This window comes from Camelina sativa, chromosome 13 (genome assembly GCF_030686135.1).
Source record: "Camelina sativa cultivar CO46 ecotype springtype chromosome 13, ASM3068613v1".
Taxonomy (NCBI): Eukaryota; Viridiplantae; Streptophyta; class Magnoliopsida; order Brassicales; family Brassicaceae; genus Camelina; species Camelina sativa.
In genome coordinates, this window is record NC_141892.1 from 15410220 (window position 1) to 15476051 (window position 65832).

The window sequence follows — 65832 nt, forward strand, 5'->3', positions numbered from 1 at the left end:
CATAGAAAAATTTGTAGGGGTTAATGTTGCAAATAAACAAATTAAATAAGATAAACTACAAGGGCATAACCCAAAATGTACTTCAAAAATGTTAATATAGATAATGGTCTCAATCTAGGATTTGGGGGATCAAAAACAAACCTCTCTACCAAATCAGCCAACAATATATTACAAATGCTAACCAAAATATCAAATACTTATATTTAGGGGGGTCAGTTGACCCCCTTCCTTTCAACGTAGGTCCGCCATTGTCTATATCTATATTTTTACTGTTTCAGACGAGAAGAAAGAAGAGTACGTTGTTGTTTTGTACTTCAGTTACGAGTATAGTGCAACTCATTTAGCCTTTTGCAAGAACGGGGAAGATCATTACCGTGAGGTTCCAGAATACAGAGTTATGAAGTGTATCTGATATGGTACTACTACGTGGTGAGTGGTGACAGTATTTACGTCTCAACGATTCATGCTATCGTTGTAAAACTTGATTTTTCCTGGACAAGAAAGGTTTCAAACTTGTGTTCCAAGTATAAATACCTCCACTTTCAAAGATGTCCTCATGATTCAACAACACATAGCACTTGTAGAAGATGATTCTTATTATTATACAAAGATCTTACACAGCTATATATACTTGTACAGTGAATACCCTAGGTTACAACTATAAACAGAATGTTCCATAAATGATATGATACGAGAATATTGAGCTATTGAATTGTGTATCGTATCGTATCTCTAACACGCCCCTCAAGATGGAGGGGCTGCGGACACTCCAATCTTGTTGCGCATATGAAGAAAGTGTGTACGTGACAGCGGTTTTGTGAGCGCATCAGCTAGCTGATCGTTAGTATGCACATGACAAACACAAAGAAGACCTTTCTGAATCTGTCCCCGTACAAAGTGATAGTCAAGAGTAATGTGCTTCATTCTGGAGTGAAAGATCGGTTCGCACAAAGGAAAGTGGCTCCAACATTATCGCAGTAAATTACTGGCACAACCCGAAGAGGTATCCCAAGCTCCGTTAATAAGTTACAAATCCAGCGAAGTTCAGCAGAGGTGTTGGCGACATCACGGTATTCAGCTTCTGTGGAAGAGCGAGCAACACTCTTTTGCTTCTTTGCGGTCCATGAAACTGGGTGTGTACCCATATAAACAATGTACGCATTTGTGGAGATGAAGTCATGAGTATCACCTGCCCAATCAGTAGAGTTAGTGTGTTTTTGGTAGAGAAGAATATGCCATGAGTGGTTGTCCCGGCGAGGTAACGTAAGACTCGTTTGGCAGCTTGCCAATGTTCATGGGTAGGCTGATGCATGAACTGAGACAGACGGTTCACCGCAAAGCTGATATCATGGCAAGTGAAACTAAGGTATTGGAGACTGCCAACAAGTTGGCGATACTCCTTTCCATCAGGTAGAGGAGTGCCGGATTGAAGAGTGAGTTTTGGAGAGGACGCCATAAGCGTAGCAACCGGTTTGGCGTGAAGCATGTTGTGACGATGGAGGATGTTAAGGATGTACTTGCGTTGCGAGAGATGAAGACCTGCGGCTGTGCGATGAGCTTCGATCCCCAAGAAGTAATTAAGGGCTTTCGGATCCTTGACGGAGAAACGGTCAGCAAGAAGCTAAAGAATGTGACTAATGCTGGACTCATCGTTTCCTGTAACAAGGATATCATCAACGTACACTAGTAGATAGATGTACGTGCTACCATTGCGTAAGACAAACAGAGAGGTATCCACAAGAGAGTTGTTGAACCCAATACTAATGAGATATGTTTTCAATTCAGTGTACCAGGCACGGAGAGCCTGTTTCAAACCGTAGATGGCTTTACGGAGACGACAGACATACGACGGGTGATCAGAATCAACAAATCCCGGTGGGTGTTCCATATACACCTCCTCATTGAGTGTTCCTTGAAGAAACGCATTATTAACATCCAATGGTAGAATTGGCCAAGAGCAACTCACCGCGACATCGAGTACCAAGCAGAGTGTGGTTGCTTTGATTACCGGACTAAAAGTCTCTGTGTAGTCACGTCCATACTCCTGATTGTAGCCTTTGGCGACAAGTCTCGCCTTACATCTGCCAAGAGTTCCATTTGGTAAAAAATTATTTTTGTATACCCACTTACAGCCAACAATATTGTGATTTGGTGGACGAGGAACTAGGTCCATTGTTTGATTGCGAGCGAATGCGTCAATTTCACCGGACATTGAAGCTCTCCGAACTTTGTCCTTCATAGCCTGTTTCACGGTTAAGGGTTCGGTTGGGATGGTTGTAGATAAGGCAGCAGATAGGTTAAGTTTGCGGTTGGGTTTGACAATATTGTTTTTGCGACGGGTTTGCATCGGGTGGACATTTGCAACTGGAGGTGGAGGCATAGGCAGAGTTGGAGTAGGGTCGTGTGAAGGAGAGGAGGTAGAAGAAGAATTGTCGGAGGTTGAGGGAGAAGTGTGTGGCGAAGGTGTTTGGGCCGATAGAGACAGATTAGTTAATGGGCTTTTATTATTATGGGCCGGAGAGTTGTTTGGGCTTATGCTGGGTGAATGGGGGTTTGGTGCAATTGGGCTGGTGGATGGAGGAGAAGAAATAGAATACGTATCTGAGGTCAGCTCTGCAATGTCACCATTCGGAGAAGAATCACTTACCGGTGGTTGCGAATGAGTCTCCGGCGACGCAATCGGGTGAGAATCTGAGCGCGGGTGGTCCGGCGATGAAGGCGACGGCAAGACGAGTGGTGGAGGCGGTGTGAGGGGAATAATGGTAACCGGCGTAGAGTAAGAAGACGAGGATGACAAAGGGGGATCTGATGAAACAGGACGAAGAGAGGAAAAAGGGAACGTGGTTTCGTCAAACTTAACATGTCGGGAGATGTAGATGCGGCCTGTACTTGGCTGAAGACAAAGGTATGCGCTTTGAGTGAGGGAGTATCCTAAGAAGACACAAGGAGTTGATCGTTGTTCAAGCTTGTGAGCCGCATAAGGACGTAGCCAGGGGACGCAAAGACAGCCAAATACCCGAAGTTTAGAGTAGTTGGGCTGAGTGCAAAAGAGCTTAACGAAGGGAGACTCCATGGCAATGATCGGTGTTGGTAACCGATTAATGAGATAGACCGCGGTTGCAAAGGCATATGTCCAGTATGATGTAGGAAGACCTCCTTTGCTGAGAAGCGACAAGCCGGTTTCAACAATGTGTCTGTGTTTTCTTTCGGAGATACCGTTATGCTCCGGCGTGTGTGGCGGTGATGTGAGATGAGAGATACCAGCAGTGGAGAGATAGGACTTAGGAGCAATGAATTCTCCTCCATTATCCGAGTACAAGGTTCCAATGCGAGTGTCGAACTTGTTTTCCACAAGGTTTTTGAAGGCAACAAAGGTGTCACAAACTTGGGATTTAGCTTTTAGTTGATATAACCAAGTGTAACGAGAGTAGTGATCAACTAAAACCAAGTAGTATTTGTAGTTGTCAATGGATAGAACTGGGGATGTCCAAACATCGGTAAAAATATATTCAAGAGGCCGTTGGAAGTAATGGATGTTTGTGAAAAAGGAAGCTTGTGGCTTTTATTAATAGAGCAATCACAACAAAATAAAGTTTGAGAAGAGGACTGAGAATAGGGAAGAGAATATTTTGAAAGTATAGTTTTAATAATAGTAGAGGTAGGGTGGCCTAAGCGATGATGCCAGTTCACGAAGGTTGGTGGGGATGAGGATGAAGCAAAGAAGGCAGATACGGTTGATGCCGGCCACTCATATACCTCGTCTCTAGGTCGGCCTTGGAGTAACTGGACACCCATCTCAGATCCTTCACCTGAAAGGCAGCAGGAGCAAATTCAACAGACACCTTGTTATCATTGCAAAGCGGATAAACAGATATTAGGTTTTTGTGAATATTAGGAACACATAGGACATGATTAAGGTTAAGGTTACGAGAGGAAGAGGGTAGAGATAGTGAACCAGTATGAGTGATGGAAATAACGGAGCCATCACCAATGAGGACAGAGTCGTCACTGTGATATGGTCGTGGTGAAGTGAGATTGTGGAGATCGCTGGTCATGTGGTGAGTAGCTCCACTGTCCAAAAGCCACGAGTTTGCAGAAGATGGAGCATTGAGAGCGAGATTCGCATGCGGTTGCCATGGACGAACAGGTGTTGGAAGCAGACCACCGTGTGGAGAAGCAGAAGTCTGGTAGAGTTGGGAACAGCGTTTTGCACTGTGACCGTAGACACCACACAACTGACACTTACCCTGATACCCGCGAGTGTCTTGACGTTGAGGGTTATTGTTCCTGTTGTTCCATTGTTGGGGAGGACGTTGATTGTATCGCTGTTGAGATGAACGAGAGCGAGACGCGACAACGTTGGCAGAGACGGGAATCAAAGAAGGCGTCACAAGAGCAGCGGTCAGTAGTTGAGCTTCCTTGTTAAGAAGCTTTTCATGAACTTCAGTGAGTTTAGGAGAAACCTCACGTCCTTCAACTTGATCAGCAACATATTTGTATTCTTCGGGAAGACCACGAAGAACAGCTTCAATCTGCTCATCAAGATCAAAAGGCTTACCAAGAAGCGCCAATTTATCGAAACGGGTGGTCAACCCCTGCATATACTCGTCGATGGTCTTGTCACCTTTGGAGAATTGCTGGAGTTGTAGACACAGCTGCTAAATATGGCCTTTGCTTGGTTTGGCGAAGATGTCTGCAACAGTACGCCACATCTCCGCAGCAGATTTGGTGGTAGTGAGAAGAGGCTGAACAGAGGGAGAGAGGGTGCCGAGAAGACTGCTGTAGATCAACTTATCTTGACGGTACCATTTGGCGTAATCAGGATTGGGAGAGGTGACACCGGCAGAGACCACCGTCGTAGCCGGAGGAGGGATGGATCCATCAACATAACCTGCTAGATCATAGTCATCAAGAAGAGAGTGGACTTGGAGACTCCAGGTGATGTAGTTGAGAGAGGTGAGCTTAATAACGTTGCTCTTATTGATGTTGAGGTACTGCTGGGCAGTGTCGATGACTTCAGCAGTATTAGCCATGGAGAAGGAAGAGAATAAACAGAGGGGAAGAACAGAACAGAGGAGAAAAATAAAAAAAATGCAGAGAAAGAGATAGAAAAGAGAGGCGGCGGAAATAAATTTTTTTGATCTTTACTGCTCTGATATCATGTAGAAGATGATTCTTATTATTATACAAAGATATTACACAGTTATATATACTTGTACAGTGAATACCCTAGGTTATAACTATAAACAGAATGTTCCATAAATGATATGATACGAGAATATTGAGCTATTGAATTGTGTATCGTATCGTATCTCTAACAGCACTAACGTTGCTGTTAGAATATATATCAGGAGAGGTTTTGTTGGTCGAGAGCATCTTTAACGAAAGAACGATGCGTAAGGAACCGATCAAACCCAACACATAGAAAAAGAAATATAGAGTTAGTCGTCCTTCATTGACATTTACATTTAAAATGCATGAGCATAGTGTAGGCATCCTTATTAACATATATATGACTGAAACTCAGAGAACTGGTTGGGTATTCGTGCTAGAGCAACCATTATCTGATTCAGAGATTTGCAAGTCAGGATCTAAGCGTTGGCCCCTGCTTACGAGCTGTATTGAATGCCAAGATACCTGCTAGGTGGAGCGATGGTTAAGACTTAAGATCATGAACTGTTCTCTACTGAAAATTTGAGATTATTAACAACAATGTTCCGCGAAAAAAAAGCAGAGGATTATGAGGGTATGAACATTGATATTATAACCTAAGGTCAGAATTCATATTATTTTTGTTCGATAGTCCGTCTACAGAGGCAGACTTATTGCATTCAAGAACCTATATGAATGTTACAAGCTTGCACAATGAAACATAGAAACATGATAAAACAAGATACTCCAAACAACCACTCTGGTTCATTTCGAGATTTTCGCGGCTAATTCTCTAACAAGCTTAGCCGCAACCATTGCCGTCATACCGTCCACAGTATCACGTTGCGGATTGAACTCGACAACATCAGCCCCGACAACATCTGCCTGAAGGTTGTGTAAGATGTTAAGGACATCTCGGAAAGAAAGACCTCCTGGTTCGATGTGGGACACTCCGGGTGCAAATGCCGGATCAAGACAGTCAACATCTATCGAGATGTATACTCCCTTCACTCCTTCCCCTAGTTTCTGTACAAACCACATTCAATATATAACTTAACATGTACCAAATGCACAAAACCTCTAATAAGCATTCAAGAAGCAATGCATACAAAACCCAAACCAAATTCCTCAGACTAAAGTTGAACTAACTAATTTAATACCACCAAGTTTCAAACTGAATGACCACCCCTACATCTAATACTCTTCGTCTAGTCTACATATAGGGAGAGATAGAGATACCAGATTTTCCAACATAGGGCGATCTCTCGAGAAGGTTCGCATCTCATACTGTTCTACTCCAAACCTCTTTCCCTGTTCCCGTCCCTCCTGGTTTATCGATCTAATCCCAACCTATAAGAAATTTTTGGTTCTCCTTAGGAGATTATCTTTCCAAAGAGATTGTGATGTATATAAACAACAGAGAAATCGGACAAACCTGTAAAAGCCGCCGGACATAGCCACCTTCCATGATACGAGCAAAAGAAGATGCATGAGAGTACTTGTTTCCTTCGAAACAGTCATAGATATCAGGATGTGCATCAAGATGAAGAATGTCCACAGGCCCTCCAAGCTTCTCAGAAACCGCTCTCACAACAGGATAAGAAATGGAATGATCTCCACCTAAGACCAGCGGACGCAATGGTTCCTGACACAGATAACAAAAACATCAGTTACTTGGACTTTTAGCTTCATTGCCCTTAAAAACCAGTATGTCAATCAAATGTGACCAAACAGAAAAACTTCAGATCCTATATAACACCAAGATGATCCAATAAGTATAACAAAAGACTAATACAACACTGAGATGCGTTGACCACAAACACTAAGATCTCAAAAAGAACTTCTCCACGGATTTTATGATTCAAAACATTCAAAACCTATTTACTGAAATAGGTAAGGTAGCAAAACATCTAGAGCTAATGGCCAAAATAGCTTTACCTCTTCCATCACCAACTTCACAGATTCACTTATTACATTCATCAGCCTATCATCATCAACCCCACAATCTCTAATCTCTTGTACTGGAACATCCCCAACATCAGTTAGAACCCGTGGATCCTTCAAGTCCTTCCCTGCAATATATTCCACAAAACAACATCAATCAATTTATAAACCATGAATAGCCTTAAGTTGCACGATCTAGTAACAACAGAAACGTAACCATTTCACTCTTATAAAACATCAAATACGAGAAACAACTCCAAATCCAGAACCAGAATTTGTTGCTGCTATACAAAAGATGAAACTTTTTAAGTTCCTAATGGAAACCCATGTCAATACCTTCTTCAGTTGCAGAGTTTGTGCTACCACACCAAATAGCTTCTCTAATACGAGGAGGAGCAAAGGCAGGACCTTGAAGGAAAGAAGAGTTGTGACCAAGTGGTACTCCAAGAAGTGATGTTGCAGCTTTAGCTCCTCCTAAAAGACGCACTAACTCTCCCTACAACAACACAATCAATCATCAAGCAAGGGACAAGACCAATAAACATTGAAAAAAGATTAAACCTTTACAAAACAAAAAAAGTGTATACTTTGAGCTTAGCCCTTTCACGAATGAGAGTTAACGAAGCATCAATGACACGATTTTGCCCTTTCTCGATCGAAGAAGCAGACACGGTCGTGAACGATGCAGAATTGAGCCTGTAGAAGTGGTGAATCCCTCTTTTCCCAATAATCCTCAACATATCTGAAATTAGATCTGAACTCACAGATCAAAGTCTGGGCAACACAAGATTAGTCTGAGAAACCAATTTTTCTCGGTGGAGCTACTACGAAAACGAATCAGTGACCAAGAAAAGAAGATAGAAACCAAAAATTACGTTACATAATATACAAAATGGAAACTAACATAAGAAAAAAGTTTTCTCATAAAAAGTATATATTTTTAAATAATTAAGTTTATTAAAAAGTTCATTGGTGGTAATTAAAACATTTAATATAAGAGAAATATAGCACTACTTTAGTCTTTTCTTTCACATATATCACACCTGCTTAATTGTTCCAAATCTAGCATTTTTAATATTGAATATTTAAATTTATATTCTGAAAAATTTATTATTTAATTAGAAAAAATATCAAAAAAAAACCTGAAATCATTTTTATTTAAACGTTTAATACTCAATTGTTTTGGATTAAAATAAAAATACACCAATTAATAAAAATGTATCATTTAAAACTCAGAATAATTACTGTTGTTATTTTCATACCCACGATTTTTCAACAAAATCAAAATTGCAATTTTACGCCGGTTATCTAATTAATTATTAACTTTTAATATAAAAACTATTGGTTTTCTATTAACGACAATTAGAGATCGGAGGAGGAAGAAGAGAAAAAGAAGTAGATAATCGGGATTAACTCCCGCTTTGATATGGTTAATAGAAAACCTAGAGTTTTTCTATTAAAAATTAATAATTAATTAGATAACCGGGGTATTAGAATTTTGATTTTATTGAAAAATTGTAGGTATGAAAATAACAATACTAATTATTTTGAGTTTAAATAACACATTTATATTAATTGGTGTGATTTAATTCCAATCCAAAACAATTGGGTATTAAACGTCCAAATAGTTGTAAAAAAAAAACTAATAATTTCAGGTTTTTTCTTCGGTATTTTTCCCTTTTTTAATTCGACAGTAATTATCGTCTTGCTCCAACGTCTCTGGTGAGCTCTCTGACGGCTCCAATCTCTAATGCCTTTGAAATCTCTGACAGCTCCATCATCTCTGGTGAGTTCTAGTCTGCCGAGTTAGAGATCGAGATCGACAACAATGACAGTCCCAAGGCCATCAATGTATCTCAACCGGAAGGTGCTCCTTACAAAGACAACAACGATGGTGATTCCATTGGCAATCGCACACATATTGTATGAGTCTCCAACCAAACTCTCGATCCAATCCAATCTGATTACTACTTGTCTCAATTTTGAATTTTGAATCAATTAGTTGGTCTCCCAGCTGCTTGTAAGGATTTTCGGGTACATGTATTTTTCCCAGGCCTATGAGGAAATATCGAGATTGAGAAGCGAGAGAATTGCAATGTCACGATTTTTATATTATTGTATTTTAAAAGTATATAAATTTGTGCTAAATCTGGAACATATATAAGTGTGTGCTAGTTTTGGGAAAAAAACTTAAATATGTGCTGTTTTTGATAATCTCCTTTAATATAATTACATAAAAAGCATCGAAGAAAACTCTTTTAATTATTTGTTTTGAAAATTAAACTATGACTTCCTTTCTCTCATTATCTGTAATTTTTTTTTAAATTTATCTTTTAAAAGAAGTGTGATAAACAATTTAAAAACTTTAGATGTGATATATATTGTACTATTTTATTTACTTTCAGTTATTATTTTTATTAGTTTTTAAGATATATAAGATATGATTTTTCTGTCTCTATTTCAAATTATTTTCAAATTATTTTGAATATATATTATATTATATATAATACCAAAATTGTTATAGAAGTCAACAGTATTGATTTTAGAATTAATTTTTTTTAAAAAGTCATTTATCTTAGCAATGTGTTGGAATTTAGGCACTTTCCAATGTGCCTTATACACTTTTGTTTTATGTAATGTCAGTTTTGTCCTTATATGGGTGATATATTCATCTTCTTCTACTTTTCTCTGTATGAAAGGAGAAAAAAATACTCTTTCATTGAACTGATTATTAAGGTTTTGCTGTATTTTCTCTTTTACACTTCTATTATCTTGTAAAGATTTTAAGATTTTGTGTTTTGGTTCTCTATTAGGGTTTGGTGTTTTTTTTAGATCTGCATTACGAATTATTCAGTTTTCTCCACTATGTATCTACAGTCTTCACCACCATGTTTATTGACCAAAATTTTACAAGATATCTATTGCTCCACCACTAATTTTTCAGCAGCTCCCTCCGATTCATTATCCTAATCTCAGTTTCTATCTTTGAATGTCCTTGACTGTGGAATTGAACCACCTTCGTTTCTTAGATTTAACAAAACATTTTCAATTGTATTTGTGTAAGACCATGTGCATCGGCGTCCTTTTGGGTCGTCCCCCATGATTTTTGTTTTTAAAATAAATGAAAAATAGTCCATTAACGAAGAAACGTATCTTCAAAGGGGACATTTTTCGTCCGTCGACTTGGCCACGAGGTTGTTTCTGATTGGAAGAAGAATTTGTCTAGGGTAAACACAAAACAATTTTTTGAGAGAAACTTCGCGACTTCTCTCTTCTATCTCGACGGCGATTCGATCTTCTGTGTCTTCCGAAGGCGATCCGATCTTCTCTCCGGAAGTTCTCGATGAATTCCTGTAGCCGATCTTCTCTCCGGAAGCTGGTCCGATCTTCACTCCCGAAGTTCTGTGTCTTCTGAAGCCGAGACGAGACGACCATTGTAGATTTCAAGCCGGGACGATCTTCTGTCTCTCCTGAAGCTTGTCTGGCGATTCAATCGTCCGAAATAAGGTATTTTTTCTTCATCCAATTTGAGATATCGCTGTTTATCGATTATAGGTTCGCTGATTATTGCTGTTTATCGAAATAAGGTTATCGATTATTATCGAAATAGGGTTATCGATTATCGAAATAGAGTTATCGATATAGGGTTATCGATTAGTCTCTGATTATTATGGTCACTGATGTATAGGGTTATCGAATTAGTCTCTGTGTATAGCTTGTTTCAATCGATTATTGTGTGATATTTGATTAAGTTATAGTTTATTGTCTGTTTTGAACTCAACAAAAGTAGTTGTAACTATCGAATTAGTCTCTGTGTATAGCTTGTTTCAATCGATTATTGTGTGATATTTGATTTAGTTGTAAACGACTTTGGTAGTAAGTCATAAAAGCTCAGATTCTTCGGCTAATGCTTGATGTGTAATGTATACGAACTAGCTGGTTTGTTCATAGTTTCTTATTTGGTCACATAAATTGAATGCATTTGTGAAGTGTACTTGTCATAAATTGTGATTAGACATTGGTTGTTAGGTCATTATGTTTTGTTACTTATTGCAAGTTACCTTTTAACCTACTAAACCCCAACCATCTTCTTTCTATCATAACCCCTTTTAATCTTCTTCTTCCACTATAAATCTCTTTCAGTTCTACTCGCTTATCCATTCTCTTCTCTACTCATTCTCTACTCATTCTCTTATCTAATCCATTCTCTTCTCTACTCATTCTATAATCCCTTCTCTTCATATGGATTCTACGAATCCATTATATCAGTCTTCTTCTTACTTAAACCTGCTTAACAGTCAAGAAGAAGGTGGGATTAATGTTGAAAACTTTCGTTGGGAAAGTTATCCACCTTCTGGACAGAGCAGCTCACAAATGCCTCCGCACAGCTCCCAACCTTCTGAGGCGCCAACTCTTTCTCAAGAAACACCATTGGAGCGAAAGGAGAGAAAGAAATGGGCTCCTGCTGATGATGAAGTCTTGATCTCCGCATGGCTCAACACTTCAAAGGATGCCATTGTTGCAAATCAACAAAAGGTAGGAAGCTTCTGGACAAGGATTAGCCGATACTATGGTGACACTCCTCATGCTAGGAATGGTGGTGAACAGATGCTGGTGAGACATTGCAAGCAGCGTTGGCATAAGATAAATGACCAAACTAACAAGTTCTGTGCGGCATTCGCAGCAGCAGAGAGACTGAACAGCTCTGGGCATTCTGAAAATGATATCTTAAAGAATGCACATGATATCTACTTCGCTGACCATAAGAAGAGGTTTAACCTAGAACATTGTTGGTGTCTGTTAAGGTTTGAGCAGAAATGGCTCAGCCTTAACACTATTAACACGCCCCCATCTCAGCCTGCAACAAAGAGGAAACCAGCTGCTGAAGGTTCACAATCATCAAGCTGCAATGTTGAGGACTATGAGAGAAGGCCAGAAGGGATCAAGGCTGCGAAGGCAAAGAGGAACAATACATCGGCGTCTAACGTGAAGACTCTTGCTGAGTATAAGAGCATGTGGGATGTCAAGAAAGAGGAATTGGTTGTAAAGGAGAAACTACAAAAGCTGGCCATCCTAGACACTCTCTTAGCCAAAAAGGAACCCTTGAATGCGTGTGAAGAAGTTATCATGAACAAGATAGTGTCCCAGTATTTCTGATATTAACAATGTGTTTGTTGTTTGTATGCATTCTATTTCCTGTTTGATTTGTATTTCCTGTTTTATGTTCTAGTAACAATGTGTTTGTATTCGATGTTTTAATCTGAATCTATATAAGTCTCTTTCATGTTTTAATCTGAATCTATATAACTCGGCTTTGTATTAACTCACTTAAATCAGATTGTGACTTCCTTTTAACATTTGTTCTAGTAAGTCTAATCTGCTTCTTCTTGTTTATTTGCAGGTTAACTCAGAAATGGGCCAAGACTATAGCTACTCGCAGCCTGAGTCATCCGATCAGGCTGATAGGTACTCGATGGACACTGCGGAGAGAGAAATAGAAGCTTTGATTCTTATGGATGAAGCTGAGAGTACGTTCATCAATGCGGAGTCGAGGCAATACCCACCTCAACCTGAGGTTGAAGATGGTTTCCCCAAGGTATGCTACTGTGGTGCGCAACCTATTCTATCCAACTGCTACAACAGAAGGTATGTGATTTTATCTGTTCTGTTTTTAATCTTACTGAAGTTTAATTTTACTAGTTATGATAAATCTGTTACTTATTGCAGGTTCTTCACATGTCCAAATGTCGATGATGGAGAGATGTATATTCACAAGTGGTGGGATGTGGCTGTAATGGAGGAGCTGAGAGACAGTGATAGACGATATGAACTGATGGCTGAGAAGGTAGATTACTTAACCTTCTTCAATGACTATGAATCAGACATCATTCATGTTAGAGATCAGTGTTACGCAACGGATACTTGTTGTTTTACTATCACGGATACTTGTTGTTTTGTTGTCACGGATGGTATTTATCCAAATTGGGCCACTTTTATTCAATCTATCCGATTTCCACAAGGTATGAAAAAATCTCTCTTTTCTAAAAAACAAGAAGCTGTGCGGAAAGATGTTGAGCGTGCCTTTGGAGTCTTGCAAGCTAGATTTGCCATTATTAAAAATCCGTCTCGTTTATGGGATAAAAACAGAATGGCAAATGTAATAAGATCATGCATAATACTCCATAATATGATTGTCGAAGATGAACGACATACATACAGTTACCGAAACATTGTTTCTGAATTTCAACACGGAGAACATGTGGATCAAACATATACCGTTGGTGCCGCCGGTGTGGGTTCAAATATCAGCAGTACGATTACTCGTCAAACAAGACTTCGGGATAAACAAGCCCATGACCAACTTAAACAAGATTTGATTGAGCATATTTGGACTAACTTTGGACATCTTCCAGAAAATAAAGATTGATTTTAAAATTTCTATGAATTGAATAAAATGTTTGTTTTTGTTTTGATGTTTTTATGTTTTCTGTTATTAATTTCTTAATTGTATGTTTTTGTTTTTCAATTTTAAATTAATGTTTAAACTTTCAAAATATTATTATTTTATTCGGGGGACCAAATACAAATAGACACCAATGCTCATACTAAAAATAAAAAACTTTCAAAATATTACTATTAAATTTGAAGGACCAAAAATTGTCTCACACCAATGTCCTTCCTCTAAGTAACAAAGCAGAGGTGTCTTGTTCAAAATCAAAAACAGCACCGTCCTCTTCCTCACTGCTCCACCGCCCTCTTTCTCATTACTCTGCCAGCTCTTCCTCTTTTTCATCTTTAATCGGGTCAAAGAAAGAAGCTGCTTCAATGGAAGATTCAACAACAATCACCTTTTTCGGTCATATCCCCAAAACGGATCTGAATATTTAGTCTTAGGGCTACCTTCTACTATCGTAATGCCTAATTCTGAATCTCTCTACTAAAAAGTGCCTGGTTTTATAAATCTCCCTTGATTTTAAAATGGAGTCCATTAACATTTATTACCATAGTTCTATATGTCTATTTTCCTCACTATATATACGAGTACGTTCATAAATACACTTTTCCTCTACAACAAAATGAAGCATCAAATGTAATAACTCTCTCTCTCTCTCCCCATTAGCTTTATACACCATCTTCTTTTATATTATTCAATTTATTTACGATACAAAATAACTAAATTAAAACATGAAATTCATGACCCTTTGTTCACAATCACTTCACCAACATGACATATATTATTACCAAAGCATGGCTCTCCCGCTCCATGGCATTTGAATACATAATAATTGGGAAAATTGATTTAAAAGGATATTTTTTCTTCAATTTGTCCCATTATGCTTTTTTTTGAAGGGTAGAGTAGGTTTTAAAATACAAAAAAACTCAATTATACCCTTAATAACTCAATTAAACCTTTAATTGTAGAAAAAACCAAAATTTCTTTTTTCTGTATTTCTTCTTTTTTGTATACTTTCTAAATTTAATAAAAAAAATACTTCTTTTTTTTAATCCATTTCCTCTTTTTTTTTTACAAAATCTCGACATTACTCGCCTACCAAAAATAAAAAATCTCGGCATTACTCTCTCTTTCTCAGGAGATATCGACACCCTTTTGTAACCCACCGGCGAGAATCGACGACTCTGGTAGCTTCTCCTACCGGCGAGGATCGACGACTCCGGTAGCTTCTCCTGCCGGCGACTACTCCGGTAGCTTCTCTCTCTCTCTCTCTCTCTCTTTCTCTCTCTCTCGACACAATTGAGTTTTTTCCCCAAATCTATTTCAAAATTTTTCCCCAAATCTATTTCCAATCGATTCCTCTCTCTCTCAATCGATGCATGCAATTGTTTGTTTGGATTGTTGTGGTTGTGTTTTTTTCCCCCAAATTTGATTTTTTTCCCAAATTTGATAATGTATCGGCAACACATGTTTTGCTTTTGGGTGATGTCAATATAGTTTCTATATGTGATTGATTGTTGTGGGACAATTTTTTTCCCCAAATTTGATAATGTATCGATTGAAATTTGTGTTTTTTCTTCCCCAAATTTGATAATGTATCGGCCTCCAAGTTTTGCTTTTGGTTGATGTCAATATAGTTTCTATATGTTAAGACTTCATTGATTGTAAACTTAAAAATAGTTTACAGTTAATATAGCTAATCGATCATGTTCATCATGTGTTAGGATAGGGATTTGGATTCATACTAATGAATTTCATTTTTCTTAATTTTTTTTTGTGTAGCTATGGAAACAGAATTTTCTAAACGCCTATTTAGAAATGGATTTGAGCCACAAGTGAAGAAGATTAACAATTCCTGTCGAATTTCTATCTTGGGCAAAGTCAAACAAGCATTACCTAAAGAGTATGAGAAAGTGAAGAATGATCCAGTCTTTTCACATGTCTTTGCAATCTACGAGAATGGTTTAGGGTATTCAGGGCGTTTGATACACAGCATGATGTCTAGGCAATTGGTTACAAAGAAAAAAAAAAGAGATATGGTTTGTGTTTGGAGGGAAGCCACTCAGATTTTCAATGCAAGAGTTTCATGCTGTGACTGGGCACAAATACACTGCCGATTCTAGTTGTGATTTAGAGAATTGGAAAGATGATGGTGGGTTTTGGAGCAAATTGATGACGAGAAAAGGTCCGACTATTAGCATTAAGAGCTTGGTTGATGTGCACTTACCTGTAATTCACAAATGGAATGAGGTAGATAAGATCTGATTGGTGTATCTTCTTGTGATAGCTGGGTTGGTTATGGCTAAGGATGAGAAAAAGTATATTCCACTCAAATACATCCAGATGGTAATGGATCTTGATAAGGTGAGGACTTATCCTTGGGGTCTTAAAGCTTTTAAAAGTCTTGCTAAGTCTATCATAGAAAAAAGAGAAGATTTGAAGAAGATCAATAGCTATGCATTAGATGGTTTCTCATATGCATTTCAAATATGGGTGATGGAGGCAATTCCAGACATTGGAAAGTTGTTGGGAGAAAAGATTATCACAGAATTTAGAGAAGCTCCTCGATGTTCTAACTGGAAAGGCGCAGCCAAAGTATCATATGATGATATCATCCAACTAGAAAGTACATTTGGACCAAAGGTACTTTCTTTGCCAATCCAACTCTTATCACATGTTTTTTTTGTTAATAGTTGATGTCATTGTTTAATCTTAAGTTCTAACAGTTTTTTTATTTTATTTTAGGATATTGTTTATCCATACATATCTATTACTGGCGCTTATGACATTGTTGACTCCATGGAGTTTTTATGGCGTGACGAAACTAGCAATGGTGAAGTCGATGCATTGAAAGCTAAGATCAGTTCTGGAAATGATTTTGGAGACCATATTTGGGGAACTGTACGAGTTGATGATGTGGACGGTGAACATAATCAAGTAAAAGATGATGTTGGCAGTGAGGTGTGTGAAGAAAATCAAGGGTCTAGTGCAACAAAGAGTGGTGAGAGTATGCAAGCTGCTAATGACGAAGAGTCAGGTTGCAAGAGAAAGAGACAACCTGATCATGGTGCAGAGAGGAGGAAAAAGAAACTGCTCTATGAGCGAGCAGCAACAACACATCGAGCTGCAACAGATGAACAAATGAAGTCTTTTATTAATGTGTTTGAGACTTGTTTCAAGAGTTTTGAGAAGAAGGTTGACAGTCGATTGGAAAAAATAGAAAAGGATGTCTCACTGTTGAAGGATGCTATAACTTTAGCTGGAATTACAATAAGCACTCAAGCCACGGTTGAGCAACCATCCATTCCAGCAGAAAAGAAGGGTAAATCTGTGGTACGTAAGACTTAAATCTCTATGTTATGTTGTGTTTTTTTTAAGACTCTAAAAGAATATGTAATCGGATATGTATGTACGTGGGTGTAATAATTTGTGTTAATATTTTTGTTAAACTTTTTGTATTGACAGGATGAATCGTTTTTAATTGATGATATTTTCACTCATCATAGTGAAATAGATCTTAATTTGGATTCCCAAGAATTTTTACAAAAAACAGTAGGACACCTAGCTCAAAAGACAAATGTACTTGGGTTTGATCCTACACATAATGTATTGTGCAAAGATGACATCAGAAATCGGAGTCCTCGAAACGAGGGTGAACATGATGAGGATTCTGTTTTGGTGTTTGTTTCTGATGATCGATTCAATGCTTTTGCAGCATGGAGTAGAACACTGGGGTAAGTTGTTCAATTGTATTTTTCCTATTATTTTTTTTCAATGAGGCTTATGCACAATGTTTTCTTTTTGCAGAATGCTTAAGTTGGGCCCGAGTGTAATTAATGATGAATTACTAAGTCGAGTCATGACAAGCTACGTTTGGCTTCGGAATCACGTACGTTTCATGTTATTTTTGTCAATTATTTTTGTCAATATATTTTTTATTGTCAACGTTTGATTTTTGTCCATTATATTTTTTTCCAGGAAATAGATGATATGATGTATATATTTCGGGAGAATACATCTTTAGGCCGACTGAAGTCAAATCGTGTTGGCTTCATGAATTGTCTGTTTAACATGCAAATCAAAATCGAATATTTGAAGTTTATCAAAGATAAAAAAGGCCACAAATGGGATTCTATGATCTTGGGTTATGCCAACGGTGACTTGCCTTCTCATGGAAAGACGGGGAAGAAATGGGCATTAGACTTCGACAGAGTTTACACTCCTGTGTTCGTCAATGATAATCACTGGATATCTCTGTGCATTAATTTTGGCCTAAGAACAGTTGAAGTATTTGATTGTTCTGGTCGCACCCACAGAAGTCATGTAGATCCTTTTGCAATCCTCATCCCTCGACTTGTGAAGGAAGTTCAGACCAAACCTATGGTAAATATCTTCATGTGGCTCCATATTCTATCATTTTTGCTTCAGTGCCACCAAATCTTAATAAGCCATGCTCTGACTGCGGAGTGTATGCACTTAAATACATAGAGTGTCATATGCTTAACCTAGATATGAGTTTGATAAACGATGACAACATTAAAGAAGCTCGTACGAAGATTGCAGTTGATTTGTGGAAAGCAGCATCTGATCCTGTGTTCATTGAGCGAATGGGAAAGTATGAGCCTCCATCTATATTGCCTCATATTGTAGACCTTAGTTAAATTTACGATTTTGCTAGGATTATTATTACGACTGTAGTATGTCACTCACGTCATGTTTTTTATTGCTGAAAATTTTATTTAGCTTTTGTTTTTAAGCTTTACGTGTTACATAAATCCAACGAAGCACACACATCAATATTTCAAACACGTCCAAAACAAAAGCTTGTTTAATATGTCACTACCATTTAATTGTTCTCTATGATTAAGACAAATACAACGTTCAAAACAAAATCTTGTTTACCATCAGAAATTCAAAATAACGTCCAAAACAAAACATCAATTATTTTGAAAAATAAGAAGTTCAAAATAAAAAAACATAAGAAAGCCAATAACATGTATTTGAAACATAAGAAATTCAAAATAAAAAAACATAAGATATCCAATAATGTGAACTCCAAATAGTGACGAAGAAGACTACATCATAAATCCTCAAAGATTAGCCTCCATTTTACTAGCAAGACCAGCCTACGAAGATGAAAAAAAATAATGAATGTTAAATTAAAGAAACTAAAACATGTATTTGAAATGATGTGTAAAAGTTGCTGAACAAACCTATTATTAGATCGTGTTTTCACATGTCGATCTATTGTGGCCTTCTTTACCACAACGGCCACACTTACGCCTCTTCGCTCCTTGTGACAATCTTATCTTGTCTTCCACTGATTCATATCTTCTTTTTCTTCTTCTACCAACTCCTCTTCTTGTCTCAGGTGGTACAATTTTTACATCACCAATAGTTTCGGGAACACACCATTCATCTTCAGGAACACCTATAGGATTAATGGTTTCCTCGTACAATGATCTCCATGCAGCAGTAGTGAACACATCATCAGCGTATGGGTACAGAATTTTTCCAATACTAAAACATGCTTTTATGGCATGTCTACAAGGAAGTTTTTCTATGTCGAACTTTCCACATGAACAAGTCCTCTTCTCCAAATCAACAATAAAATCTACTCCTCTACCTTTAATCTGTAATATGAATTGAGAAATAGGATAAGCTTTAAACTTTTCACTCTTCTCTATTCTTCTAGAAATCTTCTTCTCCACCTCAATGGTTAAAGGGTCGTTCTGCTGCTCACTTAATGCCCTACGCTCATAAAACCAGCGGGTTAACATTTCTCTAATGCTATCTAACAAAGGAATTATTGGATTGTTGGTTATTGGAATGTTATTATTGGAATTCTTATTGGTTTAATGGAATTGTTTTGGTTATCCACTGTTGTTGATTGTTGCTAGGTTGTTAGTGGGTATGGGACCACTAGTGAATTAATATTATTATTAAAAAAAAAAACGGGAAGGGTTGTTTCATTGACAAAGTGATGAATTACAATTCTGTCATGTTGGGGATTGTTGCTAAGCTAAGATATTGTGGGGAAACCATCACTGAATCTCAAAGGCTTGAGAAACTGTACACCACATTTCACAAAAAACACATTACATTGCAGCAACAATATATGTTGTGTGGATATACCAAATTCTCAGATTTGATTGTGGTGCTCTTAATAGCTGAAAAGAATAATAAGCTCATTATCAAGAGTCACATGTCTCGACCCACCAGATCAAAAGCATTCCCTGATTAAATGAATTGGATGTTAAAAACCCAATGATAAAAAATAAAGCTTTTCGAGGACGCGGCTGTCGAAACTATCATGGATGCGGAAGAAATTATAACCCTCAAAGCTGGAAGTCATACCAATAAATTATCTCTGGACAGAGTCCGAAAGGAAAAGACATCTAAGCAAGTACTTCTTAGAAACACGAGAGTGCTTGTTTCAGATGTGGCACTTAGGGACATTGGTCTCAGGTTTGCCGAACACTTGCACATCTTTGTGCTCTATACAAAATGCGCTAAAGGTAAACGAAAGTAAGTAAAATTTTTGCAACATTCTGATGATACAACCCACCTTGAGACAGTTGACTTTGCAAACAATCTCGATGAGGATGTCCTTGTAGAAAACTAAAATGCTTATTTTATGATACTCAAATTTCTGATAATTATGCCATAAATAAGTCGATGTTTGATTGAAATTTCTCATATTTGTGTGCTTCTTTTACCTATCATGCATAATTATTGTGTGCTTTATGCTTCATGAATAAATTTGTTTTCAATTCCTATTAACCGATTATAATTATTTCAAACAAAAGGAAATAGATCTAAGACATATCTTAGAGACATTTGCATAACATATAGTGGCATAACAGATAGTGGAACACACTATTCGGATTTCTGAAACATATAAAATATTTATCTGATCTAAGATCAACAAATTTTCTTGTTAATACAATATCATGTCCCACAGACTTAATTGAAAGGATTAGTAAAGCAAAATTTGCATTACCTAACGAGACAAAGTTCTCAGTAAACAATACATTATTTTCTCCCAATTCCAAGAGAAATTTGTTGAGTTTTAAACATATACCTTCATGGAAATGGTACTCATTCAACAACTAAGAATGGAAAGAAGTACATGTACATTACTTATGAAAAATCCATAAAAAGACATGTATTGGAAAAATTACCAGGATTCCCATCGGTTTTGCACCATACATACATAAATTCAATTGAATCACATGTTGTGATCAAAAGAAATCATGATGATTTCACATTGTGGCATGATCGCCTTGGTCATTCAGGCACCACGATGATGCAAAAATTATAGAAAGCTCACATAGACATTCAATGAAACCCCAAGAGATTTATCAGGGGAATAAAATGAAATCTGTTGCATGTTCTCTAGAAAAATTGATTATAAGGCCATCACCAACAAAAATCGATAAAGAAATACCAAATTTTCTTGAAAGAGTTCAAGGTAACATTTGTGGACCTATACACCCACTATTTGGACCATTATAGTATTTCATGGTAATGATAGACGCGTCTAGTAAATGGTCACATGTTTGTTTGTTATCATCTCGAAATATGGCATTTGCGAGATTTATGACTCAAATAATCAACATAAGAGTTCTTTTTTTTTTGTCAACCAAACTAAGAGTTCAGTGTCTTGATTATCCAATTAAAAGAGTTAAATTAGATAACAATGGTGAATTCACGTCCCAAGCATTCAATGATTATTGTATGGTAAGAGGAGACAATGTTGAACACCCTATAGCCCATGTTCACACAAAATGTCCTCGCGAAGTCTTTAATTAAACGTCTGTAATTAATTAAAAGACCATCAATCATGAGATCAAAACTAACACCCTCAATATGGGGACATGCTATTTTACATGTAGAATCACTTATACGTATAAGGCCAAGTGCATATCATAACTATTCTCCACTACAATTAGCATTTGGTCGAGTACCAAATATTTCTCATCTAAAAATATTTGGTTGTGCGGTTTATGTACCGATTGCATCCCCCACAACGTACTAAAATGGGACCACATAGAATGTTGGGAATATATGTTGGTTGTGATTCTCCATCAATTATACGATACCTACAACCTCATACTGGTGACGTATTTACTGCACGTTTTGCAGATTTTCATATTGATAAAAAAAAAATTGGTTCTAAGGGAGAAAATAAAAAAATTGAAAAGGATATCAAATGGTGTGTACCATCATTATTACACCTTGAACTTCCCACAAATCGGTCGAAACTAGAAGTTCGCAAAAGTGGTTTGCGGAAACATATCTCTAATAATTCGATTGGGAGGCTCCTCGCACTAACGTGGACTTAAACTTTTGTGTATTATAAAACATGATTCGTCAAATTATGCATTTAGAGAGTATAGCCAATCAATTACTAGATGCATTTGTAGATATTAAAGTGGTAACTAAATCACATATACCAGCAGCAAATGCTCATGCTAAAATTGAAATCACACAAGAACATGGAAAAAATGATGATGCAGATGAGTCTAGAATACACTTAAATGTGGTAGACCAATTGGTGCCAAGGATAAAAACCTTAGGAAAATAAAAAAAAAAAGTAAAATTATAAGACACTCCCATAATGACATAAAATATTATGGAAAAAACAAATCATGATTCTTCCACCAATATAGAGCATCATGAATCTGAATAAAAGTCATGAGACTTCTATCAACTATATCCATAATGGATTTCTCCACCAATATAAAGCATCATGAATCTGACGAAAGTCATGAGATTTCTATCAATTATATCCATAATGGAAAGATATGAAATCGAAAGAAAACAGATGATTTTTTTTTCCTATCTTGTGTCAAAGGAAATAAATGAAGAAAACTAAGATCCAGAACTAAATTCACTATATGAATGTCAAAAGAGGCATGACTAGATAAAATAGAAAGATGCTATACAAGTCAAACTTGATTCTCTTAACAAAAGAAATGTATTCAAACCAATTGTGGCCATACCTAAGGGTATAAAAACTGTTGATTATTAATGAGATTTCGTCCGAAAACGTATTGAAGAAAACAAGGTAACAAGGTAAAAAGCTCAGGGTATCATGCCCCAAGGTTTTTCTCAAAGACATGAGATTGATGAAGAGGAAACATATTCTCCCATTACGGATGCAATCACGTTTAGATTTTTAATGAGTCTAGCGGCTGATAAAAATCTAAAGATGCGTCTCATAGAGGTTGTAACAACATATTTATATGGATCATTAGATAGTGGTATCTATATGAAAGTTCATGATAGATTTAATATGCCTAAAGCATTAACATCTAAACCCAAAGAATTATGCACATTAAAATTACAAAGATCATTATATGGTTTAAAGCAATCTGGGTGTATGTGTTATAATCGTCTTAGTGAGCACTTAACTAAAGAAGGATACATGACTCATCTTATATGCCCTTGTGTTTTCATCAAGAAAACAATATCCAGATTTGTAATTATTGCGGTCTATGTTGATGATGATCTAAATACCGTTGGAACTCAAGAAGAAACACAGAAAGCAACAAACTATTTGAAAGGAGAGTTTGAGATGAAAGATGTCGGAAAAACAAAGTTTTGTCTTGGTTTGCAAATTGAACATTCTCATAAGGGAATATACTAAAAGATTTTTAAAACGCTTTCATATAAATAAAACAAATCCTCTCAATACACCAATAGTCGTAAGATCACTTAAAGTTAAAAATGATCCATTCCGAGCATATGAAAAAAATGAGGAGATACTTGGTTATGAGTCGCCCTACAACGCGCTCCCGGGTCGTCATCCGAAGTCGATATACCAACCATACTCCCAAGCCACAAAGTATTAGAATATAACGGTACTAGGAGAACCTAAGTCCCCCAAGAGTCGCGAGCAAACAATTTTGAACACGTCCGAGTCTTATCCCTATCCAGGTTTCCTTCCCATGGCTCGCGTAAGACAACACAATGTCTTACCAACCACATTTCCCCTCACTGCAACACCTCATGACCACACAACGATCATCTCACTGCCCCACGAGCGGCCACAAAGGCCAAACAAATGTCCTAATCAGGACCGCCACAAAGGCCAAACAAATGTCCTAAACAGGACCGCCACAAAGGCCAAACAAATGTCCTGAACAAGACCGCCACAAAGGCCAAACAAATGTCCTAAACAGGACCGCCACCAAGGCCACTCGTCCCGAAGGACCGTCACAAAGACCATCTGTCCCGAAGGACCGTCACAAAGACCATCTGTCACGAAGGACCGTCACAAAGACCATATGTCCCGAAGGACCGTCACAAAGACCATCGGTTCCGAAGGACCGCCTAAACAGGCACTCTGGCTAAACAGCCGCCACAAAGGTCACACTCTGGCTAAACAGCCCGCCACAAAGGCCACACTCTGGCTAAACAGCCGCCACAAAGGCCACACTCTAGCTAAACAGCCCGCCACAAAGGCCATAAAAACGGCTACACAGCCCACCACAAAGGTCACACAATGGCTAAACAGCCCGCCACAAAGGCCACACAATGGCTAAACAGCCCGCCACAAAGGCCACACACGACTAAACAGCTTGCCACAAAGACCACACACGGCTAAACAACCAGCCACAAAGGCCACACACGTCTCGCAAGACCGCCACACACGACACAAAATGACCCCATGGTCCGCCACTAAGGCCACACTAGCCTCTCCAAGGCTCACAACCACTAAAAATGGACAAATTCTAACTCACATAAAACTTTCCATTTTTAGAACTTTCTGGAAACTTTCCTCTTTTAGCAACTACTAATCAGGAAACCTTTCCCCTTTAAACAACATGCTAGCGGAACTTCGTATCCCGAACACCACCTCATCTTGTTACTTAATCGCAGTCAATGACCTGTTCGGACCCCGCAACATGGCCATCTTGAGATACACACTATCTCCAACCTAAAACTCAAGATCTCTCCTCCTCTTGTCGGCATAACTCCTCTGCCGATCCTGAGCTTCCTTCATGTTCAGTTTGAGAACTCGAATATTCTCCGAGGTCTCCTGCACCAAAATCTGCCCCGTACATGCTCCTCTCCCCCACTTGAGTCCAGCATAACGGTGTATGACACGACCTCCCATACAAAGCCTCAAAAGGAGTCATGCCAATACTCGCCTGGTAACTGTTGTTCTAAGCAAACTCTACCAAGTTCAGATGATCTGCCCAATGGCTACACCAATCCAGCACACACATCCTCAGCAAATCCTCCAACGTATAGATCGTCCTCTCGGACTGCCTATCTCTGCCTGAAATGCCCTCTAGAACACTGAAGTGAATATGGAATTCCTATCAGACACAATGCTTGCTGGCACCCCATGCAATCTGACTATATCCTTCACATACTTCTTAGCCAAGACCATTGCTCCACCAGTCTTCTTAATGGCCAGAAAATGTGCCGACTTAGTCAACCGGTCCACAATGCCCCAAATCGCATCAACGTCCTGGACACTGGTAAACCTACCACGAAGTCCATAGTAATCATATCCCACTTCCACTCTGGAATGGGAAGAATCTTCAGCAATTCACTTGGTACATGATGCTCAGCCTTAACAAGCAGACACTCGCAACCCAGTGATAGTACCTCTTGAGATCACGATATATCTTACTCACTCCTCGATGAATAGAGAACATGCTCGCATGAGCCCCTCTCAAGATCTCATGCCTCGACTCCTCATCCTTAAGCACACAAAACTGCCCATGCACCAAAACAATACCATTAGCCAAAACCTGATACTCGGAATTAACATCCTTTGAGGCATTCACCAGCCCCAAGTCCTTCTCCTGAGCCAACCGCACTTTGCTCAACAGATCTGCTCTATCAGCTGCAATCAAACCCAAGGGCTCCTGAGAAACCGCACACAAGCTCAACGCACTGATCTCTCCTACCAGAGACTCCATATCCTGCTCCTGAGCCGAAGCCGCCCGCTTCCAACTCAAGGCATCTGCAACCAAGTTAGCATTACCAGGGTGATAGGCTATCTCCAAATCATAATTCGCCACCAGCTCCATCCACCGCCTCTGTCTCAAATTCAGCTCGAGCTGAGTGAATATATACTTTTGGCTCTTATGATCTATAAACTCATGTACCCTTGCACCATAAAGATAAGATCTCCAAATCTTCAGGGCAAGGACTACAGCACTCATCTCCAAGTGATGAGTAGGATAATTTTCCTCATGCTTCCGCAACTGCCGCGAAGCGTATGCAATCACCTTCCCATACAGCATCAACACACACCCCAAACCAACTCTGGATGCATCTGTATAGACCACATAGGGTTCTCCCTGCTCAAGCAAAGCCAATACTGGAGTAGTAGTTAACATCTCTTTCAGGCTTGCGAAGCCCTCCTCGCACTCTTGTGACTACACAAAAGGATCATTCTTCCTTGTCAACTTAGTCAAAGGACGTGCTCTGCTTACAAAACCCTGCACAAACCTCCTGATCTTTGTGGCATTCTGTGATCTAGGCCAATCCCTGATAGCCTGAATCTTCTCTGGATCTACAGAAACCCCATCTGCAGACACAATGTGACCCAGAAAATCTATCTCCCGCTGCCAGAAACTACACTTCCTCAACTTAGCAAACAACTTTTGCTCACGCAGCTTCTCCAGAACTGCTTTCAAATGCACTGCATGCTCCTCAGGACTCTTAGAATAAACCAGGAAGTCGTCAATGAAGATGAAGACAGACACGTCCAAAAACTCCTGAAACACGTTGTTCATCAACCTCATAAACGCTGTTGGCGCATTTGTTAACCCAAACAGCATCGCCACGAACTCATAAGCCCATACCTCGTCCTTCTACTTGACGAACAACACCGACGCTCCCCACGGTGAAGTGATAAGACGTAAGAACCCCCTATTTTTTTCTTCGTCAGCTCTACTAAACTAATAATCAAGTATGCTGACATCAACTCACCTCCACCCGGATATAAACACCTCTTGTCCACCCAAGAACCTCTAGTAACTTGTCTCTTAGGAAAACTTCCACAATATAGCGTATTACAGAGTTAGCTTTTCGCTTAGCAATTCTCCACAGCAAATCATCATTATGAGCGTAATAAAACAAACAAGTATCATACGTTCGCACATTCTGATTCACCGCATCAAATGCTTTGCAAACCGCTAACTCAAACCATTGCCTTGTTTCCCTCAGCAAGCTTACCAAAACATTGAATCTAGCAACCCTGTCCATCTCCAATGAACGTAATCCAACATCGTCGCAACGATTAGATTATCCTGTCATGAAGGCTTCTCGTTAACTTATGTATCTGGCAAACATGCCTTTCATGGCTCAAACCTGCTGCAATGTCCCCTTCCCATGACTCCAGCAACACCGACCTCACAATCCTGGCGAAACAGCCACACATTCATAACCGCGTTGGTCATAAAACCCTGACCCATTGGTCAACACATCAAAAACCTGAGATTAAACCACCATCAATCTCTCGAGGTCTACATTCAATCGATTTGTTTATACTCACGTCCTAGGTTTTGCTTGCTCCCAACTCCACCCTTAGGTCGCAACCTTCGAACCATACCGATCTCACTCTCAGACCAGCGTCTTCGAGTTATACCGTCTCACTCTTGGACCACAATCCTCAAGGTCTCGGTATTAGGGGAACTACTCATCCCCTCAGGGGAACATAATCCCCTCTGCCACTCTCGGAGCCCCTAGCCCCTCGAGCTATCGGTATTCAGGAGAATCACCATCCCCTTAGAAGCAACAATCCTTAACTACTATAACCATCTCCCAACCAAAAGTACCTCCTGTGGTCTGAGTATAACATTGCAATGCTACACCTGCCCACTCAACTTCTCATATCAATCTTGATTAGCCACCAATAGAGAAGTATCTGATCCAACTGCATATGACCACCTATTTGCCCCTCTAGGCTCGATACCTCTCGAGAAGAATCTCGTACCAGTCATCTACAACTGTTCCATCCTCCTAATAAAAGATGGATAGTCCTCAACACCTGCAGCCCTCGGCTGCACCCCGCCACATGTGGTACAACTGGAGCCTACACTGGTACTGCTCTCGGTAACTGCTCCCACAGTACGCCAACAGATCCGCCAAGCGATCATCTCGACCCTGGGCTCCACCTGCCGCAACCCCACACTTGGATTCCCAGCACCCCCGGCACGCTCACCGGCTAACCCCCTCTGGTCCCTCCTGATACGCTTGTGATCCTACGACGTACCTCCTCGTGGAACTCTGGACCACACACTTGCTGGCCTCGGGAACCCGCTCGACCACGACCCCAACAATGCCCACGTCCACGACTAACAACTTAAACACCTCTAACCACTGCACTTCCAAGAACAGAGGCTAACAAGCAATCTTAACAAAACACAAAAACATAAACTCACCGTGGAATCACAAGTAGGCTCGAAGAGGATGTTCTAGGACTTCATGCCACACACAATTGACTAAACCACATAATCAATCCAGACATGCAATCCCAAACATCATAACATAAACCTAGTGAACCCAAACCTAGAACCGTAAGGGCTCTGATACCAAACTGAAATGACCTAACCCATTTTTTTTAATTAGTAAATAATAAATATATAAATATAATAATAAACATCTAAGCTAGTGGTCTCATATCCACTAGCCACCTAACCATGGTCACACCAAAAGCGGAAATAATAAAACCAAAAAATAACCAATAAACCAATAACCAATATCAAATAAACCGTAATAATTTCAAAACCATAAACTAAAGATCCAATCAACATAAACCAGAAAACCAGCAATCCTAAACAACATTCTAGGACTCAACTCTAGTAATCTAACAAAAGCCAGACAACAACCAAGCGAGCCACTAGAACATCCTCCTCTTCATTGCCATGATCCCACAATGAGATGTGTGAGTATTACCAGAAATACCCAGTGAGGCGATCCTCCCATCTACGAGCTATACACACAAGCAAATCAAGAGTACAACTCCAAATAAAATATAACAAACCAACCATTAAACAGAACAACCAATAACACTTTCACGACACCTACACATCATCACACAAAACAAGTCATACAACCCAATCGCTTAGATAAGCTCATGGTCACGCACTCACCTTAACAAGTAATTCACGAAAATAACAAAAACCAAATGAGAGGCTCTCCAATATCCAAGAACAACCAAACTCGCTCATACAACCAATCACACAAATAAACAAACACTGAAAACAAACTGCCAGAAAAATCAGAAAAGAACAACCTCACAAGTGAAACCACGAAATCAAAACAAACCGTTAACTTTCTAATCCCTTCGGTGAAAAGCAAGGCCGATACGTCCAGAGGCGCCCCACAAAATTTTGGAACGATCAGATTTCAGATGAAACCGAAATCAATCCCGAAACACCCGCTGGTCTCAATTCGAGACTGAGACAAAACGCCCCACTAAACCGCTAATAACTCCTAAAATATTAACCCAAATTCACTTCTGTAAAAAGGAGAGTGTATGAAAATCTCTTAGCTACAACTCTACAAAAAATCAGTACCTTTCCAAACGTTTTGAGTAATCGGATCTTCTTTCTTCCAAACCCTGACAGTTTTGTTTCTCTAATTACTCTAAAGAAAAAGCTTCATCTTCTTCTCTTCCTCCTTTATACTAAACAACTAACAGTTCTCTCCCTTTCTCTCCCTCTCTCTCTCATAAAAATGTCGACAATAGCAAAAACAGGAGAGGAGGCGTGACTTTGAGAAAGAGATTAGGGGTTTTTGGTTTAATTAGATTAAACCAAGATTTAATTAAACCAAAATTAATTAAAATCCACTCTTTTGATTTACTCAGCATATCTCAAATTCTATTCCCGGAACACGGATGTTACAAAAGTGTGATCGTGGAATCAAGGCAATGAAGAGGAGGATGTTCTAGTGTCTCATTTGGTGGTTGTCTTGTTATGCTAGGTTGCTAGAGTTGATTCATTAGAACAATGATTAGGATTGCTGGTTCTTTGATTCATGTGGTTTGGTTATTTATTATGAATTAATGTTGGTTAGTGAATATTGGTTATTTAATGATTTATTGGTATTGAATATTTTCTGCTGTTTGGTTTTGATAGCGGTTAGGTGGCTAGTAGGTATGGGACCAATAGTCTAGGGTATTTTTTTTTTATTATTATTATTATTATTATTATTATTATTATTATTATTATTATTATTATTATTATTATTATTATTATTATTATTATTATTATTATTATTATTATTATTATTATTTATTATTATTATTTTTAAAAAACGGGTTGGGTCGTTTCAACATCGATCGTGGTGCCAGAGTTGACCAATTTGGTGTTACGTCCGTTAACAAAAGACGTCGGTTGGTGAAATATGTTTCGTTCATCCTTGTGTCACAAGCAGACCGAGTAAGAAATACATTATCAGTTTATTGAATAATTATGAATTTGTTTAACATAATTAGTAACATAATTTTATTTGTAACAGGTTTGCTACATTTGCTACCCTTGCATTTGTAATGCTCCTGATTCTTGGGTAACAGTTACACAAATAAACCCCACGAGGGAAAATTTACGGAGTTGCCAATCATCATCCTTGACAACCTAGCAGAGTTGGCTACATGGCCCAGTTGAGCATTCTTTTCATGTTGACTTCGTGGTTGACTTCTCTCAATTCACTGATGACAGAGTCGACTTAGAGTCAGAGGATGAAATTGAGAATTTGACGGAGATGATTCAGACTCGGTTTCTTCGGATTACTCTTCTGATTCATAATAGTTTGTTTTTATTAAACTTTTTGTAAATTTGAAGTAAATTTTTAATTTTTAGTTTTTCATCCCAGCTTACTATTTTCTTTCCAAAAATTTAGTAAAATTAAGAAATATCTCTTATAGTAAAATAAATAAATATTTCTTGAAAATATATACATAAATAATTTTTTGTACTATATTTAGTAAAAAAAATATATAAGACAATATCTGTTAGTAAATGCGTCGGTAATTTCGATTAAAACAAATTTATTCATCTTTTTCTCCTCCGACAGTTTTTTTATTTTCTCAAACATAAAAATTGATCTCTCTCCATTCTCCGGCGATTTGATCCTGCCACCCGGCGAAACTTCGGTACTTATCTCCCTTCCTTTTGAATTTCTTAGTTTTGTTAGATTTCTTAGGAATATGGTAATTTATTAGATTTGATGAATTGACACGGTTTGGGTGTTATTGATTTGAGGATTTGGATTGTATTTTGGATTTGATGAATTGAATTTTGGAGAATTGAATTTTGACGGATTGAAAATTTTGATGGATTGAAATTTTGTTAATTGGATGTTATTGATTTTAAGATTTGGTTTGTTAATTGGATGGATTGAATTTTGCTAATTGGGTTTGATGAATTGAATTTGATAGATTCAATTTTTAATTGGGTGTTATTGATTTGATAATTTGGTTTGTTAATTAGACTTGAGTTTTGTTAATTGGGTGTTATTGAATTTTGTTAATTTTTTTGTTAATTAAATTTGGTGAATTTATTAATTGAGTTTTGTAAATTGAATTTTGTAATTAGATTTTGCTAATTGAATTTCGTTAATTGGATTGTTAGTAGAATGTTGATAATTGATGAATTAAATTTTGTTAATTGGGTGTTACTGATTTGATGATTTGGTTTGTTAATTATACTTAAATTTTCTTATTAGGCATCAAGATTATTTCTAATTTTTTTGTTAAAAGGAACTATGGTTCTTATGTTGCAAACACATCTATGAACCAAGCTAACGGAGAACCTATTGCTTCGCAATCACGTAGTAGCGCCGTCCCGGATTCACAATCTTCAGAAAATGTTCCAATGGAGATGAGCATTGAAGAATTTGTTTCACAAACCTTCCCGATCACTTATCCCCTGCATAGATCCGTATGGTGCTCTAGGGACAACATGGTTTTGTGATTCTCATAATGGCATCACAAAATCTATTTTGCGTATGATGTATGGAATCCTCAAAACACCATATGCAAAGTTTTCAGTGATGGCTACAAAAGAACAAGAAATTTGGTTTCGGCAATTTGCGGTAAAGTTTTCAACTTTAACAACTTAATTTTATAACATTGTTTCATATATGTTTGGCTAATGCATTTTCTTTATATTTTTTTAGCAAGATTTCAATTGGAAACAAGATATCACCAACCAAGTTCGAACAGCGTTCAAGAAGGTGGCCAGGGTATGATATACTAAACTGTTGAATGAGTGGAAGCAAACGTGGAAGAGAGGAAAGGTGCCAAAAAATGTGAACGATGATCTCTTTAAGGGTTTGGTTCAATATTGGGGGGAACCAGCTACAGAAGCAGTATCCTCCCAATCTTCTCAGAATAGAAGAAGCCAACATGACGGGTTAGGCATGGCTACCCACAACAATGGTCCAATAAGCACCTATATCCGACAAAAGCAACTTGTAAGTTTTAAAACTTTCTATAATTATTTTCTTTATCAGTATTTAGACAATCTTTACATAATTTAAATGGTTCTTTTATACTATTAGGTATGGGGTGGTACGAGACCATATTACTTTGATGGAGGATATGCACACCAACAAAAAAACCGGCCAATTACAAGATGGTAGAGCTAAGCTGGTTGTTGAGAATTCGAGTACGCGGGAGGAGGAGATGCTACAAGCTCTTGACGGATCGGAGTCTACTGTTGAATTTAGAAGATAAAAATTAAACGAAAATTTTTACGAGATAACATTTGTTTTTTAATATTTTGTTTTATTTTAAAATATTTATATAATTTTTAAAATGCATGTGTAGGAAAATACTAAAACCAAGGGACTGTTTTTGGACTAGGAAATCTCTCCCACCCAAGAGTTCCAACAAGCTATGCAAGAGAAAGATGATCGGATTGCAGCTTTGGAAAAGAAATAGAAGAACAAAAAGCGGAGAACAAAAGAAAGGACCAGGAGTACAAGGAGAGGGACGTGGAGGTAGCAGCGTTCATGAGTGAGATGCGGGCAAGACATTCTGCTTCGTAGGTTTTCTTGAATCTTTGCTTTCTTTTTGGAACAATTATTTGTTTTTGGTTTTTAGAATATTTTTCATGTTTTTCACTAAAAAAACTATTTTCCCTAAAAGTTTTAACTTTCTGAATTTAAATATATAAGCATTTCAGTTTTAATGAATATTTTAAATATGAAATTTGTATAATTATGCAATTTTAAAAAGAAAATAAAAAAAATATTCGTCGGTAATCTGTCGGAAGCACATTTTCCGATACAAGCCATCGGAAATCTGTCAGAAACGACGGACTTTCTCGAAAACATACCGTCGATAATCTGTCGAAAACGATGGACTTTCTTGAAATTCCATCGTTAAATCGTCGGTTATTCTATCGGTTCGACGATTCCATCGTTACATTTAATTCCATCGTTACATTTTCGAGAAATTCCATCGTTACATTTTATAATCTTTTACATTTAATTTACATAGTTTCATACTCTGATTTCCACCTGTTTTTGGTACATGATACAATGTTCAAACCCGTGAATTATATAAATTTGGTAAAATCTAGAAAATAAATCAAAATCTGCATTGAAGCGGTCATGTTTAGAAATTTCATTTTAACTTTTTGATTATTTTTTAAGTTGTATATACTATATTGAATAAACTATAAGAATTGTGATTATTTAGATTTTAATAACATGTTATTGCGTCGATGTGCAATGCGAAAAAATATTTAACAAAATTAGATATAATATTTTAAATTTTTTGAAATATATGCAATGTTCTATCTTAGTTTTAAAATATATGTCATTATTAAACAATTTGGAGATGCAAATATTTAATCTTAGTTTTATAAAGAAAATTAAGTTTTATAATTGTTCTAAATATTTTGTTATTATTTTTTAACATTTCTGAAACAAAATTGGAATCTATTAAATAATTTCATTAAATAATTTTAAAAATATTTTATTATTATTTTATAAACCTATAGTTTTTTTGTTAGTTATTAAATTAATTAAAATGTAATGACCTTATCATATGGTTAAACTGCTTAAATAAGTATATAGAGATTAACTCTAATAGCCTTATTTTATATTTTCATGATATTATCCTTTTCTTGTTTTACTTTGGATATAGACAAAAAAAAAAAAAGAGGTTCTAACGATTTTTTTTTTGTTTAATGAAAACACAATAGAAAGATATATATATATATATATATATATATATATATATATATATATATATGTGGGAAATCTCAGCAAGAACCAGTATAATATAATCTTTTAATAAGGATCTATATATCTGACAAAATCCTAACAAAACTCTGAAAAAAAAAAGAAAAAAAAAATAAAACCAAAAAAAAAAAATCTAAACAACAATCTTCTCCTCGATCTTCTCCGGTTCAGTTTCGCCGGAAAGCTCCTCTAGTGATATCCCCTTAGACTCCGGAATTACTAATAACGTGATCAACAAGCCAACAAAATTGATTGCTGCCATGATGTATAACGTCGTGCTCATACCTACAGCTTTAACCAAAGCAGCAAACCCGAATGCACCAACCATCGCACCGGCTTTACCTGACGCAGCCGAGATACCGTGACAAGTAGACCTAAGCCTCGTCGGAAAAATCTCAGCCGGGACAATGAACGTAGTTGCGTTAGGTCCGAAATTGGAGAAGAAAAAAGTGAGAGAGTAGAAAACCACAAAACCAATCCGGTTAGCCGGTAAAGTCCAATGGTGGTACGGTATGGCTAAAACCAACATGAAAACAGTCATCATACCGAATCCAATGATCTGAATCAAGTACCGTCCCACTATGTCGATTAACCATATAGTGGCAGCGTAACCAGGGACCGTGCTACACAGAGCGATTAGGGTTTGAGCCCTGGCGATCATGAAGAGCTCTTGGATTGCGTTCATGTTTTTAGCCGGAGGTAACCATCCGATGGTTGTGAAGATATCCTTCTGGAACAAGTTTTGGCTGTAGAAAGCAATGTCGAGGAGGAACCATGTGGTGGCTGTTCCGAATAGGTGAAGTCCGTGACGGCGAAGGAATTTCTTGGAGAACAAGCCAAACTCATCAGTGGAAACCCTAGCTTGGTCATGTTTCGCGGAAGAGGCTTCAACATCTACGTTAAGAACTCTAGTCATATCCAGAGCCGCTTGGTCAGCGTTCTTGGCGACTAGAGAAGTGTAACGAGCAGTTTCAGGCATCTTCATACGCCAATAGTATGTCAAGAGAGCTGGTAAGGCGCCCAACATGAGGATGATCCTCCACACGTAATCCGCCTGTGGGACGGTTGAGGCGGCACCGTCCATTACATAGGCCCGAGATGGGAACGCACTCTCGAAAATATACGAGACAAGTACAGAAACAATTCCTGCGGCAAGGATCCCAACTCCTTGCATACCAAAAACCGCTGCTATGAACCGACCACGAGTACGTTTGTTAGCATATTCGGACATGATCGTAGCCGAGAGTGGATAGTCACCACCAATGCCAAACCCGAGCCAGAAGCGGAAGAAGCAAAGAGTTACCATGACGGTTTTGGGGTCATGACCAAGGGAAAGACCAGAGCCAATGGAGCATATGGTCATGATTAAGAGGGTCAAACCATACACTCCCTTACGTCCAAGCTTGTCACCAAGGCACCCGAAGAAAATCTGTCCAAGAAACGTTCCAGCAAATGCCACACCGCTCACGGCGGCAGAGATGCCGTCAGGAAGGCTTCCAGGAGAGGAGGAGCCAGGAACTTGATAGTAGATCCGGCCAAGTAGCTTCGTGACGAGAGATATCACGAAGAGATCGTATGAGTCTGTGAAGAAACCCATACCGGAGACTACAACCGCCTTGTAGTGGTACAGTTGAGTCTTTGCACTGTCAAGAGCTTTCAAGATGCTTCCTTCTTCCTTGTTAGCCGCCATCTCAATATATTTTTTCTGATATCTTCACTCTGAAAACCAAAGAAGTGAAAACAATTGTTACAAAGTAGAAGTTGTTGTCACGAAAAAATAAACGATTCTAGTTCAATAAGGTCTAACAACATTGAAAGATCAAAATAACATTGGCAAAGAAATATATGTATTAGTAGTATGTTTAGAAATTGAATATAAGGACATGAAGTGTTTACCAACAAGCGATTATATCTTAAAACACACTAGGTTTGGTTTAGTTGATGACGACTGTTGAAGACTAGATTGTTGGGGGTATAGCTTTATATATATACCCATGGAGATGAGATATTCTTTTAGGAATAGGAATAGAATTATTGTAGAATTATCGTACGAGTGAAAAAAAAATAAAAAGTAATTATTTTTTGTTTTATAATTAATTACCTCTAACGATTTTTAATTTAAAATATATACATTCGATAAATACTGTATAGGGAAAATTTTCTTGGTTATATCCGATAGTAAAGAAAAAGAAAAAGAGGGGTGAAAAAAAAAAGTTCTTTTTTTTTTGCCGCCAAAACAATAAGTAGTAAAGAAAAAAACTTTTTTTCACCCTCTTTTTTTATCAGTCCGAATATACCACTTTGTAAAAGGGAAAATTAAAAATTTTAATATTATCTATGTTTGTAAGATAATTATTAAAATATTATTGAGCTTTGATTTTATAAAGCTTTATGTCTGATATGAGTTTATAAATAAGGTTTATATTTTATAATTAAACAATGTGATATGTCAGTTTGGTTTTATAAAAGAGAATTAGGATTAAACTTTTATAACTTAACAAGACTATATGTCAGATTGAGTTTATAAACAAGATTTAGAGTTTAGATTTTACAGTTTGGATTTATAAAAGAAAATTAGAGTTTAGATTTTATAATTAAACAAAATTATGTATCGATTTGAGTTTATAAAGAAGAATTAGGATTTAGATTTTATAACTAAACTAGATTATAAGTTAGTTTGAGTTTAATTAAATTATATTTTTGTTAATAATTTTTAATATGTATATTTTTAATTTAATATGACATGACATCATTTGATTGGCCAAAACAAAAAAATTGGCTAAAACAAGAAAAGTGACAACAAAAAAAAATTCACCCCTAATTAAGGATGAACCGAAGTATGTTCGATAGTAAAATACTGTAAATCTCTTGGAAATTTTTCATGATTTTAAGTCTCGGTCAAATTGATCTTTTTCTTTCCTTAGGAAAATTAGTAAATCACTAATTAGTTACTAACAGATTATTGAGAAATACATGACTTTTGATTCTATAACATATGATTTCGTTATATTTTTGATCCACTAAACAAATTTAATTCTTTTTTGTCATAACACCCATCTTGTAAAGATGAATATATAGCAACGACGCAAATACACTATTACAAAAAAATGCAATTGTGTTTTCAACAATAAAAGAAATGCCTTTGGTAACATATTTAAATTTAAACCTTTTAATTGATTATTTTTACAATGAAAAAGGTTTGACCAAACAGTATTTTACAATTTAAATAATAATAATTGACTTATTTTAGTTAAAAAACAATTTCAGTTACAAATTTTTTCATTGCAATTGCTTTTTCCACAAATCAGATACGATATAACCAAAGATTATGATGGCCAATTTATCTTATCTAAATACTAAAGAAAAAAATATTCAAAAAATTTACAATTAATGCCTTTGGTAACATATTTAAATTTAAACCTTTTAATTGATTATTTTTACAATGAAAAAGGTTTGACCAAACAGTATTTTACAATTTAAATAATAATAATTGACTTATTTAGTTAAAAAACAATTTCAGTTACAAATTTTTTCATTGCAATTGCTTTTTCCACAAATCAGATACGATATAACCAAAGATTATGATGGCCAATTTATCTTATCTAAATACTAAAGAAAAAAATATTCAAAAAATTTACTTAAAATTTTAGTACTCTTAAATCTTATTCTCTTATTATATTTAAAACATTTACCAAAAATTTACAATTAATTCAATATTATGCTACAAGTTGTTAATTAAAATTAATTAACGTGTGGACTATGTAGAAAAGAAAATAAATATGTAATGTATTTTTATGTGGTGGAGAGACAAGGAAAATTGTATATCCCCTACTTTAGATAAGAAGAAGGGTACTAAAAATCATGCTTAAAAGTTCATTTTATCTCTAAAGGTTGAACACAGTTTTTACCTCTCGACCGAAAACACCCGAAAAGGACTGATGTCGACAGGTAAATCACAAATTGAAGTGGTTCCCGCTAATGGTTTTTCTGCTTTAGAAAAGGGTGATTCCTCTCGTACATCTATGTATGAGGATCTTGTCCAAAATCCTAAACTTTTTTTGGGATACGCTTCGAGATTTTCTCGAATCTTCTGGCCAACATTTTAAGTGAGTTTTATTTTCCTTATATGATTTTTTTTGTTTTCATTATGCATTTTCTTGATGAAACAATTGGTTTACACATTATTATTGTTGATGTAAAAGCCTAGTCTACATTAACTTGATGAGTTTATTAGAGATTCAAGCAATTTATTTGCAATCCCTTGCGTGGTCAAGTGGCGAAGGCATGATCCTTCAAAGGAATAGGAAGACGTGATTTCCTATGTTCAAGAAACCCTTGTAGTATGGTGATTTTTCAATAGATAAATATGGAAAGTGATAGTCAAGACAAACTATACATGGGCCTTGGCCCAAAACTTATTTTTTGAAAAAAATAAGTTTTATTGCTTTTTTCGTGGTCAATTACTCTGTGTTGTAAGAAATTTAAGGTTATGATATTTATTTGGAGAGGGGAATCCAAATATCATTAGGTTTGAGAATCGTTAAGGCACGAAAGTGTGTGTGGCTTATTGAATTGGATCTATTTTGTTCTTAAATCTGTTAGTCCAAAATCATTTTTTTTAATTTGCTTTTAACAAAATTTGAAATGCTAAACCATGAATAGGTTAAGGATATATATTTTGTTTTTTTTGGGTTACCCGTTAGTGCCAAAATGTTTTAAAAGTAAAGTGTTTGGAAATGGAAATTGCTTTTATCCTCTTTTGATATGTTCATTGTTTGTGCTTCAGTTGATTTATTATCTTAAATATGATTTCATTTCATGGAATATTTATGATTTCTTTGCCTTTTGTAAAGGACCCCTCTTATGGATGGAAACAGTCTCGATCTGCATCGGCTGTTCATCGAGGTCACATTGCGTGGTGGTCTTCAACAGGTAACAAGTAATTCGTGGATGCCATTGAACATGAAGTTTGGAAGCTATCTTTGTTTCATGCATTAAATATATATATATATATGTAATAATTATATCATATTTGATTCTAGGTGATCAAGGATCGCCGATGCACAGAAGTGATTGGCTTATTCAACTTTAAGACAGTTGTAAAAAATGCAGCATCTGTTTTAAGGGCTAATTATGAAAGAACGCTCCTTGAGTTTGAGCATGTGTATTTCTTCCGAGCTCCGCGTTCTACATTTAAGGGGATTGGTCTGAAAAAATACCATTCATATATATGTTTTCTTATATCTAATTGATCTCCAAGATTAATATACACATGTTCGTCCTTTTCTCGCAGAGAAAGCACCGAAACGCCCTGTCCGAAGATCTGCAAATCGTGGCATGGGTACTTAAAATATTCAATGTTTTTGGATATGTTTGCATCATTACATGTTGAATTTGTATCTATATACTGTATAGTTCAATATGTTCTTTAGGTTCTCTTACTTTATCTTATTTTGGAGTGTTGAGATTTGCGTTATGGATTTCATTCAGATCCTCAAGAACTTAAACCTGGCTCTAAGGTTACTGGGATCATCGATGGGAAGTTTGAAAGCGGTTACCTGGTAACCATGAAGAAGGGCTCAGTCGTGTTCAAAGGAGTGCTTTCCCCCATTCCTCAAGCTGCTCCTAGAACTCGACGACGCATGAATAAGAGAGCCAAAGCTTCAATAAATTCTTGTGCAGCGGAAACTGTAGCTGAGACCAATGCAGCGGAAACTGTAGCTGAGACCCATGCAGCGGAAAATATAGCTGAGACCAATGCAGCGGAAGGTGTACCTGAGATAGATGCAGCGGAAGGTGTACCTGAGATAGATGCAACGGAAGGTGTACCTGAGATAGATGCAGCGGAAACTGTAGCTGCGACTGATGCAGATGCAAGTGCATATGCATCGTAGACTGTGGATGATGCAAGTGAGTAGTGTTTCTCTATCGTTGTCTTATTTATTTGTTTGGAACTTTTATATTTATGTTATGAGAACTTTCGTTTAATAGTAAGTTGTAGAACTTTCCTTCAACTATTTATGGTATGAGAACTTTCGTTTAATAATAAGTTGTAAACAGGATAGGTGTAAATATCCCGAAAAAATTTATAATCCCTGTTCAATTTTAGAAAAATGGACCTTATTTACATATAAAACTTTTTAAAGAAAATTTTTTGGTCCTTAAAATACACTAGATTTTATACTAATTTTAAGTGGTCCTAATGCAAATGCACACCTTGCACCTACCTATCGCGGTCTTGGTTGTAAAACTTTCCTTCAACTATTTCTGTTATGAGAACTTTTGTTTTATCTTGTCTGTTTTTACTTTATTATTATGATTCTTGCAATCTAAAATGTCAAATTTATGCTTTAAGAGGTTAGTTTTTTTTTTTTGAATCTAATGTTAAATTATATTCAAAAAAAAATAGCGTTTGTACAACTAATGCAAAGGGTAATTGTAAAATTATAGAGATTTTTAAACTACATTAGAAGGAAACACAAAGCTCATATCCGAGTTTGAAACCAAAACTGGAGACCGTTGCGGAAATGCTGATCCCTTGTCGTTGAATTGCCAGAATCTGATCTCGAACGTTGCGATCAATATACTTGATTAACTGGCCAGGTGAGTTAGGATGTTGACCATGTCGCCGTCCATTTCGTTCCCGCCAGATGGTATACACCACGAGTTGAAAAGCATAACGAAGTAAGAAGCTAGCCAAATGGTCCAGGTGATTATCGGCTAAGTATGCGAGGAGCTGGAAGCAGTCAGTGGTGTAGTGGGAACAAAACACCCCTTTGGCTGTCGCAGCCCACACCTCGGAAGAAAACCGACAAGCAAAAAACAGATGAGACCGGGGTTTCGAGACTCTATTGGCAAAGAACACAGGTCCTAGTAGCACCAATGTTCCACCGCAACATTCTCTCCCCTGTCGCCAATTTATCATGGACTGCTAACCAGGTACATAAGGTATATTTTGGAGTCGCATGAGTAAACAAAATCGTTTTGTGCCAGGAGACCTCAGCGGATGTGGAGCGGATATGATTCTTAGTGTCCGTCGTAGAGAAAACCGAGCTGTACTCCCCCCCCCCCTTCCCTTTCCACATAACCAAATCTGCAGACTCTGTTCTGCGATGATACTGCGAATGTAGTACATCCTCAATGGAGAGGAGGTGTGGAAGACGATGTTTTCGTCGATGTCGTGCAGACCAAGCCTCTGCGACTGTCATTGTTCGGGCAATCCCCCAGTCAACAACCCCGCGGGACCCTACTACATCCACCAACCGACCCAACGATGACTAGGTATCAAATCAAAACGAGGTCCATAACCCGTTGCCCGCCTCCTTGTGGTAGTTCTTAACCAATTCAGTGGTAAGCAACAAATTTTCAATCAACAACCGGTCCTTAACAAAAGCTGATTGATTTCCTGCAATGAAACTAGGCAACACCACCTTTAACCTGTTTGCAAGAATCTTTGATATGACCTTATATAGAACGTTGCAACAAGAAATAGGCCTGTAATCCCGCACCTCCAATTTCTTTGGCATAAGAGCTAGTATCGTGGAATTTATTCCTTTTTGGCAAAAAACCTTTAACAAAGAAATATTTGACCGCTAGTGAAAACTCCTCACCAATAATATCCCATGTCGCCTTATAAAACTCAGAGGTAAAGCCATCCGGACCAGGAGACTTATCGTTTGGCATAGCGAATAAGACCAGTTTGATCTCCTCTGTGGTAACAGGCACTATAAGTCGAGCTTGCTCTGTCACTGAACAATGATATGGCAATAGGTCTTGGAGCATGGCAACCTCTGCTCCCTCAAAATCTGTAGGCTGTAACTGCAAAAATTCTTTAAAATACCTCTTAGCCTCCTGTTTGACCTCGTCACCCTTAGCAACAGTACCGTTGGGACAAGTGATTTCATTAATAGTGTTCATCACCTTTCTAGTCGCAACAGCCCTATGAAATGTTTTGTTGTTTTTATCTCCTACCTGAAGCCAATGTAGCTTTGACCTCTGTTTAGGAAACTTCTCTTCCAGTGAAGCAGCATGATCCCACCGTAGAAAAGCTTCATTTTCCTCCTCCATAGTTATGGCAGTGGGGTTGGTCAAATTTTGGTTCTGCTTCACACATAGGTCCTCAAATGCAGCTTGAGATCGTTTCTCCAGATTGTCAAGCCGATCCTTCGCCAATCGCCGAACCAATAGTTTTAATCCCTTTATTTTTTTGTAAAAGCGAAACAGTGTTGATGTAGATAAAAATAGAGGTTGTGTTGTCTGCCAATAAGTATCTACCATAGGCCGAAACTCATCCAAATCCGTGAGAACATTAGCAAATTTATAAGGCCAACGTTCCTTGGTATGCTCAACACTCTGCATCTGTAACTTGCTACACAAATGGTCCAAAACACCCCGCCTCAAATACATTGTAAGCCTGCGGGAACCGTTGTAGCCAAGTATCATTTACCATCACCCTATCCAACTTCTTCATGATAGGATCCTGGTCCTGCTTGTTCCACCAGGTAAATAACGTACCGTTACAGGCAAGATCAGTAAGCGAACAATAACCCACAATATCCTGGAAATCCCTCATTCCACTTGTAACCATGGGATGGTCATCCACCCGTGAATGTTTCGCCATATCGAGGGTTTCATTAAAATCCCCCATAAGAACCCACGGTTTTGAACTGATAAGTGGAGAGTCAGCATAGTCTTTTAACTCCTGCCATAAGACCTTGCGTTGCTCAATGCATACATGAAAGAACAGAAAAACTCTTCCGGTTGATCCTCCAACTTAATCGAACAAGTGATCAGCTGCTCACTTTTATAAAAAGGAGTCATCCAAACCTTAATACTCCAAAAAAACCGCATCGGTTGAATTCGTAATGCATCAAGACCGACCAATCCTTAAACACTTTATCTCCTATACGTTTAGCATTTTTCTCTCTCACACGAGTCTCTAGCAAACAACCAAATTGAAAATTACTCTCCCTTAACCACTTTTGTATCACGGAATGTTTTGATGATTATTGAAGCCCTGAACATTCCAGAAGAACCCTGACATTTAAAAGTGTTTTTGGGTAGACTTCCTACTCTGATCCCTAGAGGAAACTCTAGGAGGTTGACTAGAAGCTGTTGAAACTGTTTTATGGGAATATTTAGATTCACGAGGAAGAGAAGGTCGAAGTAACACTACTGGTTTCACCCCTCGGTCCTTATCCTTACCCACCATCACTGCAGGGTCCGGTGCCTCCGTAGGAGGAACAACAACAGTCGAAAGAGGCGAGACAGTCGCCACCTGCACTGGCTCCTCTGTAACTCCATCCTCTTCTCCCAGCACTGAGTATGAGTTCGATAGGATGGCACCCTCACTAGTCTTTAAACCCTCTAATACCTTCCCCAGACTACGACTGATTTTTCATGGAGTGATCCATTCCTGATCAGACCCTGCTTTCTCCGGAACCACCACCGCATCTGCACTACTAACTTGAGTCTCTATGTGGGCCGTTCCCACAAGGTCCCGATTTCCATCACCATTCTTCAAAGGAGACCCCGAAGGAACATGTGGCAAAAGAACCTCATCCCTAATCATCTCACTCTCGGTCACAGGAGAGAGGCAATTTGTAGTTGAATGCCCCCATTTATGACATCCACTACAACGTGTGGCAACCATGGATATTCATAATTAATGATATTAGCTATCTCACCTTCTTCCCCCCCCCCCCCCCCACAGACGTACTTCTTCATCAAAACTAATGCAAGCTTAAGTTCTCGGGTGAAAACGGACCGGCTTACCCACCGTGCTAAACAGATATTCCAATCAATTGTTCGTGAACATAGACGGAGGGACATCACGCAGAGTTACCCACAAAGGGATTGACTTCATCGCCGGTTGCGAGTCTGCTGCAAACGATGACCACTTAGACACAAGCATGGGAATATCCATGATGTTCCACATTCCTTTGTTTAAAACCCTACTTCTCATACTATCGTTGCGAAGCCTAAACTTCACCGTAGATTCGTTAACAGCAATTACATCAATCAGTGTAGATTTATCACCTAACCTCCATATCTTGTTAACAATCATGTGGATCTTACCCACATGTGGAGCTTTCTGATTTAAGAATTTACCAATGAGAAAATCTTCCCACAAAGGCCTAGCTCCCACAAACACATCCTGTGAAACAACCACCTTCTCCTTCCCTTCAACCTCGACCACTTGAAAACTCTGTCGAGTAAAAACATGTTTCTTCGCCACCTTAAGCCAGTTTTGATTCCCCCACAGATCTCCATCCCCCTTTGCCGTTGAGGAATCCCCTTGGCTCTAAAGCGGAGCTTGAACACCCTTCACCACATCCTGCAGCACGTTATCACTCCCCGGAGAGGCCCCCTGTCCCGGAGAAGCCCCTGACGGCTCCATACGTGCACAAGAAGCGAGTAAACCCTAGTCGCCAAAAAAATCGCCTCAAGTCTTCTAAGGAAAGTCTTTTTTCGCCCTGTTTATAGGCTTTTATCGTGATAGATTTAAGAGGTTAGTTAGCTTGTCCGAACATTGTTGATCCTCTATAAGTCTAGACTCTAAATTTGAACACACCAACTAGCTTGAGACATGCTGTTTCTGAAAGTAGCATTGCATGACTGATGATTGTGTATAAACAAATCCTCTTGACTCTTGTGGGTTACGTAGGCATCTATCCATTTTTTTGTTTTAACATTAGAAAAGGCTTTCTAAGCATAACCTCTTACTTGGTGGGTTATGTAAGACTAAATATATCAATACTTTTCAAAAATACCAAAGTCACATAAGAGTTTCCAAAGATTTTGGACGAAAAAAAAACAATCTAGATATGCCAGATTTAAAGTGAAAAAAAAATGCCAGATTTAAATGTGGTTTTAGTGTAATAAACAGGTAATTCATAACCACAAAAGAGTTTCTGTTATGGGAAGCTTTTGTATACATGATATGTCTTTGACTCAATGTACACAAATTCTCTAATTATTTTGATTTTTTTTTTTACACAAACTCACAATAAATTACAAATTCTAATTTTTGATCATATCTACAAGTAGTTGGGTATCTTTGAATATCATTATATCATCTATGTCTAATGATGATGATATAATCGATGACTAAAAGAAAATGCATACATTTTAGTATTTTACTGTATCTTTGTGAATCAAATAATTATGTTCGTAAAAAAAATTCACAAATTGTCATACAATGCTTATCAGGATTCTATGTTATATATAAGAAAGAGACAACTTCTTATACGTTTTAAATTTCTTTAATCCTCAAATCGATGTTGGAGAAAATTAAATCTCCCCTCGAGTTAGAGAGAAAAAGATGACGATGTTAATAACCTCTTACTATCTAAGCACAACCTCTTACTTGTTACATATGACTAAAGACATTCATACCTTTCAAAAATACCAAAGTCATATCAGAGTTTCCAATGATTTTGGACGGAAACAAAAATTGAAAGATGGGAGGACTATTTTGTTTAATAATTATTCAGAAAAACTATATGTTATATTTTTGTGTTTATTTTAATATATTTTGATTAATATTTAGATTCTATAATTTTAGATGGATTGTATTATTATTTTTTGGTACCGGTTAGGATTAGCGTAACACCTCTAATCAACTTATTAGATATCAGACTAAAATATTTTGTTTATTTTAGTAGATCAACCCGTAAAAAACTATATAATAATATTTTTGTAAATTATAATCCGCTTTATAACATGCATGATCAGCAAATTTAATTTTTTTAGCAATTTAAAAGTATCTAGAAATTTTAAATTTTGGACACTACTTTATTAAAATATTTTTTGGATATTACAAATTATAACTTCAAGTTTTGATGTATATTCGATGGCAAGGGTTTATTTCTATAAATTTTACAAATAAAATATTACTTTACCAAATGTACTTCCAAATTAATAATAGAAAAATTCCTATCCTAACAACGGGTTTCCCTTATGGGAAGCTTTTGTATAAATGATATGTCTTTGATTAAATGTACACAAATTCTCTAATTATTTTGATTTTTTTTACACAAACTCATGAATATATTACAAATTCTATTATTTTATTATATATACAAGTAGTTGAATATATTTGAATATTGTGACAAACCGTTCCGCGAACCCCACTAGCCCACCGCTAACCGCCCCAACGGATCCCAAGCTGACTCTGCAGGGCATCGATCCTAACCCTTCACTGTAGATATCCCAATCCACCGGTAGGTTATTGGTGCGCCAGGCGTTCCTCGAACCATGGTCCCCACCTTTTAACAATTTTCCCACAGGACAAGATGTCACCAATTGATCTGCAGTGGATTTGGATATCCACAGTGAAGGGTTAGGATCGGTGCCCTACAGAACCAGCTTGGGGCCTATGAGGGCAAGCTAGCAAGGAGCTAGTGGAGTGTACTGGACGGGTTGTCACAAATATAACTATATCAGATATGTTTAAAGATAATATAATCGATGGCTAAAAGAAACTGCATACTTTTATTGTATTTTTGTGAAGCAAATAATTATGTTTTTTTAGAAAGTTGCCAAATTGTCATACAATGCTTATCATGATTCCTTGATATATTTTAAAAAAAGAGACAACGTCTTGTATGTTTTAAATTTCTTTAATTCTCAAATTCATGTTAGAGAAAATTAAATCTTCCCTCGAGTTAGAAAAAAAATAGATAGAGAGAGAAAGATGATGATGTTAATAGACAGAAGAGAGTATGTTGTGTTCTACAAATTTGACACAGTTAGGAGGCAACCGAGATCAAATCCGATCCCACTTATACTTTTTCGGTGGGAAATTGAGGTGAGTTAAAGTAAATAGGATTGTTATAAAATTATTTATGATTTTTTTTAATCACCAACATTCCATATATTAAGTAACTAGGTACTCGTTCGTACGTGCGTTAGTGATTTCAAAAACTATGTTTAATATAAGGTTTGTAAAATATTATGTATATAGAGTTATATTTATATTGACCAATGACCAATGGTTATTCCCCTAATTTTTTTAATTAGTTGGTTATTTTCTACATACCTTTTTGTATTTTGGTTATCACACAAATTCACCTTTTTCAAATACGTGTTGATTTCAAGTTCATATAAAAAGTATCTTCCAATTATAATGTAGAGAACAAACCTTTTCGTTTGCCCTAGACAAGACAATAATGCAATAAATAGATCTTCTGAACCCGGTCCTAGAGAAGCAAACTCGTTTTTTTTCTACATGCCTAATAACCGTACTTGTACAGTTGAAGATAGTTTTTTTCTGTTACATTGTGTTGGTGCAGGGTTTAGCACCCACGTCATCCCGACCTAAACCAAAGATAAACCGAACAATTTTGAAGATCAGCTAAACTGGGGGATCTCCCTTTTGAGCCAGCTAAATGGGCTTATAAGCGGAAGCACGACGAAATCAACTGTCCGACCTCTAAGACCGCCTCTGAGTCCGATCTGATCATCAAAAGGTGAAATTTAACATATATTCGATTCGAGATCTTAGGAAATAGACTTATCTTGTAATCTAGGGATTCATATAAATAAGAGGATTCCTCGTCCATGTAGAGCATCCAGCCATTAATACAAAAATCCTAGTTCGACATTATTTTTTAGGGAAAACTTAACTTCTTCTTCAAGAGTTCGCAATTCTTCTTTAATTTCAGGTTTGATCTAATTTTTAATAGAGATTTGTTAAGTGAATTTGTTTCCTCCTTTAAACAAATTCATTGTGTAAATCCTAAATGCTACACCTTATCTTATTATTCCTTGTCTATGCTATTTCTTATGTTGACTATTTTTTTTGGTTGCTCCGAGAGATTCCAAGTTGGTGTCTATGTCAAGGATATATGAATTTTGAACAATACTTGGGTTCACCCCTAGGGGTGAACCCCTTTGTTCACCCCTCTAATGTTAACCAATAAAAACATGCCACCTAAGACTAAATTTAAACCATATATTGAATTAAAAAAAAAAAAACAAAAGCTGTATTATTTTGTTTGACATCGTTAACGTCTCCCATCTTTTACATTTTTTTTTCTCGGCCCCCTGTCTTTTAGTTTTTACAAATATTTAAATGAAGATTTTGTATTTACAAGTATTGTTCATTAATCATTATGAACACAGATTTTGGACGTTACTCATCTCTACGATCCAGCAATTTTTTTTTTCTTGTCAGTATAAACATGTACGCCTAAGCCAAAAAAAAGCGCATTTGAAAGAAAATAATAAAAAGAAGATCATTCTAGAATAAAATATTACTAATGTACTTTTGCAAAAATGTGATTTCATAAAGGAAAAATGAAAAGTGATCTAGCTTTATATGATTTTGGGGAAAAAGAAGTGGTATAGCATAGCATTAAGATGGACCACCATAACTCTTGTCATATTCCTACAAAATATAAGACTTCAAATTAATAATAAAAATGACAAATAATTTAAGAACATAGAAATAGTAAAAATGAATTGTTTACCTTGAACACTTGTGAGATAAATGACTCATGATGTAAGGTCGGACTAGTGGTAGTAACAGATAATTGAGTATCTAGAGTAAGAGTAGTGTCCTATAGCATTTATCATTTTATTAAATGTTAATATACATATATATATATATATATATATATATTTATATTTATATTAATAAGTGAATATATATGTAATTATATTAATAAGTGAATATATATATATATATATATTTATATTAAAAAGAAAAAATATATATCAAATACCTGAAATGATAACTTTTTTTTTGTTGTATTATTACTTGATGATTTTGATGTACGTCGATTTTTTACTTCAAGAACATTCAAGTATCAACCATGGGGACCAACTTTTTGGTTCTTTGGTCGTCCAATAGAAGCTTTTCTTTTTATTCCACGTGCATTTGGAACTTCCTTGTCTTCTACTTCTTCTTCTTCTTCCACAAGTCCAACATCTGAGCTTTGGGGCATCCATGCATTAGCTTTCACAAGTTCTTTTTTCTTTTCCTCCAATTTTCTAAGCAATTGAATGGCATCTTCATTTGCGCACAACGTCAACTCTATATGATCAGCAGCAACAGATGCAATTTCACGGAAAGTACGACATATATGGCTGTATCGCCTTCCAATCGATTGCTTCTCTGTTTCATCAAGTGTCTTCGGATGATAATAAGATATTCTTCGTGTTTTTGCCTCTTTGCTCCATCGAGTTAGAATGTATGTAGATGGAATTCTTCTAACATTTTTCTTGTCCAGCACTTTCAATGCATGACGACATAAGATCCCAGCAAAAGAAAACTCCATGCAACCACAATGTATTGTTTGGCTTATAGCATCATAATTAACCAAATGCTCTCGTGCCACACCATGATAAGATACTTTGTATTCATACACCATCTCAGACTTACTGACTTTTGTAGCAACATAATCACCGATAATTATATATTGCCTCTGGAACAAGCTAAAAACTTCAGGTGTATACACTTCCTGTGCATGTTGCAACATTTCTACATTAGCACATAATACCGGCGAGGTATGCATCATATTGAAGTCAGCAATCAATTCCTTGTATCTTCGATCCTCCAACACTCTCTCATAGTGTCCAAATAAGCACAACAAGTTATAACTACGCTTCAAATATTTTTTCAATATATTATTCATACTTTCACTACGTTGTGTGCTCACCATATCTGCTGTAAAAGTATGACGTCCATATACCATTGCCCATTTTTCTTTGAGCTCAAACAAATTCTTCAACCATTCATCCTCCGTCAATTTATGCTTCTCGAGCATATCACTCCATGCCAATAACCAATCTTGTTCTTCCTCATGGTCATATACACACTTACTAAAGTCCATGGCAAATTGTTCTGCTCCATGAAATACATGACTCAACTTCTTTGCAGCATTCTGATAAATATGCCAAACACATAACCTATGTTTTTTTTCATTAAATACTTTCACTATTGCATTCGCCATTGCTGCACATTGATCAGTCAGAATTGTTTTTGGTTGTTTTCCAGACATTGCTCCAAGAAAAGTCTCGAAAAGCCACTTATACGACTCAATAGTTTCATCATCTAAAAGAGCAGCACCAAACACTACAGTTTGCTTGTGATGATTAACTCCGACAAATGGAGAAAAGGGTCTATCATACTCGTTAGTCTTATAAGTTGTGTCGAAGCAAACAACATCTCCAAAAAGATTGTAATCACTTATAGACCGATCATCTGCCCAAAAGATATTAGTGATCATATCATCTTCATTAAGCTGCATTGAATAAAAGAATGATGAATTACCCTCTTTTTCTGAAAGTATTCCAAAACTGCTCCAGCATCTCCCTTTTCCATTTTTGCCATTCGCTTTCGGTATATGTAATTTTGATAGTCTTTCGCCAAAAACCCCAGATTTTCTCGTCCCCCAACTTCTCTACTCATCATTTCAACAGTTGCTTTTGCTGAAATTCCTGACATCTCAGCATCATCAGCATGTTTTTTTTGAGAGATAGATAATGCACGATTGCCCCTTAACAAATGCTTCATAGGTGTCCTCACTAAATCATGGTTATGGTTCTGCTCAAAAGACACAATCTTATATCTTTCGTTCTTCTGTAGGTAGCATGTCATATGAGCATTACAACCACAGCGTGTGATTGGTTGTGAATAAGATTTTTCGTCATTAGTTTCTTTCCTATACCCCTCCTTTGAGCAAACATAACGAAGCCTTACTACCTTCTCTTTTTTTATCGTCCTTCGTTGTTTCCTTACGTCAAAACCATGACTGCCTCCATACTTTTGGTAAGTTCTATGAGCAGTCTCATCAGAGCTAAACTCCATGCCAATACATAGTTCATCTTTCCGCTCATTTTCTTTGTTTGCTTCTAGAACAACAACCTCTTCAGTTTGGACATAATTCTCATTGTTGGCTATGTTATCTTCTTTTTCTACAGATTCACTAACTGAAGCGGTGTCTACACTTATTGAATCATAATCTTCCTTGGGGGAAAAATCTTCACTTATATAACTATTCTCCATTGCAATTAATCTGCATTAACCATTTAATATTACTATATATGTACTATTATTTGAAAAACCACTTTGTAAAATTTCTTATTAAGGGTAAAAAAACTGTAAATTAAATTGTAAACTAAGAAAATCTTAAATTGTAAACAAAGAAAATTGTAAACTAAGAAAATCTAAGAAAATTGTAAACTAAGAAAATCTTTTAAATAATTATTCTTATTTTTAAAAATTGTTAACTAATCAACCTTAAAAACTAAGATTTGATATTATACCATATTATTTATTTAAAATTATTTTATTTAGAAGGTTTTGTTAAGTTTTTAATTATTATTTCCAAAAATAATTATTATTTTCAAAAATTGTTAACTAATCAACCTTAAAAACTAAGATTTGATATTATACCATATTATTTATTTAAAATTATTTTATTTAGAAGGTTTTGTTAAGTTTACAATTTTATGAATTTCTTAACATTTTTATTTGATCTTATTAACAAATTATCTTAAATTATCATATAATACATATGATTAATAAATATGTATTTTATGCATATGTTGTGATTTGATTTTTTTTTAAACAAATATATGTTACTCAATCTATTAAAAAAATTTGATTAAATGTTACATATGGGCGGATTGGTAAAATTCAAATTTTGAGGGTTGATAAATAATTATGTTTTATTTCCTCACAGTTTATTTTATAAATTTACAAACAAAAACTGTCTCAAAAAAAACTATAACATTTAATATATTTTTTAATTTATAGAAAAAAAATTCAGCTTTTGATGCACCATATATCTCGAACATATATCTCCTAGTAAATATACTTAGAAAAAAAACTCTTTTAATTGATGTTTACGTCTTACCTTGCGGAATTAGTACGTCTTTGTTAACATCCACCAAATCCAGACTTCAATATATCCGGATCAACACACAACAGAGAAAAAGATGACCTGAAAAATATAATCCATAAATATTTTAATATAGAAACTCACACATACGTATCGATTACAATACCTCTATTTTCACCACTAATTTTTAAAAATATATTAGTTTAATAATGATAAGAGAATCTGAAACTACTTCATATTGGCACCCAAAACAAAAAAGAGAATCTGCGTAACTTCACCTGACAAGTTGATGTTTGTATAACACTGAAGTTTTCCTTCTTCTAGATGTCTAAATTGATATTATCTCTGTATTATCTCTGTCTTCCTCTGTAAATTTGTGAAAAACTTCTGATTAGCGTTTGTTACGAAGAACCCAATAAAGAATAAAAAGAGAAAGTATCCAAAGTTTAACCAAAAAGAAAAAAAGTATCGATGAAGTAGACCTACCGATTAAAGATGAACAAAAACCCTAATCAGTAATAATAGCCTAAAACTATTGTATAATATATATATAAGACAGGGGGCCGAGAACAAAAAATGTAAAAGATGGGAGACGTCAACGACGTTAATGACGTCAAAACAGCTTTTGTTTTATTTTTTTAATTCAATATATGGTTTAAATTTAGTCTTAATGGCATGTTTTTATTGGTTAACATTAGAGGGGGTGAACAAAGGATATTGTTCATGAATTTTGGTATCGATAAATTAAAATTTTTAAAACCATTAAAATTTTAGTATACATATGTATTTAATTTTTTTAAAAATAAAATATTTATATATATAAACATATTCAAACAAAGAAAAATGAATTAAATTAAGAAAAAATGATAAGAAATAAAATTAAAATCAATGTAAAATATATATTAAACCAAATATATAATCAAATTTTCACAGTAATATCTTAATTAAATTTTCGACCCATATAAGAACATGAAAATATATATATATATATATATATATATATATATATATATATATATATTATATATATATATTTATGAGTAAATAATTGGACGGTACTTGAAACCCCATCCTTCTAAGTCGATCGCTAGTAGTTTAACCGATCAAGGTCCACAATACCAAATATGCAAAAAAAATTAATACGTTTTATATCATTGTCGGAACACAACTAGCCTAAGCTTGAAACAACGATAACTAGGTTGATAAATTGGTTATCACCGAATTAGCCTAAAAAATCCATTTTCTTGATCAATTTATGAGCTTATTAGCTAAAAGAAGCAAAGAGTGTTACGTTATTTTTTTTGATTTAATTTATAGAAGTGAGTAGAGAAGTGGGCACGTTTTTGTTGTTTTCACCTCTGCACAGCGACCCATTGACACGTATTACTTTCTGTCATTTTCCAAATCGATTAAACATAACTATTTGGGACCAGCTACAATTCGACACTCGTTTATTATGTGTGTTTTTAGCATCGCTAATTTGGAAAATTGCTAGATTTTTTTGTGGCCATTCGTTCTTATAACAAGAATTGAGTTGTTGTTGTCTCCATTTATTGGTCAGTAATTTACAAAAATGATAAATAGCAAAATTGTAACAAACTTAAATCCATCAATCACGTTGTTCGAACACCAATTTGTCCTCTGCTCAAGCAAGTTCACATGCCACTAAGCTCTTCACGCAACACAACAAGACTTAAAATCCAATCACAACAAGCGCACAACTATCCGGTAACCATACCCGCCCGGTGGTCCTATATGCCAATCATTCCCCAACACAAAACATTATTTCAGTTTTGAACAATGCGATATATCTTCACCATCATGTAAAAGATATATCTAACCAGCAAATATTTTATTATTTATAGAAAAATTTATTATGGATAGATAAGGTTTGAATATCACAAATATTTTAAATAAATGTATATACATATAATTCATAAACATTTTCAACATGTGATAATAAACATGTATGTTCTCATTTTCTTTTAGTATATAAGGACATTAAATCGGAATGACTCCTCACTGGTATCGCAAAGCAATCATCACTGGTTCCCTTACTATTACGGCCACTCGACTTTACAATTTCAAATATGTGGAAGATTGGGCAGAGAGGAAACCCCTATGTCAAGAGACTCATTTCTGCGCCGTTCACGAGCTTGCAGTCCTTACCTACTTCTTTGGTCGAGACAGGGCAGAATCGTGTCATTGATGCTTCTTTAACTCTCATCCGTGAAAGAGCAAAACTCAAAGTATATAATGTTTCTTCTTTCTTTTCTGTTTTTGGATACACTTATAGGTTGTCGTTTATAATTCATGATTTATTTTCTTTAGGTTGTATGAAATAAATAAGAGTATTGTATATATTGTGTAGGGAGAGTTAGTGCGACTCATTGGAGGAGCTAAAGCTACAACAGCTCTTCTTGGAGTACCACTTGGTCACAACTCTTCTTTCCTAGAAGGCCCAGCCTTGGCTCCTCCTCATGTAAGGGAGGCTATTTGGTGTGGTAGCACAAACTCCACCACTGAAGAAGGTAACATGAGTTTCTATGTATAATTACCAACTTGTATCTTAAATGTTGCACACTCACATGTTTTGTATAGCCACATGGTATTTTATATACAGATAATTACTCAATACTCTGTTTATAGGGATGGAGCTAAAGGATCCACGAATTCTAAGTGATGTTGGGGATATTCCGGTACAAGAGATTAGAGAAATGGGTGTTGATGATGAAAGACATGAATGTAGTAAGCCATTCTGTGAAGCTGGTGATGGAAGAGGTAAGCTCTTTGACCATTAGATCTACTCTTATGCCATCTTGGAGAAGTTCCATAGTGTTTGAGATCAACACATTTCTTGTTTAAGGCCAATGAAGTAACTGTGATTTTGTTAATTGTGACAAGGAACCATTGCGCCCGCTGGTCATAGGTGGAGACCATTCTATATCTTATCCTGTTGTGAGAGCCGTGTCCGAGAAGCTTGGAGGACCTGTGGACATTCTTCATCTTGATGCACATCCAGATATATATGACCGTTTTGAAGGCAACTATTACTCTCATGCATCTTCTTTTGCTCGTATCATGGAAGGTGGTTATGCCCGGAGACTTTTACAGGTTGGTGTCCAATATCTTTTTTTTTTGTATATACGTTGGGCAATCTATAAAAAACATAATCCTAAGGAGAACGCAAACTGTTATTGTAGGTTGGGATCAGATCGATAAACAAGGAAGGACGAGAACAAGGCAAGCGGTTTGGAGTAGAACAGTATGAGATGCGAACCTTCTCAAAAGATCGCCAAATGTTGGAAAACCTGGTATCTCTATCTATCAATTTATTTCTAAGTTTAGATAAGACATAATAAAGTTGTTGTGGTTGTAAATTAGAGTTTGGTTCGGTTTTGTAATAAAGTTTGGTTCAGCTTTAATTTGAGGAATTTGGTTCGGTCTTTAATTATATACACTCCTTATAGAGTTTTTTTTGTACATATTATTAAGTCATAAATTGAATGTGGTTTGTACAGAAACTAGGGGAAGGAGTGAAGGGCGTGTATATCTCGATTGATGTTGACTGTCTTGATCCGGGATTTGCACACGGAGTATCCCATTACGAACCAGGAGGCCTTTCTTTCCGAGACGTCCTTAACATTTTACACAACCTTCAGGGAGACTTGGTCGGGGCAGATGTTGTTGAGTACAACCCGCAGCGCGATACCGCAGATGACATGACGGCAATGGTAGCTGCTAAGTTTGTTAGAGAGCTAGCGGCAAAAATGTCTAAATGAATCTGAACCGTATTTTGGAGTTTTTTGGTTTGTTTTATGCTTCATGTGTTTCATCGTGTAAGCTTGTATAGATATGCAATAAAGTGTGGCTGGATAGGTGGAGCATCGAACAAAATTAATATGAATTGGCCTTTATAAGCTGAAAGAAATACCAAATTATCAATACAGTTTAGATAAACTATCTTTTCTTTTCTTTTTTTACTATAAAAAAACTATCTTATTAAATAAAATATTTTGTAACATGTTGTCAAAACTGATATTTGACATATTGCGATCTGAGTCAAAATTAGTCTAAACATATCAGGACAATACAATATCTTATTTGGTATCTTATATACATTTTGTTTACGGCCTAATTTAGATCTCGACATGGTTTAGGCGTATACAGGCCTGGCCCATAGCATAGACAGGCTAAGCCCAGGGTTAGAACCACATTTTTTTAGTTTGTTAAGGCTATTGCGTTTTATAAATGTTACTCTAAAAATTCAAAAATTCTTTTAACAATAATATGATTTAACAAAAATATATTTTTTAAGACCACATATTTTAAAATTTTCTTTTGTTGTATACACATGTTCTTTCTTTTTTTCTTTTATTGCTTGTTTTTCTGTCATTTGATTAAAAAAATAATTAGAATTCTAATTTTTTAAGAAAATATATATACATTATTACAACAATTATAAAAAGGTCCATAGATTTTTTTTTGGCTTCATGCTACCAAATTGATTGGACCGCCCTGCAAGTAAATAAAAAAACACCAAAGAGAAAATTAACATAACAACAAAATACAAAATATACAATTCTTTTACTATGTGATAGGCACCACCAATCATTTTAGGATACTGTATGTCTAGATATTTTCTCCTTTTAATTTCTATATATTTATTTAAACAATATTGTTAAAGTTTAACCTATTATCATATGGTATATTACAAAAAAATATCATTACAATTTAATTAATTTAGTAACTTACAAATACAATTATGTTTGTTTATAAAATGATAAAACAAAATTTTTCAAAAAATAAATTCTATTTATTGTTTCAGAAATCTTAGGAAACAATAAAAAAATTATTTAATTGGCTAAAACTTATTTTTTATACACAATATAAACAATACTAAGTGTATACTGTTAACAATATACATATACATATTCTAATTGTAATTTTCACATATAAAATTAATATATACTAACATGTTATACCAGTAACTGTAATAGTATTAATATTAACATCAATCATTATTGTAAATTTGGTATATTAAGATCTCTAAACATAATCTCTTCGTAATACCAGATCACGGGTTAATATATGTTTTTTTAAGTTTTTTTAGACTTGGCCGAATTTATAATTAATAAATTTGATATTGCATCCAAATTAAAATAGTAGTACTGATTACATATCAAAATCAAAATATAAAATTAAATAAATTAAATATATAATTTTATTAGAGGTATATAATAAATACAATTTTTACTATTATTTTGTAATAAACAAATTAAAATTTACGTAGATATTTCCGGCGCTATACCCCGTGGATCACTATCTAATAGATTATTATTTTACTGCCCGAATCCTATTAATTATGGAGATGGCAATACTTTTTAAGTAACCGTTGCAATTTTTTTTTTTTTTTCCTAAAAGTCTTTCAATTAAAATTTGCAGAAGAAAGAAAACAAATTACAGGCCCAGACTGGCCCTAAGCCCATAATTAAAATAGTCAGATCGATGGAGTGATGCATGGAATCCGTAGATTTAGTGCCTCTCAACCTAGCTATTACACCATTACAAAAATATCCAATGAAAAAAAACAAAATGACCGGATAAGAAAAACTAAGGAGGATATATTCAAAACACAATTTGGGAGGATTTGTGATTTTTTTTTAAATTCTATGTTATTGACCTAGTGATTTTAAAATCATATCTCAAATCCACTATTATTGAATATGAAATTTATTAAAAATCATTCAAAATCACTCACAATTTACTGTTATTCAATCAACAATTTGTAAAAATCATAACAAATCTACTATTATTCAAAACCAAATTCTCTGTTTTTTTTGAAAAACATAATAGTGATTGTGAGAGACTTAGGGTACATTTTTGTAAGGGAAATCCTATTTAAAAAAACTCACCTTCCAAAGGGTGTTTTTAAAAGATTGGTTTTTAAAAAAAAATTACGAATTGCAAAATTCTGGGCTCTCTCTACATTTCTCTGTTCTCTTCTCTTCTCCTCTCTCGTTTCTGGGCTCTCTATCTTATCCTTTCTCTGTTTTTCTTGTGTGTTAATTATGGGTTTCACGTCTTGTTTTATTTTATTTTATTAGTGTTAGTTGTTAGGTATATATACTCTCCAGATTAGGGTAAATGCTTCATGATGCTAATTACGGTGGTGTCTGTTCGGATCAAATTGCCAAAAAACCAAAAACCAACCTCTATACATATGAATATGTTCAACCTCTATACTATATGAATACCTCTCGTTTGGACTTGAGAATCTCTTAAAAACCCACTTAAGTCTCACCAAATCTCATCAAATCACAAACTATTTTTTTCAAAAATAGAAAATAATAATAAATACATCAAAATACCTTAAAAACTCGCTCTAAATCTCCTAAAATCAAGAATATCATAAATCCTCCAAAATCCTCCCAAATTCTGTTTTGAATACACCCCTTAAATAAATAATCTTGTTATCCAAATGACTATGACTAAACTTTTTAATTTCTAATCAATAATTGACCATGGTTGTTGATCTATATAAATATAATACACCAACTCTAGTTGTCAGTCACAAACTCAATTTTAGTTTTTATAATATAGCATTCAAAGAGTTTGACTAAGAGGGGATATTCAAGTTATATTTTAAAGGATTTGGTAAGATTTTAATATTTTAGAATTTTGATGAGAGAGAGGGAGAGAGAGAAAGAGAGAGGCAAACGTGAAAGAGAGAAGCAAACATGAATTGTTGAGAGAATTCTCCAAAAAGTGTTGAGGGCTCATTTGTTTGTTTTTGTTTTTAATTGAAATCCTTCAAAATTCTATCTCAAGGGGTATGATTTTGAGAGGAGTACTTTTCAACTAAAAGGGAAAAAAATCTCTTAAAATCATTCAAAGTAGCATTCTAAAAAAAGTTGTGATATTTTGAATAAAAAGAAATTTAAAGTTGGATTTATAAACTACTAATTGAATAACAAGATATTCTGAATTATTTTTAAGGACTTTATATAAATCATTAAATCTTAGTTGAATAACACAGGATTTCATGAGATTTTTTAAAATCTTCAATTGAATAACAAAGAATTTTAAGAATACTTTAAAATCCTTTAAAATGTTAAGTTCAATACCCCCTTCTAAATCATACTTTGTCATTTTATACAAAAAGAAAAGAATGGTTTTGATAAGATGTAAAATTCCATGTAATCTCTCTAACGCAAAACACATATACCCTCTAAACAAAAACCATAGTTGTGTGGAAAATCTATGGCTTAGGCCTTGTTGATTTACCTGATAGTGAGAAATGTAAACAGCCTGATTATCTTCTGGCATTAGTCAGAAAGCATTCCAAATTCGGGATAAAAACTATAGTGAACTTTTAGGAAAAAGTCCACTCTAAAACACTTCGGTACGTTTCTACCGAGACTGACCGGATCAGCCGGTAAGATTTAACAAAAACACATACACCGGTTGTTCAGCCTCGACTCAACAAATACCTAGACCCTTGGGCAAAAAAATTTGGGGCCTTTTAATAGCAAAACTTAAAAGATATCTGTAAATTTTGGACCCTTCAATACAGAAAATTATAATTTTTGTTTATTTTTTGGGTCTATAAAAATTTAAAAAAAAAACAACAGCATAATGGACTTATTTCTATTTGACAATCAGATAATGGATCCTTTTATGTATAATTTTTTAGAATGGACTCCTTTTATATGTATATATTTTTTAGAATGGACCTCTTTTATATGTAATTTTTTTTTAAATGTTTCTAGGCCCATAAGTCGTCGCCCCTCTGCCCCACCTATTTGAGCCGGGCCTGCGGTTGTTTTAAAATTTAATGGAAGTAAACATATGATGAACATGTTCCAAAAGATGAGTATTTAAAATTACCATTTTAATTTTCTTATGAAATTTATATGATTTCATAAAACTAATAGATGATGTTAATTTGTACACCTTCAAACCAAAAAAAAAAATGGCCCATAAACTTAATATTAACTTAATGCGCTAAGTGGTGGTCTCTTGCCTCTAATGATCCCTTATTGCCTTGATATATCTTAAAACCGGTTATTCTTCAACTCTACATTCTTGCATCATTTCATGATTTGTGTTGCATAACTTTCAACTTAAGAACTGAATTGTGACCATCCGTGGTTGCGTCCTCCTAACAATGTGACAGTCTCGTTCAATATGTTTGGTTCGTTAATGAAACATTGGATTGGACACAATATACAATGCGGATTTACTATCACAGTAGAGAGGCATATGAGCAATAGGCGGAATCCCAAGATCACCAAGCAACATAGTAATCCACTTATGTTCCTTTATTGCCTCTATAATTGCCCGATACACTGCTTCTACGGAAGACAATGATACTGTTTTCTGTTTCATGACTTTCCATGAGATAGATGATTCTCCAAGTATGACTACATAAGCGCTGACGAGTCTTTGGACAACAGAAAAGGTCAGCATCACAATACGCCGTAACTGTAGGATTTACATTCGCTTTAAGAACAATACCTTGTCCTGGACTCCCTTTTACATAAGCGCTGAAGGACCGTCGAGTCTTTGGACAACAGAAAAGGTCAGCATCACAATACGCCGTAACTGTAGGATTTACATTCGCTTTAAGAACAATACCTTGTCCTGGACTTCCTTTGAGATATCAAATCACGCAAATTGCCGCCTTCCAATGAACTTGTCTTGGGTCATGCATAACCTGAGATAAAACTTGAATGGGATAACAAAGCTCTGGTCGTGTAATGCGTAAATACACTAACTGACCAACCATATGTCTATACATTGCAAGATCATCACATGGTGGCCTGTTATTACCAAGTAACGTGTTATTCTGTTCCATTGTTAATGATATTGTATGACCTGCAAGCAGTCCTACTTCAGCTATAATATCAAGAGAATATTTAAGTGAACCCAAATTCTTCATACTAAAACATTTTCTCAAGTAATCTTTGAACTTCTCAACCAATTTCAGGTCACTCCCACACACGACCAAGTCATCAACATAAACAAGAACATGGATACTCGTTTCTCCCCGTATGTATGTGAAAAGTGAGTAATCGGAATATGACTGTTTGAACCCATAACTAATCAAAGACGATTACAACTTTGAAAATCAAAATCGTGGTGCTTGTTTGAGACCATATAGTGACATTTTCAACTTGCAAACATTTGTTGGATCAGATGTTTAGAGCCCCGATGGAAGCTTCATGAATAGTTCCTCTTCGAGGTCGCCATGTCAACATGCGTTATGAAAGTCCATTTGATGTACTGCTCATTCCATTGTTGTGGCCACTTCTAATAGCGCATGCACCGTCGTCATTTTTGCAACTAGTGCAAAAGTATCATTGAAATCCTCACCCTCGACTTGATGATTCCTAAAAACTTTAAGTTTTACTTTGTACCGCTCCAACGACCCGTCAGCATTATATTTTAGCTTGTAAATCCATTTGCTGCCAAGAGCTTTCTTTCCTGCTGGCAATGTTTCTAAACTCCAAGTTTCATTGTCTTCTAAGGCTTTTATCTCTTTATACATTGCTTCTCTCCATCTAGCATCTTTAGCCACGTCGTTGTAATAAAATAGCTCAATTCCAGCACTAACAACTGCTAAGAAAATCTGATGTTGTTCGGAGAATCGATGATCAGATATTTAGTCACATAGACGGTATGGAGTATTTACTTGGACTAACAAGGAAGTTGTTTGTTCAGGCTGAAGCACGTGAGATGGATGTTTATCAGGGAGGCATCGAGCATTGTACGTTTCGTAGTCGTGAAGTTAAACAAAAGGAAAATTTTCCCTACAACCTTTCCTAAGCTGTTCTTCAACTTCAGCCTCAGTCTCATGAAGAAAAGTCTTATCTCCTACTGTATTCTTTGATAGCAGAACTATTTTTGATTCCTCATCGCTTTGGTTTTTTTATTCTACTATAGACTTTGGAGCTGCTCCAAGGTCAACCTCCTTTGTTATGACACTAACCGGTGTTGACAAAGTCATTGGTTCAATGACTAATACTGAATCATCCTCTTCACACTGCTGTGGTGCACCGTCATCCCAAAAAACATTCAAGACCTGCAGTGGGATTGAACTGTCCATGACTTGAAAAGGACTGAATCCTTTCATAAGGAAACTTGTCTTTATAAAACCCTCTAGCCTTTTTTCCAAAGGGATATCCCACAAACACACACTTTTAGCTCCGTGATCCAAACTTATCTTTAGCTCTAGCTACTTTGTGGGCATAACACAAGCAGCCGATGACCTTGTAACTCCTCGACCACCACCTATTATTTGGCAGATGTCCAATCCCAGTCCATGAGCCCACTTTTCTTAATGGGTCTCACATCCTCTCACTAGGCCCGTGAGTCCATCCATATCCAACGGTAGGTTTGCTACGTCCGGGAGGTTTTAAAGACTTGTTACCGTCCCTACAAATCACCACATGATCTTTCCCTGTGTTTTGTCCTCACTCGCACAGTTCCGATAGTCACTTCCCGGAAGGTCACCCATCCTGAGACTACTCCTGCTTAAGCAAGCTTAACTTTGGAGTTCTCTCAGGCCATTTGACTGAAAAGATAAGTGCATTTTGGTGACATAGGTGGCCAAATCAATTATGTTAAACCTCTCTGCAAGTCTCTGAAACCGGGGTGTCACAATTCACCCCACTAACAGATCACAACGTCCTCGTTGCGCACCAAGACCGTCACCTCCGACGGTGTGAGCCCACTCAACTCCACACTCGTCTGGGTTCAGCTTTGATACTACTTGTAACGCCCCGACCGCCACATCTTAGTGGGCCCATGGACTGGGATTGGACATGGGGCCCACTAAGAGATGGTGGTCGGTATGTTACAGACCTTAAAGTCGCCATATGACGGTGTAGCTCCAAACAAAATTTCATAGGGTGACTTGCCATTTAGTATCACAGATGGAGTTTGGTTAATGACGTGAGTGGCTGCTAAAACACACTCTCCCCAAAATTTAATAGGCAAGTGAGCTTGGAACATGAATGAACGTGCAACATTTAGAATGTGCCGATGCTTCCGCTCCACACAACCATTTTGTTGTGGAGTTGTTACACATGCTTTTTGATGAAGAATCCCTTGTTCGACAAAGAAATTATACAAGCACATAAATTATGTTCCATTGTCACTCCGCACTATCTTTACTTGTTTCCAAACTGTTTCTCACTCATGTTGCAAAAATCTGCAATACTCTCTTAACCTCACTCTTCTCGAGAAAAATATATGTCCAAACTGCCCGAGAATGATCATCTACTATTGTTAGAAAAATAGTTTGCTTCACTGGAGGAAGGAACTCGATATGCCCCCCATACATCAATGTGAATAAGTGAAAAACATTTTGAAGCTTTATTAAAACTATCAAAGAATACAGCTCGAGTCTATTTTGACTTGAAAAAAATCTCACATTCACTAAGCTGCATAAAACTATTGTCAACACCAACACCAAAAACCAAAGGTAAAAACGAAAAAGCTTGAAGAGATGGGTGTCCTAGCCATCGATGCCACAAAGTCTTGTCATCAGAAACTTGAACCTTGTGTACTCGTGCAGCTGTGTACTCGTGCAGCCGTTACGTCCCAGTAAACATAAACACCATCACGTTCTTCACTTGCGCCAATCAGCATTCTCGTAAACCGGTCCCTGCAAAACACTTGTATCAGTGAAGAGGGCTAAACAACAAGTTTGCTTTAAAAGTTTGGCAACTGAAAACAATGGGCAATTTAAATTTGGGACTAGAAGAACGTTTTCAAGTGAAATCTTCTTTAACAATGACAACAAGCCATACTGTCGAGAAAACACTTTACTACTATCAGCAAAATTAATTTGACATGATACCATATTTCTCAAACTGTGGAGAAGATTTGCATCGTTCGTCATATGTGTGATACTCAAGTATCAAGTATAACATCACGTGTGTATGCCTTACCACTTAAACACTCGAGAATTGACGAGCTTTTGTGTTGTTCCGGCATACGCTGCAGAGACTCCAGCTGGTCATTTATAAAATTTAGAGGCGGTGAAGTCGTTGTGCAATTGACTTGAGCAGCATTTAGAGACTGTGGAGTTCCTCTTCCTCTGCCCTCAGACGAGCCTCGTTCGCCTCCTCTTCCTCTTCCTGCTTGAGAGGTGCCTTGATATTTCTCGGATCACCACTCCGGAAATCCAACTATTTGCCAGCAATCTGTTTTTCATGTCCCCGTCGTCCACAGTGTGAACACGTCGCCACACGCTCATGAGTCCTTGTTAAAGCGGCCAGTGGTGCGGACAATGCAGCATGCTCAGATTAATTCTCTGATCGTGTAGGAATACTCACTGCCTCAATTTTGTGTTTGTTCTTCAAAGAATACAACCTTCGTTCTTCACAAACATTTCTCTGATACACTTCATTCACATCTGGTAGAGGATTAGTGTCGATAATGGTTGTACGAATATGTCCAAAACGGGACTCATCTAAGTCCATCAGAAATTGGTACACTTGTTCTTCTTCTCTTTCCTTCACATACAGTGTTGTTCCCCCACACGAACAATGATGAATCAGTTTGTAGTTTTTGAGTTCTTCCCACTTGGAAGAAAGCTTTGCATAATAATCGAAAACAGAGAGACTTTCTTGCCTACACGAGAATAGAGAGACTTTCTCAACCCTGATGTTATGTATTGTCAACTTAAGAATAGAATTGTGTTTAATTGACTTGTCCTTATATACATAAGTAGATAGATATACATCAATATTCGCTAGACCTTATCTAGTAATCGTATATACGAGATTCATACCTATCTTATTAATACTCCTCTCCTCTAGCTAAATTGCTCATGACACTTTTTTGGGATCCTTTCTATATAAGTATTTGATATAATATTTTAATTTATTTGTTTCAAACACATACTATACATACAAAAGCAGAAAATTCAAATTGATCATTATCTTCGACACACAAACAACCTAAACCTACATGCAACTACCATTTATCCTTCAACATTTTTCAAAAATCTTACATTTGCAAAATATAAAAAGGGAGATACTTAATATAAAAAAAAAAGGTCCAAAACTGTTTTGGTAAATACATATAAGAATTAAAAAGGAAAAAACAAATTTCAGCTGATGATATAGAAGTTTATTCATTCTTAGATTTGTCTATAGCAGTTTAACAAGAGTAACGGAATGATATTGAAGCATTTATTGTCTACGTGAGTGAACTAACTTCTATATTGAAGCATTTTCTCTTCAATGTGACTTGGACTATTTAGCTGAATCTTGGATTTGTGATATAGTGCATCTTCTTCTTGTATATATACTAGAAAGTAGACCACGCCATGCGTGGTTTATGTATGCATTATTAACTTGAAATATAATATTCAATTATATATGAAATGTACAGATGTAATTGTTAATATATGTCTTAAAAATAATATTCATAATATTACAGTTCAACTACAATTTATAATTTATATATGTTATATAGTGTTTCATAGAAGGGTGACGAAAAAGAGAAAAGTTAAAGTACATATTACTAAATATTTTTGATTACATTATATTGTTGAAATTATTTAAACAATATGTTTAAGACCATTACTTATAGCAAAATCAACTATATATGGTATTTTCGTTAAATAGTTAATTTGATAGATAATTTTATGTTGTCTTACTTCATTATTTTGATAAAAAAACTGATAAGTAATCTAGAAAGAAAAATGTAAGATTAGTTAGAACCGTAAGGGCTCTCGATCGACACTCATTCCCAAAATACACATTTTAGTTCGCGGATGTTACAAAATGTATGAAACCATTTTATAGTAATAGGACAATTAGTTACACCAAAGTTAATGAAATTTTGTATGTTCGTTAAATAATTAAGATAAATTAATTTATTTATAATTTGGTTTTTTTGAAAAAAAAAACTGATAAGCATTCTAAGAAAAAAATATGTAAGACATTATTTTGATAGATAAATTATGTTGTCTTATATATTAATTTTCTTTTCATATATAAAAGTAATAGTTTACAACAAATAATTTTATAATATGATAAGTCAATTTTAAATAATTTATTGAAACAATATCACTAAACAAATATCTCATACTCTAAGTCTAACTAATTAAAATAAAAGTGTGTCAAATTCAGCCAGTGTGTCAAATTTAATATAAATATGTTTTTCTTCAAGAAA

The 65832-nt window shown here is 36.0% G+C and overlaps 6 protein-coding genes and 4 pseudogenes across 7 annotated transcripts; 4 read left to right on the top strand and 6 right to left on the bottom strand.

Annotated features, from left to right (window-relative positions):
* Nucleotides 1-5738: 5738 nt before the first annotated feature.
* LOC104736910 (arginase 1, mitochondrial) lies at nucleotides 5739-8140 on the bottom strand. The gene is made up of 6 exons (XM_010456995.3): nucleotides 7683-8140; nucleotides 7432-7591; nucleotides 7090-7223; nucleotides 6587-6796; nucleotides 6391-6501; nucleotides 5739-6177 (listed from the first exon to the last, which is right to left on the bottom strand). Exons 1-6 carry the CDS (start codon nucleotides 7833-7835, stop codon nucleotides 5917-5919), a joined length of 1029 nt encoding a protein of 342 aa, XP_010455297.2. The 5' UTR covers nucleotides 7836-8140; the 3' UTR covers nucleotides 5739-5916.
* Nucleotides 8141-11454: 3314 nt separating this feature from the next.
* On the top strand, nucleotides 11455-12252 carry LOC109127227 (glutathione S-transferase T3-like). The gene has a single exon (XM_019231761.2). The coding sequence runs from the start codon at nucleotides 11470-11472 to the stop codon at nucleotides 12250-12252; it is 783 nt and encodes a 260-aa protein (XP_019087306.2). The 5' UTR covers nucleotides 11455-11469.
* Nucleotides 12253-18768: 6516 nt separating this feature from the next.
* Nucleotides 18769-19329, bottom strand: LOC104738295 (uncharacterized). The gene has a single exon (XM_010458490.2). The coding sequence runs from the start codon at nucleotides 19327-19329 to the stop codon at nucleotides 18769-18771; it is 561 nt and encodes a 186-aa protein (XP_010456792.2).
* Nucleotides 19330-33828: 14499 nt separating this feature from the next.
* Nucleotides 33829-35485, bottom strand: LOC104736909 (putative inorganic phosphate transporter 1-6 pseudogene; annotated as a pseudogene).
* A 2237-nt stretch (nucleotides 35486-37722) lies between these two features.
* On the top strand, nucleotides 37723-39703 carry LOC104738294 (putative high mobility group B protein 11; annotated as a pseudogene).
* A 547-nt stretch (nucleotides 39704-40250) lies between these two features.
* LOC147929599 (uncharacterized) lies at nucleotides 40251-40709 on the bottom strand. The gene has a single exon (XM_087480669.1). It carries the CDS (start codon nucleotides 40707-40709, stop codon nucleotides 40251-40253), a length of 459 nt encoding a protein of 152 aa, XP_087336795.1.
* A 539-nt stretch (nucleotides 40710-41248) lies between these two features.
* On the bottom strand, nucleotides 41249-42142 carry LOC147929600 (uncharacterized). Its single transcript, XM_087480670.1, has one exon. The coding sequence runs from the start codon at nucleotides 42140-42142 to the stop codon at nucleotides 41249-41251; it is 894 nt and encodes a 297-aa protein (XP_087336796.1).
* Nucleotides 42143-48222: 6080 nt separating this feature from the next.
* Nucleotides 48223-50237, bottom strand: LOC147929601 (protein FAR1-RELATED SEQUENCE 5-like; annotated as a pseudogene).
* A 3217-nt stretch (nucleotides 50238-53454) lies between these two features.
* LOC104736908 (arginase 2, chloroplastic/mitochondrial-like) lies at nucleotides 53455-55596 on the top strand. Of its 2 annotated transcripts, XM_087481358.1 has the most exons (6): nucleotides 53455-53885; nucleotides 54008-54167; nucleotides 54286-54417; nucleotides 54541-54750; nucleotides 54840-54950; nucleotides 55158-55596. In XM_087481358.1, the coding sequence occupies exons 3-6, from the start codon at nucleotides 54319-54321 to the stop codon at nucleotides 55416-55418; spliced, it is 681 nt and encodes a 226-aa protein (XP_087337484.1). In that variant the 5' UTR covers nucleotides 53455-53885; nucleotides 54008-54167; nucleotides 54286-54318; the 3' UTR covers nucleotides 55419-55596. The 2 variants fall into 2 exon arrangements, with proteins under 2 accessions (XP_087337484.1, XP_087337483.1); XM_087481357.1 differs by lacking the exons at nucleotides 53455-53885; nucleotides 54008-54167; nucleotides 54286-54417.
* On the top strand, nucleotides 53727-54319 carry LOC147929602 (arginase 2, chloroplastic/mitochondrial pseudogene; annotated as a pseudogene).
* Nucleotides 55597-65832: the final 10236 nt, after the last annotated feature.

Excerpts from the sequence above, each read along its gene's own strand:
- LOC147929600 (XM_087480670.1), bottom strand. The coding sequence starts at position 42,142 with ATGCAGAGTGTTGAGCATACCAAGGAACGTTGGCCTTATAAATTTGCT.
- LOC104736908 (XM_087481358.1), top strand. The coding sequence starts at position 54,319 with ATGTTGGGGATATTCCGGTACAAGAGATTAGAGAAATGGGTGTTGATG. Across the intron at positions 54,751-54,839 it reads ATGCCCGGAGACTTTTACAG|GTTGGGATCAGATCGATAAA; the intron begins GTTGGTGTCCAA and ends CTGTTATTGTAG. Across the intron at positions 54,951-55,157 it reads GCCAAATGTTGGAAAACCTG|AAACTAGGGGAAGGAGTGAA; the intron begins GTATCTCTATCT and ends TGGTTTGTACAG.
- LOC147929599 (XM_087480669.1), bottom strand. The coding sequence starts at position 40,709 with ATGATAAATTGGCGACAGGGGAGAGAATGTTGCGGTGGAACATTGGTG.
- LOC109127227 (XM_019231761.2), top strand. The coding sequence starts at position 11,470 with ATGCCTCCGCACAGCTCCCAACCTTCTGAGGCGCCAACTCTTTCTCAA.
- LOC104736910 (XM_010456995.3), bottom strand. The coding sequence starts at position 7,835 with ATGTTGAGGATTATTGGGAAAAGAGGGATTCACCACTTCTACAGGCTC. Across the intron at positions 7,224-7,431 it reads AAACTCTGCAACTGAAGAAG|GGAAGGACTTGAAGGATCCA; the intron begins GTATTGACATGG and ends AATATATTGCAG. Across the intron at positions 6,502-6,586 it reads ATGTCCGGCGGCTTTTACAG|GTTGGGATTAGATCGATAAA; the intron begins GTTTGTCCGATT and ends AATTTCTTATAG.
- LOC104738295 (XM_010458490.2), bottom strand. The coding sequence starts at position 19,329 with ATGTTAACCCGCTGGTTTTATGAGCGTAGGGCATTAAGTGAGCAGCAG.